This window comes from Chrysemys picta, chromosome 4 (genome assembly GCF_011386835.1).
Source record: "Chrysemys picta bellii isolate R12L10 chromosome 4, ASM1138683v2, whole genome shotgun sequence".
Classification (NCBI taxonomy): domain Eukaryota; kingdom Metazoa; phylum Chordata; order Testudines; family Emydidae; genus Chrysemys; species Chrysemys picta.
In genome coordinates this window covers 11,026,649-11,098,284 of record NC_088794.1, presented here as the reverse complement: position 1 = coordinate 11,098,284, position 71,636 = coordinate 11,026,649, and the positions used below count along the sequence as shown (strand labels likewise).

Sequence of the window (71,636 nt, the reverse complement as noted above, 5' to 3'; positions counted from 1 at the left end):
GCCTGCACCTATGTGATCAGACATGCCAGACTGAAACTCAGGCCACGCCAGGCTTCGCTCGCCTCCGTTTATCATCCAGGCCAACACAGTTTGGACTTGGGAGTAACAGTGCCAGGACGAGTCCTAGACACCTTAACGCTGGTGGCTGGACCCTCACATGGTTTGCAAAGGAGTCCCATTCAGCGATGCTCAGCCGTCCATGACCTTGGTAACAAATGCATCAGACATGGGTTGTGGGGGCCCACCTAGGAGATCTACAGACACAGGGCAGGTGGTCGCAGTCCGAGATCCTGCTCAGCATCAATATAAAGGAAACTCAGGGTGGTGAGACTAGCCTGCCAGACCTTCAAGGTCACTCTGTGGCCGTGTTGACTGACCACTACCACTGCGATGTTTTACATAAATAGGGTGGAGCCAGCTCCTCCCCTCTCTGTCGGGAAGCTCTCCAGCTTTGGGATCTCTGTATAGCCCACTCTATTCACCTGGAGGTGTCCTATCTCCCAGGCCTGCAGAATAAGATTGCAGACCGTCTCAGCAGGTCGTTTCTTAACCACGAGGGGTCAGTTCATCAGGATGTCTTAGATTCCGTATTCCAAAGGTGGGGCTTTCCCCAGGTGGACCTATTCGCTACCACGAGCACCAAGAAGTGTCCCAGCATTCTGCTCCTTCCAGAAACACAGTCCGGGCTCCATCTTGGATGCGTTCTAGCTACCTTGGAGGGACCACCTCATGTATGCCTTCCTGCTGGTCCCCTTGATTTCCAGCCCATTTGGGGATGCTTTTTACCAAGTCTGGAGAACCACCACCACAGACAAATGGGTTCTGGAAATTATACAGAAGGGCTATTCCATCCCCTTTCTTTCCATTTCACCTACCCCCCCCCCCCTTCCCCGTCCCTCTTCAGGGACACCATCTCCTGCAATTAGGTGCTGTGGAGTCAGTACCGGTTCAGCACAGGGGTCGGGGGTTCTACTCACGCTACTTTTTCACTCTCTGAAGAAAACAGGTGGATGGAGGCCTATTCTGGACTTACTCAAACTGAACAAGTTCTTGGGAACACAGTACTTCAAGATGGTATCCCTAGCAACCGTAATTCTGGCATTGGAGAAAGGAGATTGGCTCTTGGCCCTTGACCTACAGCACGCTTACTTTCACATCGCTATCCGCCTGGCGCGTAGGAGATTCCTAAGATTCACTCTGGGCAACCTACACTACCCATACACGGTACTTCCCTTCGGTGGCTTCCAGAGTTTTTTCTGAAGTCCTGACTGCTGCAGTAGCATATCTTTGCAAGCAGGGTGTGACCATATTCCCCTACCTAGACGACAGCCCGCTAAAAGCACCGACATATTATGAGGCAGCTCATGCCACACACACCATTCTAACCTTATTTAAAACCTAGGGTTACAAACCAACCTACAGCAATCCACCCTGACCCCAACCCAACAACTGGACTTTATAGGGGCACACCTCAACTGTGTCATGGCATCAGCATGGCTACCCCCACAATGGTTTCTTGCCTTAACAAACCTAATCACAACAGTAAGACACAGCCCACACCCATCTGCCAGAAACGTGCCTACAACTTCTCTGACACAGGTCGCCTACCACGTTTGTCATGAAACATGCCAGGCTGCATATGCGATGTCTACAAACCTGCCTGCGTGCTGTCTATATTCCACAGACACACTCTATCTGCAGACGGCTTACAATGCCCAGCAGCGTGAAAGACTTGCTCACATAGTGGACAAAACAAACCTTTGCTCAGTCGTTTTCTTCCAAAGGGAAAACCCATCAGTTACTATCACCACGGACTCCTCTCTGGTAGGATAGGGGGCACACTGGGACGACAACACCATCCAGGGCTGCTGGTCCCTAGAGGAGTCAAATCTCCACATAAATCTACTGGAATTCCGAGCAGCTTGAAACTCTCGCCTTTCTAGTAACTATCACAGCCGCATGAAGGCTGGGAGAGTTGGGTGCCCTAATGGCACATCCACCTTATAGCACGTTCCTCAAGGACAAAGTTATCCTACACCTATACCCTAAATTCATAGCCAAGGCCACCTCCCTCTTCCATTTCAACCAGCCCATTTACTTACCTGTATTCTTTCCCAAGCCGCACGCCAACACCAGGAAGTCGTCCCTTCACATGTTAGATGTCTGCAGAGCGCTGACGTTTTATATAGAGAGAACAAAAACAATCAGAAAATCATCCAGGCTATTCATAGCCACAACAGAACGATCAAGACACCAAATCATTTCCAAACAGAGACTTTCTAAATGGATCTCTAATTGTATCAAACTGTTACCAAACCTTTCTAGACTACTGTACCCCGGTCAGGAGTCTCATTTGTCTTCCGTTCCCCAAGTTTCACCTCTTGCTTACAAAATCAGACATAAAAATACAAAAGTGTCATAGCCACCCTCTTACTAAAAAAATTACTTTCTCATTTTTAACCATATAATTATAAAATAAATCAACTGGACTCTATTATACCTCCAGTTCAGAGTATAGTACATAGAGCCCTATACACAAGTCATCTGTATGAAATTTTAGTTTGTACTGACTTTGCTAGTGCTTTTCATGTAGCTTGTTGTAAATCTAGGCCACTATCTCGATGAGTTGCTGTACCCCCTGGAAGATCATTGCGTACCCCCCCGGGATCCACGTACCACTGGACAAGATGACGAGTGTGGTCCCTTCTACCCCTGTGGTTCTACGCGTCTAAAGCTATAGGAGCATCTATTGAGACGCACTGACTTAACTTTGGAACAAGCCAGAACAATCTACACCTCAGCAGATGAGGCAAAACTGCAAGTGCAGGATTTAAGCAAAGAGGCTCACAGAAACACAGGTCACTGCACAGTAAGGCAAGAAGGAAACCCCCATAAAAAAGCAATACACTGACAACAGTCAATATAAGGAAGGGTGGAAAAAACATTCTGTGGAAGGGCCAGCCCAAACAGCGGTGGGGGAAGTGTGGCCCTAACCATGCAGACAGCCAATCCCCAGCATCTGGACAAAAGGGCAGAGTATGTTTCAAGTACAGCCATTTTGTTAACCACAGCAGACAACAGAAAACCATGGATGCAACGCAGGAATAGGGTGAGAGCTCCACCACGAAGCTAGCATCTGTTGATACCATATAGCAACAGCTGCCCGTAGACAAGAACTGGTTCATCACTCATGGGTCACAAATCACATACAAAGTAGATACAGGTGCTGACACCAATGTACCCCCAGCACAACTCTGGCAAACATTAAAATCTAAGTCCCTCCAGGAGAAACAGGCCAATGTCTTGACAGCTTGCACTGGGATCCCGATTCCTGGGGTGGGCAGATGCTGGGTGTGTCTGACACATAAGAAAGCGAAGACTAAGAACACCTTTGTTATTGTTACAGGACTGTCTGTAGTGGGCTGGGAAGCAAGTAAAAAATTAGGACTAACATGTAAGGAGTTTAATATAGAACACAACTTGTCACAAGGCATCAGAACCTTAGAAAAGAAACATACTGATGTGTTCAAAGGCTTGGGAAAAGGGCTAGTCAGGCATCAAGTCACTTTGAAGAAGGGTGCAAACCCTCTTACACACACCACCAGGAAGGTAGTTGTGGCCCTGAGCGGCAGACTCCAGTGAGCACTGCGTCTTCTAGCCATGGAACTAAAGTCTTGAGGAACCTATCGAGTGGAAGCACTCACGGGTGATAGTCCAAAAGAAGTCTGGATCTTTGTGCTTGTGTCTCAATCCCAATTAATTAAATGCTAACAGGAGGGAGCATTATTACATACATGAAATCTTGGGTGACAAATTTTCACCATTTTGGCAAATTCCCAAAAACATCTGAGAGCTCACGGCTATGTACTTTTAACGTTCCTGGTAGTGGCTGCTGCTTCAGCCCCCTCCCTTTTGGAATTTGCTCTGCAGCTGAAGTATTCCCCAGAACACTGATTGGATGGCATTGAAGGTGGCAGGGTGTGCATAGATGAGATTCTCCTCTGGGGCACACAGAACAGGACCAGGGCCCAGCCAGGGGCAATGGGCCATGGCATGGCAGGGGTAGCCCTGCTCTGCCCAGCCCAGTGCGAGGGTATTATTTACACAAACCAGCAGTTGCCAGCTACACAATGGCCCGCCCAGCCCTGTGTTGTCAGCAGGCCCCTTCCCATCAGGGGTAGGCCTAGGGCGTGCCACCCAGCCTCCCTGCCCAACACCAGAACACCTCCCTGATTCCCTATAGCCAGAGCCCCCCAAACCCTGCCACAAATGCCCAGCCCCTTGCACACCACCACCCCACCCAGCACCTCCCTGCCCACAGCCCCACCATAACTGCCTAGCACCCCATACAGAACCCCATTCCCTAGTGCCCCAACACACAGAGATCTTCACCGCCCCCTCCAGGCCCCCCAGAGACCCACTCCCCCACGCCCTGCCTCCCGGCCGCACTCACCGGCCCTGGTGGGCAGCGTCTGTGGCTGCCGGGCTGAGCTGGCAACCCAGCCATAGCTGATCCCAGGGTAGGGAATCGCTCCAGCCCCTCTGGTGTGGTGCGATCAGCCAGGCCAGGGCCTGACTCGGCTGGGCTCCCTCAGGACCCACTTGCCTGAAGGGCAAGCCCCCCACACTGTTCCCCCCCCACACACACACCTGGCTGAGACTGGTCAACCTTCTGCACCAGTCCCAGGCAACTCAGCTCCGGGGAGACAGGCGGGACCCCACAGGTGGGGGGAAGCAGAGACTGCCTGGAGCCGGAGGTGCACTGGGGTCTGGCCAGGAGGTAGAGAGAGGCCATGGGTAGGGCCAGGGGGCAGGCCGAGAGGAGCAAGTGGTGGGCAGGAGGTGGGAGACTGGGCAGGCGAGGTCCCGGGGCGCAGTGGAAGCGGAGCAGGCCAGGACCCCTTCTGAGCATAGGCCTGGCTCCATGGCACCACTGGTGCCATTGTAAACCCGGCATAGGGACTGCTGTTGGAGCCGTGCACCCCTGACCTGTAGCTTCCTTGGGCTATGTGCCCCCTTCCCCCATGGCTCCGGTGGGGGCTGTGAGCCTGTGACTGCCCCACCCCATGTGTCCCAATATTTTATTCTTGCCATCTGGTCCCCCTATCCGCAGGACATTCCACACCAGTGACATCTATTGAATATACCAAGCCTTCAATAGAGCCAAGCCGGTAACATGTGATCAAACCAGTGATCCTCGTCTCTGATGCTGCTACAAGTGGTCCTGACGCCATGGAGCAGGGAGCTGTTGCTCATACAGCTACCGCAGAAAGTGCAGACACTGCTCCAGATGCTGTGGCGATGCCTACGAGATGCTGTCCAGAGAGCTCGTCAGCCACCTCTCAGACTGAAGTTGTGCAATGACTGACAGCAATGGGGTTGTAACTCTTTGAAATATGTCTTTCAAAGGAGGAAGTGTGTACGGTGTACAAGAATAGGGCAGTGTCCCTTTCAATAGGAGGTGAGCCCTCTAGTGGCGCGCTCTGTGTTTTAGAAGCTGCCACAAACCTGCCAGAACAGCTTGTGTTAGTCGCCAGGCTTGGCATGTCTGTTATTTGGGACCCAGCGGTGCCTGTGTGCTTTCCCCATGCTGTTGTATAAAGAGCAAAAGACCCCGACAGTGGAAGAGTTCAGTGAGGCAAAACAAGATACCTGTTGTATTAATCTTGACGGAATATATTAGGGTTACCATATTTCAACAATCAAAAAAGAGGACGGGAGGAGCCCCGCCTGAGCCCCGCCCCTGTCCTGCCCTAGCCCTGCCCTTTCCAATCCCTCCCACTTCCCGCCCCCCCTCAGAACCTCCAGCCCTCCCCCCCACTCCTTGTCCCCTGACTGCCCCCTCCTGGAACCCTTGCCCCTAACTGCCCCCCAGGACTCCACCCCCTACCTAAGCCTCCCTGCTCCTTGTCCCCTAACTGCCCCCTCGTAAGACCTTCCCCCCATCCTAACTGGCCCCCTAGGACCCTACTCCCTACCTGGCCCCTGACTGCCCCAACCCTTATCCACACCCCCACCCCAAGACAGAAACCAGGGACTCCCACGCCCCATCCAACCACTCCCCACCCCCTGACAGCCCCCCCGAACTCCCGACCCATCTAAACCCCTCTGCTCCCTGTCCCCTGATTGCTCCGATCCCTCTCCCCACTCCTGCCCCCTGACAGCCCCCCCCAGAACTCCCCCCCCCCCCGCTCCCTGTCTCCTGACTGCCCCCTCCTGGGACCCCTGCTCCTAACTGCCCTCCAGAACCCCACCCCCTACCTAAGCCTCCCTATTCCTTGTTCCCTAACTGCCCCCTCCTGAGACCCCCTCCACCCTAACTGCCCCCCAGGACCCTACCCCCTACCTGTACCCTGACTGCCCAAAACCTTATCCACACCCCCAACCCCCAGACAGCCCCCCCCGAACTCCTGACCCATCCAACCCTGCTCCCTGTCTCTTGACTGCCCCCTCCAGAACCTCCCTGCCCCTTCTCCGACCCCCTGGCCCCCTTACTGTGCCACTCAGAACAGAGTGCTGCGGGGCGGCGCGCTGGGCAGCAGGGGAGGGGGAGCAGGGGCAGGGGGAGGAGCTCCAGACTGCCGGAGGCCCGAGGCGAACGGCCGGCCGGCGATCTGCGAATGCAGGGACGGGGAGGGAGGGAGAGAGAGGAGGGGAGTGATCTCAAGTTGCAGAGGAGAGGAGGGGGAAGTGGAGGAGGGGCTCTGGCTGCCAGAGCCCCGTGCGAGTGGCACGATCCGGCCGGCTGCCCTGTCAGCCGCGCGCTCTGCATGGGGGGGAAGTCCGGACATTTACAAATTCCCCCCGGAAGCTATTTTTAACTCAAAAAAGCCGGACATGTCCAGCAGAATCCGGACGAATGGTAACCCTAGAATATATGGACCCGGAGTCAAAGGTGTTGATATGTCCCTGTCACTCTACAACATTAAACAGTTAAGCCAGGTTCAGGGTTTGGTAGGTAGAGACCTCAGCGTGCTTTGTCCCATGGCAAACACATTATCACAAATGTTTTAAATCTTTTATGAAAGATACAGAACAAGAAGGGAAAACAGTTCAAGCCTTTGAAAAATAAAGTATTAAGCAAGATTTTCATTCTACCAACATCCCTTATTCCCTTTCCTTTTAGCTGGAAAGAGTTTTTAGAAGGAAAAAATGCCCCATGTAACAGTCTTCTAGGTGATATTAAAGAGGGTCATAACTGTCCCTTTTCTCTTTCCTCCCCCAAAAAGTTAGTCGAGCTGGGCTAGATCTGTTGCTGAAGTCTGATCCTGCTTCCTTTAAGGCAAAACAAGACAAACTCACACGGGGTGGGGGGAGAAAACCCAGCAGAAAGAGAAAATGCAGCATTTGGTTTCGTTTCTCCAGCAGTGAGGTTGCAAGTGAGAGTTGGCACCGCAGGCCGAGCCCACAGTGTTAGCAGCCACGCCAAGACCTGGCAAACTTGTACCAGCGTCAGGCTGTTCAGGGCGTTGCTTTTAGCTGCTTCCTCCTCTCTGGTCACGTGCTTACGGCATTGTTGCAATACACAGTCTTGGTTGGCTAAGCCAGACTCCTATTAACCCAAAGGCAACAGGGGAAAGAGAAGAAATGAGGTGGGGAAGGAAAGGCCACACGTTGGGGACGGCGTCCCACATTGCAGGTGGAGTCTAGGAGTCAGCTGAGGTCACTGGAGGTGGTGATGTCCGATGGGTCCCTCCCTCTGGCCCAGTCTTGTCAGCAGGGCCGGCCTTAGGAAAAATGGCACCCTTGGCGAACTTGTATTTTGTCATCCCCCCCATCACTCCTGGCCCCCAAGGGCTCCCTGGGCTTCTCCCCCTCCCATCAACTCTGGGCCCCGCTGCCTCCCCCAGTGTTTAATTTATATTGAAAGAGATGCCAGAGGCTAGAACTCAGCCCTGGCACAAGGTAAGCTCTGGAAGGGCGACCTGATACCGGTGGGTGCTGGCCGGGCATCCAGCTCTGAAGGCAACGCCGCCACCAGCAGCAGCGCAGAAGTAAGGGCGGCCTGGTATATGGTGTATTGACACCCTTCTGCTTTGTGGCTTGTGGAGCCTGGTGCTTGGCATGTGGCTCAAGGCGGGCTTCACGCTATCACATGGGGGCTGCATCTTGCCAGGGCCCTCCTGGCTCATCCAAGGCACCATTTCAGATTTGGGGAAGCGGGGGGAGGAAACTTTAACCATGATTCCAGGGACTACTTAGGCACCTGAAAACGCCAAGGTTTTTGCAGATAATAATTTAGGAATTAACTGACAGGAGCATTGTATCTAATTGTTATATAAAGAAGGCAAAAATATCTACAAACTCCAATTAAAGCCATGTTTAAAGTTTATATGTAAATTTAGAACAATCAGAGGATAATACAGCGAGATATTCCTAATCCCAAGCCTCGAGGTATCAGTTCTGGAGTTTTAACACAGATCTCAGAAACACACGTTTGATCCTTTGTACGCTATCTTTAGCAGCGATACATAAAAATAAATAAAATCTGCATAAAATCGGTGTGACTGCCATTAGCTACTCTATTTTAGTCAATTGTTTTTCACTGAAAACATAATGTTATATGTGTTTAAGGGTTTTTTCTCTTTTATTAAGAAAAGAAATTTATTTTTCCAATTATTTTGACATTTATGTTTACCGCTCACAGCCATGTACGGGACTCTCTAACATTTGACTCCATCATTGCTATTGGGATCAAAGTTGGAACTGCATCTATTTTCATGCAATTTGTAAGTTATTTTACAGATCTAACTAAAAATACAATTTGAAAATAAGCGACCTTCATCTGCCCTGGGTCTAAAGTTATGTGTTTAGCTAATGGTTTTTAAACGGACACTGCTACGGTTAGTACAAGCTAAAGTTACATTCTAGAAGGCTACTATTAGTTGATTGTACCACTTTGAATAATGAATGACGAAGAACAATATGATAATAAAAGTAATAATGATAATTACTCCAGCCAGGACAGGTTAGGCATTTTAGAACTTACTACTCAAAGAATTAAATGTAAGCATGAGAGAGAAATAAAATTATGAAATGCACAGACCAGTCAAAAAACTAAAATAACAGCACTTTGTTGGTGAGCCCTGTCCCCCCACCCCACCACCCACTGTGTGGAGATGGTGTACATGGGCAGGGGGCAGGGGACACCCTGACATCAGCATCCCTCTTCCCTTCCCCCTCCCCCATACAGCAAACGGGAAGCTCCCAGGAGCAGCTGGCCAGGGGCGACTCCAAGGAAGGGGGCCGAGCCGTGGGGCTGCAGACTCCAGCAGAGCCGCAGGGGGAGGGGCACCCCTGCTCTGGAGGTGCCCCATTTATAATGGTGCCCTGGGATCTTGCCCAGTTCGCCCCTACATAAGGCTGGCCCTGCTTGTCAGGACAGCTCTCGGGATCAAGACAACGAAGGTGCAAAGGTGTCCCAGTGGAGCCTGGGGTCACATGATAGGGTGGGGGGAGCGGTCATGACGGTGAAGCTTGCTCCTTCCTGTCCACCCGTCTGCCTGCAAATGAATTTTAAGAACCCAACAAGGGAGCGATGGTCCCTCCCCTCATTATTGTGTTCACCAATGAGGCTAATTTCCCACAAACCAATTTTGGTCCGTTGATTTCCAGGCCCATCCTCCTCTTGGGTACCAGACATGATCTCAGCCTGGCGCTAGAGCAGGAGGCTTTTTCGGTTTGGACTAATTCAGTCTCTCCCTTTGGTACCTTTCCCCATTGACATTCATTGGGGCAGATTATGGTGACATTTTAGAATAAACCTTTACCCAATTTTCAACAACTGAGCTCACAACTGAGGTAGGGCTGTCAAGCCCCAGTTATCACACCCCTCTGCTGCTGGGGTACCCCCTCTGCTGCTGGGATACCCCCTCTGCTGTTGCCAGGGCTGAGAGGGGAGGAAAAGGGGAACAATTGTACCAAGGCCCTGACATCAGGTGTAATTGTCTGTAATGTGTGTAACTAAAGAAATGGGAAGGAGATCACAGTGAACACAATGTATTGGGTCCCCAGTATGTCCCTCGGCCCGCGCCGCTTCCAGCAGCTCCCATTGGCCCGGAGCAGTGAACCGCAGCCAGTGGGAGCCGCGATTGGCCGAACCTGCGGATGCGGCAGGTACACAAACCAGCCCGGCCTGCCAGGGGCTTTCCCTGCACAAGCAGCAGAACAAGTTTGGGAACCACTGCTCTAGAGGTGTTACCTCACTATAGATAATAGACTAGAAACTAACCTTAAACAGGAGTGAAACTGACACTGTCAAGTCACTTTCATAATATTGTCAATCCCAAATGGTCAAAAATAATGAATCAGGCTCATCAAAAATCATGAGATTGGTTTCAAATCATGAGATTATGTAAAAATAACAGATTTGGTGTTCTTTTTATTTGCCTTCTGCTTTTTGCACCTTTAAAGTGCACTGGGGTCACATTTTGAAGCTTTCTGCACAGCCACGAGGGCTAGAAACTTCATTTTTCCTTAAGAATGAAGGCTGAAATCGTCACATATCCACTTGACTCCAGGAGCTGGCGCTTTAGGGAAAACAATTCTCATGAGACGCATGACAAAATCATGAGCATTGGCAACACGGCTTTTACTTCTGTTTAAAGTCTGGTTACTTTCGAGAAGGTTCTTAAGCACAACACTACAGTTGTTGCAGTTGGGTTGCAGTTCTCACAGGAGAATATTTAAAATCAAACACCAAGAAAATTCTATATTTTAAAGTTGAGAAAAAAACAGAGACTTCTGAGGTCTCTCAGGGCCACTGCAGGCAGGAAAGGAAAATAAACGGACACAGGAGCTCTGGGCAGCTCTTCCTCTAAAAAGAAAGTTGGAGGGTCAAATCCCTCCCAGCACCTCCTGCCCGCAGCAAACAGCTGTTTCACGGTGTGCAGGTCGGCTCTGGGAGGGAGGGGGAGGAGTGGGGACGGGGCGCGCTCGGGGAGGGGGCCGGAAGAGGCGGGGCAGGGGCGGAGCAGGGGCGGGAAGAGGCAGTACGGGGGCTCGGGGAAAGGGGTGGAGTGGGGAAGGGCCCTGGGGCGGGCAGGGGGGAGCACGCCCCGGGTAAAGGGGAATTTGGTGCCCATCCAGCCCTGGACAGAACACGTTTAATAGTCAGAGATGAGAATTGTACAGAAGGGTAGAAACTTTCGATTCTCTGGTTCCCCAGGAACATAAAGAGGAAGCTCTGGTTCTGAGCTGTTCCCGGGAGACATCAGTTCCAGCAGATGGGCTGCAGTTTATGTGGTGACGTTCCAAAGTCTCTATAAGTGGTTTTGCAAAGGGTGGGGATAGCTCTCAAGGGAGGGTGGGGCTCCATGTCCCTCTAAAACGCCCTCTGAAGCCTCTCCCTCACACATCGTTACTTGTGCCTGACGAGCTGAGAGCAAGGCAAGACACTTTTTCTTTGAGTATCTCTCCCTCCGGATGCTCCATCACAGGACGTGTGTGCGCCCGTGGACTCGATTGGAGTCTGCAAAGTCGCGTCCGCGGGCCCAGCCTTCCTAATCTTAAATCTCTTCCGTGCTTCCTCCAGGAGCCAGTGAATCTGTGTCTACAGCAGAGCAGGCTGATGTAATATCCAGCTCTGTCTGACATCCCCACTCCAGTCGAGTGAGCGAGCTACAAGAAGCAGTGTAGCCACGGCGGTGCAAATGGCAGGTGGGGGTAGCTGTCCGAGAACGATCCCTTTGAAACCATAGGGTGGCTAGCCCTTCCCGTCGCTTGTGCTGCAGTGGCTACACCGCTATTTTTAACACACTGGTGCGATCAGAGAGAGCACGGAAAGCTGGAAATGACACCACCTGCTCCAGCGTAAATGAAGCCTGAGTGGGGAGGGTGGATAGCAAATGGTTCGCTGTTGTTGTAATAATTAGCCATTGTTACGGCAGTGTGTGACCTGGGAACCTCTTGCCAGAGGGCACAAGGGGTGTGTAGAATCTGGGTCTGATGTGACACTCAGCACCCCTGTATTCACACCCTACACACCATTGTAATAATCTTTGTACAAGATATGCCTCGTGAGGTAGCATTGGAAAACTAATAACTCACTGATCACTAATAACCATGTGTGATGTATGTCCTTGGAGTAAGAGTCATGGATATAGGCTGGGATGATAGCTAAAGTGTGTTCAAGCCAGGCATGTCGGGCGGGGGGCCGGGGGGGGGGGGGAGTTGGTAAGCTGGTCTGGCTTGGAATGTGTATTTGATTCTCTGACCAGTCCAGTCTTTAGCCAAAGACAATGAAGGTGCATTTTTACACATTAGGTAAACAAAGCTATTATGCTAACACATGGAGGAAGAAAGAGCATGGAGCTTCCTTCCCTACCAGACTCTGTGTCGCCTTCCTCACAGCTTGAATAAACTTTACTTGGAGGGCTAACCCTCAGGAGGCTCCACTGCAAAGGTTCAGTGGTCCATAAAGACATGGGGTCTGAACCTCAAGTGATAAGCAAGTGAATCAACTGTATACAATATTACTGCACTATAAAAGTGAATAGAGTGAGGTCTTTTCTGAAAGCTAATGACACACTGTGACATTCTGTACCTTGGGGGGGAGCGTATCGTAACTCCCATATTCCTCATTTTTATGTAATTGTGATCTCACATATAAAGCATGCCTTGTAAGGTATCAGGGGAAAGCTTATGACCTGCTGAAAGTCATTTCTCTCTCCATATATGTGTATCATTAATGCATATGAAATTATGAGAACTGCGTTGTACAGTTGTCACTAAAACATGCTGTAAGTTGGGGGAATCCGCCAGATATTAGCTCCCCAGAGGCAACAGAAAGGAAAGTAACAACGCCCAGGCGGGGTGTCAAACAACCATCAACAACCATTGTCCAGCAAGGGAGCTACAATGCAATGACTCACCTGCATGAGGCCACACCAGTGGAATTGCTCAACCTTGCTTGAAGAGACTCAGCAATGCCACACAGACCTGCCTGGACTTGTGTTCTACAAGCACATGAACTGAGGGTATAAAACAGGCAGAGCGGATACTGGGGCCCTTCTCCTGCCCCACCTCTGCTGCAAGCAACCAAGACACTGGGAGGAAGACAAGACTCTCGCACAGGAGATCGGCCCAGGTTTAAGGAACAAACCTGTATAAAGGACTGCAATATCCAGTGGGGTGAGAAAAACTGCTTCATCTAGTTGCTGCCCGGTCTAATAGGGTTGGGAGTTTAGACTACGTGCTTATATTTTCTTTTCTTTTGGTAACTAACTCTGACTTGTTAGGCTTTAACTTATAATCACTTAAAATCTACCTTTATAGTTAATAAATCTGTTTGTTTATTCTACCTGAAGCAGTGCGTTTGGTTTGAAGTGTGTCAGAGCTTCCCTGTGGGAGAACAAGCCTGGTTCATATCAATTTTGTTGTTAAATTGATTAACTCATATAAGCTTGCAGCATCCAACAGGCAGAACCGGTCACTGCAAGACGGAGGTTCCTAGGGTTGTGTCTGGGACCGGAGATATTGGCTGTGTCATTCGGTTGCACAATCCAAGCAGCTTACACACCAGAGGCTGTGTGTGAACAGCCCAGGAGTGGGGGTTCTCACAGCAGAGCAGGGTAAGGCTGGCTCCCAGAATCAAGGATTGGCGTGACCTAGCAGATCACCGGTCCAGATAACACCAGATGGGAATGTCAACACACTGGTAATTAATATCATTGTGTACTGTATGTATTGACACCATATAAGGAATTATGGATACTTATTGATAGCAATGTACAAAGATTATTACAGGGTGTGACTACAGGGGTGCTTAGTGTCACAGGTATACACATACTAAATTTCCCAAAGGGAGGCATGTGAGGTCTCTACCAAGAGCCCACTGATCATCATAATCATTGCAAAATGTATGTATGGATAATGCTTAAAGAGTTATGTATGTATAAACTTTCACTTGATTTCACTATAAACATATCTAAGTGCTGTGTCAAGCAGACTGGTAATCCGAGGTGAAACTAGGCTGGAGCATACTGCTTCTTTGGGAGCAAGAAAACTGTGAAGGCTGTGAGTGTCCAGTGGAGCAGGGGCTGGATGCGCCAGGGAGGTGCTCGGAGGGCGTGGAAATTGGAGTGTACCTATTCCTGACCTGCAGAGGGACAGCAGAGGGAGTAGGCTGAGGGAGGAGTGCTTGTGTAGCCCATGGCAGGTGGAGTTGGGAGCTTGCCTCCAGCAGGCACAGACCGAAAAGGGAGGTGGCAGCGAGGTGTCTTGCAGCCCTGGGTACCCCTAGGAAGTGTCATACAGGGCAGTGGGGTTGGTGATGGGAGCTACCAGGAAAATCCACTAGGATGATGGATGGGGATGTTATGGTCAATGTGGAGGGAGTCAAAGCAGCTTCCATTGTAAGCCTCCAATTTTCAGAGGTTCACAACTTTCTTCAACATTCACTTTTGGGGCTGAAGTTTTCCAGGCTTTGTGCATGTGCTCCTCTCCGACTCACCACATTTCATTTCCGACATGTCTGCTCCATCCCATGGACCCCCTGTGATACCCTGACCCTCCCCACTCCTCCGCTGCTTTCAGACCCCAGCAAGTATAAATTGCTCAAGGAGAGAAGTACAGTGGAATCGCATCATAGGAGCATTTAACTTACGCGATTTTAACTATATGCACTCGGCAAAACAAAACAAAAAAGAGAAAAATAACAATTTAAATACTGTACCTGTAGTGCGGGCGATTTCACTCGCCATTACACTCAATGGTAATTTGACTATACGCGATTTTCGCCTTATGCGCTGACTTTAGAACCTAACCCCCACGTAAGATGTGACTCCCCTATACCACTCTGGGCCTCCCTTTGGTTAAGGGGAACCCTGGGCCAGATTGTTGTCTGGTGGCTAGATTGTGCTGATAAGGTCCAGGCCAGAGTAAGGAGCCAAGCCAGGAACATAAACCCAGCTCCCCAGGCCAGTACCTCAGTCAGTAGCCATCCTTCCTCGCTACACATCCAACATGCTAGACTCTTCCTGGCCTGCCCTCTAACCACACCAGCTGATGGTCAGAATGCTGCGACACTCGACACCAGCTGACAATTGGGACTTTGTGCTTTGGTGCATGACCCTAAGACTCCATCTCCACCCCCTGCACTCGGAACAGTGCTGGATCCAGCCTATGGCCCCTCTGTGAGATAGGAAGATATGCTTCCTGCAACTGGATCAGTAGAAATAGCCCCTGCCAAGGCAGCCTGGTGGAACCATATGCCCCTCCATCTCAGTGCGGTTCCATTGTGGCTATGAAGGCAGGACCCCCATGGAGGTGGGATGGTACCAGACTGGGACTGGTGCAAGGAAGTACACTTACCAGGACTGCACTGTGGGTGGAACAACAGTGGTTTGGGTTTAGGAGTCAAAGGCCCATTCATACATGTGTTCCCAGGAACGAATGACAATCCCATCCCTTGGGCCACGCAGAGACACGAGCACAACGAAGGAGACCCTAACACAGGCATCCTCCTAAGGGAACAGACTCCTTCGACACAGGAGCAATCCATCAACACCCCCAATTTCCAGAAGAGGAACATTTCCCTCAATGCCATGCCCACAACTCTGAGGATGAACCAAAACTCAGGCTTCAGATTGTGGGAGGCGGATGTCTCTGGGAGACACGTTTTACCCATGTAACATGTAGAACATTATACAATTGGCCACAGGCATTTTGCCTTCAACTGACACATCAGATAGTAGCTGCTCTTGGAGATGGGTCCCAAGAGCATAGGCACCAATGCTCTGCTTTGGTCTGACAAGCACCTATCCACCTTAAATGAGTCGTTCCTCCTGGGATGGAAGGAATTGGCTGGAGATCAGAATTATACTGAGCAATGGAAACACCCAAAAGTCTGCTTCCCACACTCCCGAGGAGCTGCTGGGTTGGACAAATTATGATTTGTCGGCTACGTCAGCTGTGTCAGCGTTGCCAAGTATCTGTGGGGTTTGGTTTTCCTCCAGTCAGGAGGACAGTTGCCAAGGGCAAAGCGCCACTCCCCTAAAATACCTTGTGAAGCCTCCCTGTCACACATCATTATTTGCACCTGATCAGTGGAGATCAAGGTAAAAACCTTCCGTGACCGGGGTCCCAGTGACTGTCTTTTGAGGGTTATTTATTTGGCAGGATGTTTAACCTTTTCTGGACATGCGTCACACCGTCCTAACTCTCTTCTGGGAGCTAGTAAATCTGTGTCTTTGTGGGGAGATGGTTAATCGCACATTGGTAGTTTGGACTAATGATTATGACTGTTGTGGCAGGGCAGTCGAGTTTGCTATGGGAACATCTCAGGATGGAGGGTGCTCTGGGGTGGTACGTCTCTCAAGTGCTTGGCTGGTTGGATCTTGTGCATGTGCTCAGGGTCTGACGGATTGTCACATGTGGGGTCAGGAAGGAATTTTCTCCCGGGTCAAATTGTCAGGAATCTTGGGGTGTTTTTTTGCCTTCCTCTTTGCAGCGTGGGGTGAGGGTCAGTTATCAGGATTATCTGGGTTCTAAGTTCCCTCTAAGCTATGCAGCTACTTATTAAGTGCCGCACAGGCACTCAGGGCTGTGGTGGGGAGAGATGTCTCTCCTCAAGCTCCGGACCTGCCATCACGCCCCTCCTCTGGCCCCGACCCAGCCCAGCCCTGAACTTGCCATGGCCGGGGGACAGGGGACCCTTCCCTGGCCCCAACCCAGCCCAGACCTGCCACAGCCAGTGGACAGGCGCCCCTCCCCTGGCCCTGGCCTGGCTTTGAACCTGCCATGGCTGGGGGACAGGTGCCTCTCCCCCAAAGCCCAGGTGCTGCTGTGGGGAGAGAGCTGGGGGGAGTCCTCTCTCCCCACCATAGCCCTGGGGAGCCCCACTGCACCCCAAACCCCTCACCCCAGACCCACCCCAGAGCCCGCACTCCCAGTCAGAGCCCTCACCCCCTCAAACCCCAATCCTCTGCTCCAGCCCTGAGCCTCCCATTCCTGGCCTCACCCCAGAGCCTGCACTCCCAGACAGAGCCCTCACCCCCCCCAACCCAACCCTCTGCTCCAGCCCTGAGCCCCCTTCCACATTCCGAACCCCTCAGCCCCACCCCGCCACATGAATTTTGTTATGTGCACCAATATGGAGGTGATGTGTCACACAGGTGATGTGGGTGGGGTTGGTAGCCTGTGATATACAGGAGGTCAGATGGGATGATGTGGTGATCTCTTCTGGCCTTAAACTCTATGACTCTAGGACAAATCACTGGGGTGACAGGAAAGCAGGGGCTGAGGTGGGAGTGGCAGAATCAGCTTCCATTATAATCCTGGTTTTGGATGTTCACAACTTCCTGTACCATTCACTTGGGGGAGAGGGGAGGAGGAGGAGGAGGGTGTGGAAATTTACCAGGTTTGGCCTGAAGGTGAAAAAAACCGTGGAAGAAAATGTCTGAGCTAAACCCACCTTCTGTTTTGCAGTTTTGGAGGGTGTGGGGGAGGGGAGGGGAGGAAAGGAGGAAATCTCCCAGATTCACTGACCAACTTGTTCTCAGAGCATTTGGGGGGGGCGGGGGAGGGAAGAAGAGCAATCAAAGGTCTGCGGTAAGATGTGGAGATCTGCACAAGTCTGATTACCTGCTCCTACACAGAGGGAGAAACAAATGCTCAGGTTTGTGTAGCCACTAATGTATGCAAGGCACTCTGATATCCTGGTGATGGGCTTCAGAGAAATACTTCTTCGATTCATTTATTGCAAGGCCAGAAGGGACCATTAGATCATCTGGTCTGACCTTCTGTGTAGCACAGGCCAGAGAACCTCACCCAGTTACCCCGGTATTGAGCCCAATAACTTGTGTGGCTAAGACAGGAGCTCTTTAATGAACTAAAAATCAGAAAGGAGTCCTACAAAAAGTGGAAACATGGACACATTGCTAAAGATGAGTACAAAAGAATAGCCCAAACACGTAGGGTCAAAATCAGAAAGGATAAGACACAAATAAGTTACACCTAGCAAGGGAAGTAAAAGGTACAAAGAGGTCTTTAAATACATTAGGAGCAAGAGAATGATGAAGGAAATTGCAGGTCCACTACTTGGCAGTGAAGGAGCGCTAATAATGGATGAAGCTAATAATAAGTGAAGCATTGGAACAGGTTGCCAAGGGAGGTTGTGGAATCCCCATCATTGGCGGTTTTTAAGAGCTGGTTGGACAAACATATCAGGGGTAGTGTAGGGATACTTATTCCTGCCTCAGCGCAGGGGGCTGGATTAGATGACCTCTCAACACCTGTTCCAGCCCTACATTTTCATGATTCTATGATTCAAGGAAAGTAGATCTTCCAGAACAGCATCCAGTCTTGATCTGAAGACGTCACGAGATGAAACAATCTCTGTAGGAAAGTGGTGGATTCTCCTATGGTTAATTGTCTTCACTGTCAAACATTGGTGCCTACTTTCTAATTTGAATTTGTCTGACTTTAACTTCCAGCCACTGGTTCTTGTTCAGCCTTTCCTGGTTAGATTAAAGAGCCCTTTAGTATCTGGTATTTTCACCCCTGTCAGTTCTTCTACTGTTAGCAAGTCACCTCTCAATCTTCTTTCTGATCAGCTAAAATAGGTTGAGCTCTATGAGTCTCTGGCTGCCAGGTATTTGTTCCAGCCGTTATATGTTTGTTTGTTTTTGCAGTTCTTTTCTGCAACCTCTCCAATTTGTCAACATCCTTTTTGAAATGCAGACCCCAGAACTGGATGCAGTATTCCAGGATTGGTAGGACCAATGCCATACACGAAGCTAAAATCACCTCCCTACTCACTACTTCCCTGTTAATATATCCAATGATCACATTAGCCCTTTTTGGCACAGCATCACCCTGGGAGTTCACGTTCAGTGTTTCACGCTGGATTGTGACTCGGACGAAGAGTAAACCCAGCCCTACTCAGGTTCCACTGAGCCTGGGTGGAGTGAATAAATAGGCACAGAAGTGGGTGGGGAATGTGCAGAGGCTATGCTCTGCCCCGGCCTCTCCCCTCTCCTCCCCCGTCCCCCCGCCGGCTAGCACAGTTGCGCCTGGGCCATGGATGTTGTAAGTTGCTGCTGGCACAGTTAGCAAACTGTTTCCCCTCTCCCAGAGCAAGGAGGAAGCAGGGAGCAAACAGCGGCTCCTGGGGTGTGGCAGTTTGCGCTCCTAGGTCGAGGCTGGGACTGAGGGCACAGTTTAGCCCATTGAAAACAAAACTCTTCCCCCTAGCAAAGAGTTTCCAGCCAGGGTCCCCCGGCAGCTCTTGTTCTGGTCTGCAAAGTTCTGCCTACACTAACCCGTCTTCCCATTCCGGGGTTCCAGAGAGTGGGGTCCCTCGTCTCTGGACTTCCCAGGGGCAGCTGAGCAGAGAAGAGTCAGGCCAGGTCGTCACTGAAAAGTTAGACTGACCCAGCTACATCACCCGGGGTGTGAAAAATCCACCCCCCTGAGTGACGTAGTTAAGCTGACCTATCCTGCCCCACCCCATGCAGACAGTGCTAGGTCAATGGAAGAATTCCTCCATCAACCTAGCTACTATCTCTCAGGGCGGTGGATCACTTATGCCGATGGGAGAACCCCTCCTCTTGCTGTAGTGCTGCAGTGGTGCAGCCATAGGCGCCAACTCCGTGGGTGCTCCAAATGGTGGGTGCTCAGCACCCACGGGCAGCCCTCCCACGATCGATCAACTCCTCCCCCTCCCTCACAGTGCTTCCTGCCTGCCGTGATCAGCTGTTCCACGGCATGCAGGAGGTGCTGGGGGGGGGAGGGGGAGAAGCGAGGGCGGGGTGCGCTCGGGGGGGGGGGGGCAGAATGGGGAAGCCATAGAGCTTCCTGCAGCAGGGGGAGGCACCCGGAGGTGGGTCTGATCTCCCCCTGAGAGCGGCCAGGCAGGGGCAGGAGAAGTCCTGTGCCTCCCCAGCCCGGCCGGGAGTTGCAGCCAGGAACCCTCATCTGGGGTGCTCCCAGCAGCACGGGGGAGATCAGATTTCACAGGGAAGGGTTTATTTCACGGTCCGTGACATGTTTTTCACCACTGTGAAACTGGTGGGGCCCTAGTTATCGACAAGTCCCTGAGGCCAGAGGGTTTAGGAAGAAGAGCAGGAGGGAAGGAAGAGGGAGCTATCAACATCAACAGATTGTGTAGCTATCAGAGGGTTAGAGGCAGGCTGGTGACTGTCAGGGTGAAGGTTCCTGTTCTGAAAATCCCTATTTATGCGGGGCAGTGGGGGAAGTGTTTTCCCATGCAAGCAGCCCCCTGGAACTCCAGGGTTGTGCCTACACTTGGAGATCTTGGCTAACCACGACTGCCTCTTGTAACAATGCACCCATGGGCGTGTAAAGCACCCTGCTGTCAAGGAGACCTGCTCTGAGCAAGGTTAGACACCAGGGTGCTTGAAACACTGGAAGCTCCCTGGAGCTCTGTCTACATCCCCCTCCATTCACACACCCCCAGCACAGCGGTGCCAGTAAGAGGGTTTAGTTCAGCAAACAGATCCTGGTCTAGCCACAGTGGGGCTGTTTGAGCCAGCAGGAGTTTGGCAGGATTGGGCCCCCGATGAAAGAGATTCAATCGCAGACAGATTCACTGCAAACTCTAAGCCTAGTCACAGTGTGTGTATCACATCATTGGAGTTTGGGTCTTATCTCTGGGCGGAACCTGTCATGGATCGGAGCAGGGGGCAACAAAGTCAACAGCTGCTGTCGTTTTCCATTAAAATGCATCTCCAGTGGGGTCTCCCAGCCTCCCCTGGTGGAGTAGATCCTGCCTTCCCATCTTGCAATGGACTGGCCAGTCTACTGCTCAGTGTCAGCTTAGGCGACTCCACACTCTGACCCCTATTGCCCAGTCTCCTGCTTTCCCGGCTCTTTCTCTCTCCACCCTTCACTGCTCTCGTGTAGTCCTCTTTATTTCCTTCCTATCACTTTGGTTGTTTTCTTGCTTTTTCTTTTGTCTCCCGTCGATTCCCTCCCCCCACCAGCCGTCTCAGTCTCAGAAAACCTGGGCTCTGCCACTGGCTTGTGGGATGTCTTTGGTCAAGTCACTTCACCACTCTGTGCCTCAGTTTACCCCATCTGTACAATAAGGATAATGGTGTTGCCTCCTTAAAATCTGCTGCTGGTAAGAGCTAGGTATTATCATCATGACCGGGCCGCAGGAGCATCTGAACTACACAGCTACATGATAAGTACAACTGCCTAGATGCATATGAACTCCTACCCACAACATTTCACTTTTTGTTAAAAAAACCTAGGTAAATAAATGGCAGGAAAAAACCCTCATTAATGCAGAATGAAGGCTGCCCAGTGGTATCTTGTGCCCTTCCAGGGCACTGAATTCAGCAAAACTCAACCTGGTGAAAATAAGGAAATACAGCATTAAGGTACACGCCCATGTAACCCTAACTCTGCCCTCTTTGAGAGATGGCCCCATATGCCTATTCTTGAGCACGCTGCCTTTGCCCTGTACTGAACAGGGGGACTAACACCAGCCCTACATGCTAACACTTTGGCTACTGCCCAGAAAGAAGAGCACATCTGCTATATTTTACAGCGCCTTCGCCCTTATTCATAGGATGGCATCTAACACGATACTGTCACTTAACCGTCATTAACCTCACAGACCACCCTCATCTCTGGCACCCCGCTACCCAGCTTGTCTGAGTCTGCAAAGGGTCAGCTCCCCAACTCCATGAGCCACAGGCAACACAAGCCCTGCCTTCCAGGCCTCAGTGGGCTACAGGCTCTCAGTACAGACCTCACATGCTATTCTTTAGTGAATTATTATGCAGATGGCCATTCCAAGGGGTACCTGTAAAACTCTATGCATCCCCTCTGTCAGTTGGCATCAATCTCCCAGCTCACTACTAACAGTCCCCATGGCAAGAAAACCCCTGTGCCCCATTAGTGACACAATGAGGAATACGGGATCGTTCAAGGCACCCATTCCCCGCTTTCCTTTGATCACATATACAGGGGGCAGGGAGAGGGGCTCACATACACCCCCAGAGGGCCTCAGCCCTCGATCATCTATCACAATCACATCATTGCCAAGCTGCTCCAACTAATCCCTCCATCATTCAATACAGTGATGCCTCACCCAGTGAATGCAGCTGGGGTGCACGCAGCTAATTCCCAGTGGCTATTGCCGGCTCCAGGCCTGGCAGGGGAAGAGTTCAACTGAAGAGATGATAAGTATTTCAGGGCAGGACCTGTCTCTTATTGTGTTTGTATGGTGCCTGGCTCAATGGGGTCCCTGGTCTCAGCTGGGCCTTGTGGGTGCTCATGCTGACACTGATTGTTCAGTGGCAGTTCTGACAAAAAAATAGTTTGGGTTCAAGTAAATCTCGCGCTCTCTCTTTTTTTTGGCCATAGTCAGTGAATTGAATAAGTCCACTGCAGGGCTTCAAACTTGGGTTGCCTACATCCCAGCTGAGTTCCCTAACCACTGAGGTAGGTGTGTGTGTGTGCGTGTGTGTGTGTGTGTGTGCATGTGCGCGCATATTTTGGCGAATAAACTATTCATGAAAAACATTTCACCCACCTCTAGTCATCAGCATAGTCCCTGAACGCTCTTGTACAAAGGACCTTCCCTGAGTTTCACAATGACCAGTGGAAAGGCTTGTGTGTTTGCTACACAGATAGAACCAGGATCTTTGACATGCTTATGTTTATGCTGTAGACAGGGTCTCAGGCGCTTGTGTAGTGACTTTGTGCTGTTATTCTCTTGATTTTTGCCATTTGATTTCTCTCTTGCAAACTGCAGAGCTGCATCATGGACCTTTCTTTTTTGCTTCTTCAGACACTAGCCTGTGGCACGGAGAAGAGAGATGATGGAGGAGGAAATATGGAAATGGTGGGAGGAGGAACCGAAGTATGAAGATGGCATCAAATGGACGTCCCTGAGACACAATGGTCCAGCATTTCCTCCCCCCTACGAACGACTGCCCGACAATATCAAGTTTTATTACAATGAGGAGACTGTGACACTCAATTCGGAAGCAGAAGAGGTTGCCAGCCTTTATGCCAAAATGCTGGACCATGCGCTGACCAAAGATGAGACCTTTTGCAAAAACTTCTTCACTGACTGGAAGAACACTATGTCACCGGAGGTGAAGGAGGTCATTACTGCTTTGGATCAATGTGATTTTAGAGAGATGGCTGCCTACTACAAAAGAAAGAAAACCAATGAAAAAGTACAACAGGAATTTGGCTATTTTTTCTTGGATGGCCACAAACAGAGAATTGGGAACTATAACATCAGCCCCCCTAGCTTGTTTGTTGGAAGGAACTCACCCAACCGGGGAAAGCTGAAGAAGAAGATCCTGCCAGAAGATGTCACCATCAACTGCAGCAAGAAAGAGACTCCTGAGCCCCCGCCAGGACAGCGCTGGGGACAAGTTCAGCATAACCCTGCAGTTATTTGGCTGGCCTCTTGGAAAGAGAGCCCCCCGGGAAAAGTCAAATACATGATGCCACATGCCAGCTCTAAACTGATGGGAGAAAAGGACTGGAAGAAGTATGAAGTTGTCCGAAGCCTGAAGCACCACAGAGACCAGATTCAGGAACAGTACCGCAAGGACTGGGATTCTGAGGACAAGTCGCTGCGGCAGCGGGGGGTTGTGCTTTACTTAATTGACAAGTTTGGATTCAGAGTAGGTAATAAAACTAAAGAAGGGATGACGGCCAATACTTTTGGGTGCTGCTCCCTCAGAGTGAAGCATGTGACACTACATGAAGACCAGAAAGGAGAAACAAAAAAGGTTGAGTTTAATTTCATGGGTAAAAGTTCCGTCCTATACAAAAAAACAGTGCCAGTGGAAGAGAAGGTGTTTAGGAATCTCCAGCAGTTTAAGGAGGAGAAGGGGGAGAGAGGTGAAGCGGATCTATTTGATCAAGTGAATTTTCAGGTGCTGAATATGTATCTTAAAGGTTTAAAGAAGGGCTTGACAACAAAGGTCTTTCGAACACTCAATGCCTGCATAACAATGGAACAGCAACTGAAAAATCTCACTGATCATGACATCAAGAACAAGGTCTCGTCCTTCAACGAAGCCAACAGAAAAGTCGCAGAACTCCTCAACCACCAGCGGACAAAAACGGAACTGCATTGCTTTGAGCTACAAGATCAAATTGAGGCCAGCAGAGATGAACTTTCTATGTTAAAGATAAAGCTAGAGCGAGCCACGCAAGACAGCAACACAGAAGAGCTCAGGAATGATGTGAAGAGAAAAGAAGACGAACTGAGGAAATTGGATGTGAAGAGCAGGATGGAGGAAAACAAGCAGCTAAACTTGAACAGCTCCAAACTGTACTATATAGACCCAAGGATCATTGTGGCATGGTGTATAAAATGGGGAGTTCCAGTGGAGGAAATCTACACCGAAGCCCAACGTGATAAATTTGCCTGGGCCATTCACATGAACAATGAGAACTTTGAATTCTAGTCTCCTGTTTCATGGTGCTCTCCAGCCGAGTACAGTGGCCAGTGGCCGGTGTGAGCATTTGGAGATGGAAATGAAGATCAAGAGAAATCATGTGGGAGCTGATTCTACGGGCACTGTTTAAATGATCAAGCCATGCCAAGAAGGCTCCATGGGGCTAAGGCCGCTTAATTTGAATCCTGCTTTACAAAGGTAGCCCAGTGCACTGGAGATGATTCTTACTAGGCAACTGTTTCCAAACATGAATGAAGTGATCACTTGCTGTTTGGCTTTAGTTGGAAATTACTCAGGGGTTTGTGTGGTGTTGACAGACCAGCTCTGTAATGCTGATAGGCCAGCTCAGGTCAGAGTCTCAGAACAATTTACTTGGGTGCGAATCTCCAAGTGTTAAATGTGCCAATTCACATGTCTGTTAAATGGTAATGTTATTGTCTTCATTTATCTATAACCGGTTGAATTATATATATCATATCCTATACTTAATTAACCCCCTAGATCAAAGGTTTCAGAGTAGCAGCCGTGTTAGTCTGTATCCGCAAAAAGAACAGGAGTACTTGTGGCACCTTAGAGACTAACAAATTTATTAGAGCATAAGCTTTCGTGGACTACAGCCCACTTCTTCGGATGCATCCGAAGAAGTGGGCTGTAGTCCACGAAAGCTTATGCTCTAATAAATTTGTTAGTCTCTAAGGTGCCACAAGTACTCCTGTTCTTTTTCTCCTAGATCAAAGGATGTTAAGTGTTTGGATGTGAATTTATTTGATGTGTAAAACTGCATGAAAGCTCATGAATTGTTCCTAGATTACTGTAACTAAATGCATTATCTATGTCCCTGTAACTGAATGCCCCATCAACTGGGATTGCAGCCTTGGAACTTAAATGAGAAGGTTGTTAACTTCAAAGCTCATTATGTAGGACAATGGAAGATCCACAAACTTTGTCTGCAAATAGTCAATCAAGCAAGAGCCCATGATGTGCTGAGGACTCTTGCCACACTGTTTTCAACTATTAGAAGGCACACAGGGAGCGATTCTGCATCTCTGATCTATTTGGATGCTGCTAGGGGGCATTCCAGATACAAGATAGAGGTCTTCAAAGCCATTTTGGACAGCCCTGAGAGACTTGCGGAAATCAGCAGACCTCACATCATTGCTATCACTTGGAACTACAAACTAGGACTCACCTATAATGTATTTTACCTGCTTTATGCTCTCAATAAGTCTCATTTCTTTTTCTTAGCTAATAAATCTTTAGCTAGTTTACTAAAGGAATTGGCTGCAGCATTGCCTTTGATGTGAGATCAAGTGTGTCCATTAACTTGGGGTAAGTGACTGGCCTTTTGGGGTCAGGAGTAACCTAATGTGTGGTGTGGTGAATTTTGGTTTTAATAACCTTTCATCAGAGAGTCCAGTTTGTCTGGGTGGTAAAGAGAAGCTAGAGAGCTTACGGGGATTGTCTGTGGCTCCATGGTATAGAATATAGTAATCCAGGAGCTGCCGTGGAGAAATCTAATGATAGAATATAACACCAGTCTGGGGCGTCTGCCCTGTTTTTTGACAGTCTGACCTGAAATTGGTGCTCTTAGCTGTACGTTTGTAATGGCAGGTGCAATAATGAAATGGTTTGACACCTCCCCAGCACTGGACAAGAATGACCAGCTTAAACTCAGCCCCTGTTTCTCGGTGGTTATTAGAATGACTGTGCCAAAGCAATGCAGGTATTGACAGGTAACGGGAAATTCGTGCAGACTCGGGGTGGGCTATGGAGGGAGTCCAAAGCTGGCAGAGCACCCCTGGGGCTCATGGAGCGAAAGTGCCATCTGTGCTGAGCTGTTGCCCCATGGAACTGGGGCACCGTGTATGTTTCACCAGGGGCGTGGGGCAGGGATCCTGCTCTAGGTGGATTTTTCGGGTGGGGAGAGAGCTTTGAACCAGCTGCCCCTCCCCCCCACTCTCACTCTGCACTGAACCTGTTGCCCCTCAGCTGCCTATGTGGAAATGCCAGGTAACTCCCGGAGGCCCCTCTGCGCAGCGTCAAAGGGCAGCACTTCTGTGTGTGGGTCCAGAGGGGACAGGCTATGACAGGGAAGGGAGGGAGGGAGGGAGGGGAAAAAGCAAGAATAAATTCTGTTCCTTCTTTGTGCTCAGCAAAGGACAAACAGAGAACAGCAGCAAAGCGGGGGGGCGGAGAGGGAGTTGGCCTCTGCCCTCCCCTGGGGCATTTCCTGCTCTGCTGCAAGTGACTAGAGAAATGGGAACAGAAACTGCCTGTGTCTGAGCCGGGGTCCAGCTGGTTTCTGTTTCCCCAGAAGGGGTGTGTGTGTGTAGGAATTGGGGCGAGGTTGTGGGGGAGGCTGGGGCATTCACTCCAGGGTGACGGGGGCTGGTGCTGGCTGGGATTGCTATGCAGAAGGGCAATAGACAGATAGACAGAGCAGCACCACAACACAGGGATCAGGGCAATACACACAAACACCACCACCACAACACAGGGATCAGGGCAGTACACGTACACACAAACTAGTCAGCACCACACAGGAATCAGGGCAACACACGTACACACAACCTAAGTAGCACCACACCACACAGGGATCAAGGCAATACACATCAGGGCACTGGCAGAATGGTCCCTTCTGGGACGGCCCTGCACGGTGCTGGGCTGAGAACTCGGAGTGACTCCTCTAAGGCAGCTGTATGGAGGAATTGCCATCTCTCCCTGCTCCCCCAGGGCAGCGCTGGGCCACCCACCACCACGACCCCCCAGGACACCGGCCAGGTGGGGCCGTGCCGGAACACCCTGTGGGGAACAGCGTCCCACAGGGACAGGCTGAGAGCACCCACCAGGGCAGGAGTTTGGGTGTGAGCAGCCAGGCACCTGTCCGTGGTACTGCTGGGGAGCCTCTGGGAACAGCTGCTGCCTTTGGCTGATTGGCTGCCATGTCTGCACTGGGAGAGCAGGGTGACAAGGGCCTTCTGGTGGAATCCAGCCCCTGCCCCCAGTGGGGACACATGGCTAACCTCCCCAGCAGAGACCATGATGGGTAGCCAGGGCTCCCACCTCGTGGGAAGCACTGTACAGGTGCATTGTGGGACATGCCCCCTTCTGCAGCTGCAGGTGTTGGCCGCTGCCCAGAGACAGGGTAGAGAACCAGCGTGAGCAGATCCCTGGTATGCCAAGTCCTGTCTCCTGAAGCAACAAAGGGAGCCTGGTTCCTACTGCATTGGAGTCCCCTGCAGGATCTGTGGGACAAGCACATGGAGAACAAGGCCTGGAAGGGGGGTGGAAAGGGGAAGGAGTGGGGTCCATGAGCCAGTGTAGCTCCATACAAAAGGGGTCACAGGATGGAAACACCCTCCCGTTCCCCTCCCCTCCCAGGGAGGCAAGAACCACCCTGAGTGAACCTGACTGGGTAAGGGGTTGGGGGGAGGGGGGCAGCACCAGAAACGATTGTGCCAAACCCACATCCTGCTGTCTTGTGATCACTGATCATCTGTAGCTGGGCTACCAGCTCATCACACCTCCTTTGGGCCAGAGAGAGCTTGTCCCCTCCCCACATCCTCCCCCAATAAAGGCCGTCTGTCTCACCTTCACCACACAAGGGTTTCACCTTGCACCATGAGCCGGCCTGTGACAGTAGTATAAGGGCCCTGCCGTCAATCAAACATTAACCCCGCCCCTTGACCACGTAAGCCCCCCCCCACCTGTCATCAGAAGTCTCGTCTGTGGGGGTATTACTTCTGGAGCAGGAGAGCAGAGTGGCAGCGGAAGCAATGGTTCGGTCATTCGATGACGATGGTTTGCAGCCCTATTGTACCGTCAGCTGCCAGAGCAGGAGAGCAGAGTGGCAGCAGAAGCGTGACGATGGTTTGCAGCCATACTGCACCACCTGCTGCCAGCAGCACCCAGGACACAACAGTGGCGGCTGAGCTGAGCAGGCTGCACACTTGCCGTGGTATGGCGTCTGCACAGAAAAAAGGCTCGAAACGATTGTCTGCCGTTGCGCTCATGGAGAGAGGGGTGACTGACAACATGTACCCAAAACCACCCGTGACAATGTTTTTGCCCCATCAGACATTAGGAGCTCAACCCAGAATTCCAATGGGTGGCAGAGACTGTGGAAACTGTGGGATAGCTACTGACAGTGCAATGCTCTGAAAGTCAATGCTAGCCTCGGTACCGTGGACGCACTGTGCCGACTTAATGCGACTTAATGTGCTTAGTGGGGACACACACAATCGACTGTATAAAATCGCTTCCTAAAAAATCGACTTCTATAAATTCAACCTAATTTCATAGTGTAGACATACCCTTAGAAGGAGGGGTGGGAACCCAGAGAGACAAAATATTCCCGCCTTGTGCCAAAGATATAAAAGGGAGTGGAACAGAACAAAGAACAGAATGAAGGGTCCCAGTCATGAGAACCCCTGCTTTTCACCTAAGATGCCTGCTGGAACTAACAAGGACTGTACCGGGGTAAAGGATTGGGCCCAGACTAGGAGGGAGTCTAATCTGTGAAAGAAGCTTATTGGAACATCTCTCAGGGTGAAATTTACCTGTAATCAGTTTCCTAATGTATTAGGCTTAGACTTGTGTGTTTTTTTTTATTTTGCTTGGTAACTTACTTTGTTTTGTCTGTTATTACTTGAAACCACTTACATCCTACTTTTTATACTTAATAAAATCACTTTTGTTTATTGATAAACCCATAGTAAGTGATTAATACCTGGGGGAGCAAACAGCTGTGCATATCTCAGTGTTATAGAGGGTGGACAATTTATGAGTTTACCCTCCATAAGCTTTATACAGAGTAAAATGGATTTATTTGGGGTTTGGATCCCATTGGGAACTGGGTGTTTGGGTGCTGGAGATAGGTAACCTGCTGAGCAGTTTTTGGTTAAAGTCTGCAACTTGGGGGTGTGGACCAGACCTGGGTCTGGGTTGCAGCAAGCTTGTGTGTCTGGCTCAACAAGGCAGGGTTCTGGAGTCCCAAGCTGGCAGGGAAAATGGGCAGATAAATTCAGATGACAGTCCCAAGGGGGTCTCTGTGACCGAACCTGTCATACCCCCATTCAGGTAGTTGAAAGCAGCTATCAAATCCCCCCTCACTCTTCTCTTCTGCAGACTAAACAAACCAAGTTCCCGCAGCCTTTCCTCATAAGTCATGTGCCCCAGCCCCCTAATCATTTTCATTGCCCTCTGTTGGACCCTCTCCAATTTGTCCACATCCCTTCTGTAGTGGGGGCCCCAAAACTAGACACAATACTCCAGATGTGGCCTCACCAGTGCCGAATAGAGGGGAATAATCACTTCCCTCGATCTGCTGGCAATGCTCCTACTAATGCAGCCCAATCTGCCATTAGCCTTCTTGGCAGCAAGGGCACACTGCTGACTCATATTCAGCTTCTCATCCACTGTAATCCCCAGGTCCTTTTCTGCAGAACTGCTGCTAGCCAGTTGATCCCCAGCCTGTAGTGGTGCATGGGATTCTTCTGTCCTAAGTGCAGGACTCTGCACTTGTCCTTGTTGAACCTCATCAGATTTCTTTTAGCGCAATCTCCAGTTTGTCTAGGTCACTCTGGACCTCATCCCTACTCTCCAGTGTATCTACCTCTCCCCCCAGCTTAGTGTCATCTGCGAACTTGCTGAGGGTGCAGTCCATCCCATCATCCACATCATTAATGAAGATGTTGAACAAAACCGGCCCAGGACAGACCCATAGAGCACTCTGCTTGTTACTGGCTGCCAACTAGATATCGAGCTGTTGATCACTACCCATTGAGCCCGATGATCTAGCCAGCTTTCTATCCACCTTATAGTCCATTCATCCAATCCATACGTCTTTAACTTGTTGGCAAGAATACCGTGGGAGACCATAACAAAAGCTTTGCTAAAGTGAAGACATATCACGTCCACAGCTTTCCCCATATCCACAGAGCCAGTTATCTCATCATAGAAGGCAATCAGGTTGGTCAGGCATGACTTGCCCTTGGTGAATTCGTGTTGGCTGTTCCTGATCAACTTCCTCTCCTCCAAGTGTTTCAAAATGGTTTCCTTGAGGACCTGCTCCATGATTTTTCCAGGAACTGAGGTGAAGCTGTTGTTCCCTGGATTCTCCTTCTTCCCTTTTTTAATGATGGGCACTATATTTGCCTTTTTCCAATCGCCCGGGACCTCCCCTGATCGCCATGAGTTTTCAAAGATAATGGCCAATGGCTCTGCAATCACATCAGCCAATTCCCTCAGCCCCCTCGGACGCATCAGATCCGGACCCATGGACTCGTGCTTGTCCAGCTTTTCTAAATAATCCTTAACCTGTTCTTTCACCACTGCTGGCTTCTCACCACCTCCCCATACTGTGCTGCCCAGTGCAGCAGTCTGGGAGCTGACCTTGTGTGTGAAGACTGAGGTAAAAAAAGCATTGAGTACTTCAGCTTTTTCTACATCATCTGTTACTAGTTTGCCTCCCCCATTCAGTAAGGGCCCCACACTTTCCCTGACCTTCTTGTTGTTGCGAACATACCTGTAGAAACCCCTCTTGTTACCCTTTACATCCCTTGTTAGCTGCAACTCCAATTGTGCTTTGGCCTTCCTGATTACACCTCTGCATGCTAGAGCAATATTTTAATACTCCTCCCTAGTCATCTGTCCAAGTTTCCACTTCTTGAAAGCTTCCTTTTTGAGTTTAAGCTCACCGAAGATTTCTCTGTTAAGCCAAGCAGGTAGCCTGCCATATTTGCTATTCTTTCTGTACATTGGGATGGTTTGTTCCTGCACCCTCAATAAGTCTTCTTTAAAATACAGCCAGCTCTCCTGGACTCCTTTCTCCCTCGTATTAGCCTTCCAAGGGATCCTGCCCATCAGTTCCCTGAGGGAGTCAAAGTCTGCTTTTTTGAAGTCCAGGGACCATATTCTGCTGCTCTCCTTTCTTCCTTGTGTCAGGATCCTGAACTTGATCATCTCATGGTCACTGCTGCCCAGGTTGCCACCCACTTCTACTTCCCCTACCAATTCTTCCCTGTTTGTGAGCAGCAGGTCAAGAGGAGCATGGCCCCTAGTTGGTTCCTCCAGCACTTGCACCAAGAAGTTGTCCCCTACACTCTCCTTGCTATCCCTCAGTGGCTGGAGGCAGGAGGAGGTCCCCTCTGAGGATAGGCAGTCTTTTCTGTCAGAGGAATGTACAGTGTGTGCTTTAAGCGCACGGGTTAGGAGGTGTCCTGTAACTTGGCGTCTCGCTGCTGTTTAGGGTCTGCTGTGGGAATTTCACATTTACGCACCCGTAATCCCTTTGAAAGAACACTTCGGTTAAGGAATCCCATAGGGCTGTCAGCTCCCTGCTCAGCACTTGCACAATCAGGCCCCTGGTTTGCCAGCTGGGAGTTTGCCTCACTGAGATCTTTCCTTTGTGTTGTTTCAGAACTCAAGTTGCCAATGGAGACGGAGCCGTACTATTATTACCAGACCAGGAGGAGGAGATGGAGACAGACCTGCCTTCAGGTTGCGCTGGGGACGGAGTCGGCAGCAGGAATGTCCTGAGAGTCCCAACGCAAGTCCGCAGGGGCGGGGGGAATTTATCTTCCTCCAAAGCAGACAAAGAGAAGCTGGTTACACGATGAGTCTAGTGATCTCAGTCCAGGTTCCAGTGGGCAAATGTCCACCTCCCGCTCACACAGACACAGTCACCCTGAGCCTTCCACACTGTTGGCAAAGAACTGAACAGGTCTCAGGTCCCCTTTCTCCCCCAAAGGTGGGTGACTCCTGCTGGGGCAGGGCTGAGGCATGGGTAATATGTGTGTTAGTTTGCATTGCTGCTGTTGCCCGTGCTGTACCTGATCTGTGGGGAGAGGGAAGGCTTCAGTCTCCTGGGATCAGGGCTTGAGTTAGGAGCATGTTACTAATAACTTCTTTATACTCAACAATGCCCATTCACTACTGTGTGCGCCGTGCTGGCACAGTGTGACTCTGTCTCCCTCTAGTGGCTAAGCTGTGCATAGAGATCAATGTATCTGAGTAGTCATAGAGCAAAGCGAGCCGGTCCTGTAGCTCAGGCAGTCGAGGTTCATGTGTTCCGATCCAGAAAGCCTGGGGTTCCGTCCCCACAGCCACCTGGGTCTTGGTACAAGAACATTGAAACCAGCACACCCCTGTCAAACTGCCCTGCAGTGTCTCAAGAGTGTGAATACTGGTTTTAGGAAACAGGGTGCAAACCCCACAGTGATCACGAGTTCTATAGCGTCTAAGTAAGGAGGGCTGAAATGCAAGGTCAACAGGCTGAGGCCTGGAAGATTTTAGCTTCGCTATATTAGGCCTTAGAGATAAGAAATGCTCACATAAGTAAGTGACCGAAGAATAACCCAATGCCGTAAGATTATGGGAAAAGATGTGCCAAGGGGGTGGTATTGCGAAAAATTAGCCCTACGATTAAGTTTAGATCACAAAATGCACATTTTTTCTAACACATGCCTTAACCACAGGATACAGGCAGTGTGTCAATGCTAAGAAGAATAAAAGGAACTATACACAACCCATGGAAAATGGGGTACACCAATATTCTTGGGGGCCACCATACAAATAAGGGAAAAGAGGGCTGACACCTTCATGCACATGTACAAGGGTATGAGGTTTAGTCAGAATCACAGGATAAAAGAGGGAGTCCAGACTGGGAAAACTGAGCTCCCTACGGGAAAACTCCAGCAGGAACCATCCATCTACTGATGATCATCAATCCATGAGAGACCCATCAGACCCTAGCACTATCTAGGCAGATGTGAGTATGACTGTAGTGAAAGCGTGTGCACGGATGTATTGGGGATTTATTTATGTTTGATATTTATAACATTGCTGGTAACTATAATAAAACTGATAAAAGATATTAGACCTTGTTCTTGTGACTGTCTGTGTTACTTCCCTTGGGGCTTGTCTACGCTGGCAAGTTTTGTCACCAAAAACTGGCTTTTGGTGACAAAACAGCAATAGCATACACACTGCAGTGGGACTTTTTAGAAAAAAACACCTAGTTTTGGCGACAAAAAACTTTCACCCCTGCGAGATACTTTTGTCTTTATAGTCGACAAATATGCAGTGTAGACACCACAGTTTTTTTTTTTATTTTATTGACCCCCAGAAAGTATCCCACAAGTCCCATGCTGCCGCTCTGGTCAGCGGTTTGAACTCCGCTGCCCTGCAGCCAACCCACCCCTCCCCCTTGCAAGCCCCGGGACTTTTAAATCTCATTTCCTGCTTGTTGGCTTCCTAGAGGAGCTTCCCAGGTGAGCACGGCTGGCTATCGCACCAAACGCGCTCCCGCTTGGACCACCGCGGAGCTGTTGGATCTGATCAGTATATGGGGAGAGGAGTCTGTTCAGTCACAGCTGCGAGTGACCCGTAGGAATTGGGACACATGTGGGCAGATTTCTCAAGGCTTGTGCGAAAAGGGCTGTGATCGGGACACGCAGCAGTGCAGAGTGAAGATAAAGGAGCTAAGGCAGGCGTACCATAAGGTGAGGGAGGTGAACCATCGCTCCGGTGGTGCACCTAAGACCTGCCACTTCTATAAGGAGCTGGATGCTATCCTCGGCGGTGACCCCACCTCCATTGCCGATAGTCCCGTGGATACTTCGGCGGCAGCAGAAAGAGGGGGTAACCCACAGGCTGAAATTCTGGATGAAGAAGTCGAGCTAGAAGAGGCTGTGGTGCTCCCAGCGGGCTTGCCCAGTGGGGCAGGCAGCCAGGAACTTTTCTCCACTCCAGAAGTGCTCAATGGGGAGCAGGAAGCAGATGAGACACCGGGCAAGTTGCTGTGGCTTGTGTAGCTTTTAGCTCATGCACTAAGCTCCAAAGGTCCCATCCCACTTGTAACACCAACAGACCCTGGTTGTTGGCAGGCAGGATGGAACCTGGGACCTCCGGAGCTAAAAGCCCTATGCCTCTTAGTGAAGGCTGTAGAGCAGACTTCTTAATCTCTCTCTCTAAGTGGTCTCGGTGCCACTAGATGGGACAGAACGCCACACCCAGGAGGTGTGTGGGTTACACATACGTAACTCAGGGGCGATGGAAGGTCCCTAAAAGTGAGTGAGCCACTGGTGCCTGAACTGTGGCCCCTGCCCCCTGAGGCCTCGCCCTCATGCTGCCACTTCCCCCCAAGATCCTACCTCCCATGTACTCCTCTCTGCCCCCTCTTGCCCCCGTCACTCATCCTTATGGCCGGTAAAAAGTAATGGGGCCATGGCCCCTTGGCTCCCCCTGTTCTGGCGTCCCAACTCCTGGCACATTATTTGCACCTGCATTTTGCAAGGATTATGATGACCAATGTGACACATGCTTTTATTACAAACCTTATGTGACCCCTTTTGGTGAAACTAAGGGGTCCCTGTAACCCTATGTATCCCTGTGCCTTCTTCCAGTTGGCACAGTGAGGTTTCTGGGTCACAGGTTTCCAATCCAATGATGTTGCCTCCTCTCTGCTGCTCAACAGAAAAGTCCCCCTAACCCCAACCCAGACCGTGTGTGTGTGTCTGACGAACAGCAGAGTCCAACCCATGGGCCCTTTGCTCACACAGAAGGAGCTCTGTGGGGGGGTGCGCCTGCCATTCTAAATTATCATAACTTTTTGAATTGTAAACTAATTAGACCAAAAAACAAAACAAAACAACTCCCCCACAATTAAATGAAAAGGTCAAAATCTAAATGACACATTTTCATTAACCTGGGCTGATTTTCCCCCCTGCTGTTTTTTTCAGTTTATGGAAAATTTCGAGGTTTTGATTGTTCAACACGATTTGGTAAAGGACAAATTTTTGAAATCTCTAAAATTCTCACAGGATGGGAAAACCATTTCCTGCTCAGCTTTGATAGAGACCGGCCAGAACTGTGTTTCTGTTGTCAGGAACTACGGGTCTTGAACCCTGGTCCACAGGGCTCTTAGGCGCTAGTACCTGCCCATTTATCCCCCCGACAGCTGCTAATAGCGCTGCTAGGGCAGAAGATGAGGACTCCAGTCCTGGAATCTGATTGGCAGGATGCTGGGGGTCCTGATTGGTCCACAGCTTCTTTGTAGACACAGCACAGGAAGAGGAAGTTGTCCTGCAGCTTTGGGATCTATGTTGCTCCTGATCCCCTGGCTTCTCTGACTGGAGGTTCCTATCTCTGGGCTGCCTCCTGCCTCTGACCCCTGGGTATCCCAACGTGGCCTGACTCTGGTTACCAATTTGTGGTTCTGCTTTCAAGTTTGTCTCCTGCTTCTGGTATCCTGATCAAGCCAACTCTTAGCTCCTGTTCCTTGACTGTGGACTCCGGCACTGGCTCTGACCACTCGGTCTGGCTGGCCCATGACCCAGTTGTGACAGATTATCAGGTGCAGAACTGCCTGAATCTTGTCTTTAACGTTCATATAAACATACATGTGTTTATTTTTGTGTGTGGTCATGGATGTTTCATCCGTTCTGAGAGTCACTGATGTTCACCTGCTTTTTTTGTAAGGGGCGAAACCCCCTCAGGAAATCAAATGTGAAACATCTCTGTTAATACAACATGAGTAGTGAGATTTTCCAGCGCCCCCAAATTCAGGAATTCTGCCTCTCACCGCACCTGCAACTCAGCCACGTATTGAGCGGTGGCTTGACTCTGAAAAGTGACTGTGTCAAAATTGTTGGGGTAAGTGCCTAATGGGCATATGTTGTCTTTTTCCAATAATATCCACAGTCAGTGCTCAATTCGCCAAAGTGAGCTCAGTCCACCAAAGGCCCAGAGAGACGTCTAAATGCCTTTGAAAGCAAATGCCTTAGAAAAATTAGTAAGTGTTGAACATTGGAACAAATGCCAAGCTCCATCGGAGAACTCAATACATCCAGGGCTGGCTCCAGGGTTTTTGCCGCCCCAAGCGGCGGAAAAAAATAAAAAAGCCGCGATTGCGATCGGCGGCAGCTCTACCGCGCCGCTTTCTTCTTCGGCGGCAATTTGGCAGCAGGTCCTTCCCTCGGAGAGGGACCGAGGGACTCGCCGCTGAATTGCCGCCGAAGAGCCTGACGTGCTGCCCCTTCCCCTTGGCCGCCCCAAGCACCTGCTTGCTGGGCTGGTGCCTGGAGCCGGCCCTGAATACATCCTCCTCCCCAAAGTTTTCCAGAAAAGAAAATGGAAATCCCTGGGACATGTGTTATGAATGCAAGCAGAGCGTCCGCCATGGCAGGGTGGAGGAACATGCAAAAGGGACCAACCAAAGGGGAGTCACTCTGTTGAACCCTACTCAGAGAGGGAAAACTTATAGGGCTCAACAATACGGATGATATGCAAAAAGTGCCCCAGGATAGATGGGGTAGTGGAGTTTTATTTTTGCCCTAAGTGATGTCTAATGGCATGGGATGGGAAGGATTCCAACTCAGATTCAGGGTGTGCTCAGTTTACAAGTAATCAGCTCTTTTCTCAGCCTGGATTCGGAGAGTCAAGCTGGGGTATTTTCTTCTTGGCAGTGATATCGATTTTGCAGGCCAGATCCTGGTTCTGGACAGCCCCATCACTTTCACCTCCCACCCTCAGTGACTTGTAGAGTGAGGCATGACTCAATGTGGGTATACGTGACAGGATGCAGCCTGCAGCCACTTTGCACGGTAGAATTGTGTAACCCACTGGCGAACGTGTGTGTCGTCGGCCCCTCTTCTGTGTCTGGTCCACAGAGGATCTGAGTCTGTGACAGCCCCAGCAACTTTGAGCTGCTACAGCTTAAGAGTCAAGCCAGCTTAGCTGGGGCTGTAACAGAGAGCGAGGTCTGTGTCACACACTCACCAGTGGGTTCTCTTGCACTTTACGATGTAAAATGTCACACCTGGAGTAAGGCAAAGCGTAGCAGATGTACAAAGGGGATAGGGGACAGTTGTAGAAAAACTGAACTTTGCCTTCGCTGACTTTGTGTGGAAAATTGTACCCAAGATGCAGGGGTTTTTTTTGTGTGTGTGTCAAACTCAGATAGAATCATAGAATCATAGAATATCAGGGTTGGAAGGGACCTCAGGAGATCATCTAGTCCAACCCCCTGCTCAAAGCAGGAACAATTCCCAACTAAATCATCCCAGCCAAGGCTTTGTCAAACCTGACCTTAAAAACCTCTAAGGAAGGAGATTCCACCACCTCCAGTGCTTCACCACCCTCCTAGTGAAAAAGTTTTTCCTAATATCCAACCTAAACCTCCCCCACTGCAACTTGAGACCATTACTCCTTGTTCTGTCATCTGCCACTATTGAGAACAGTCTAGAGCCATCCTCTTTGGAACCCCCTTTCTGTAGTGAGGGGCCCAAAACTGGATGCAATACTCCAGATGTGGCCTCACCAGTGCCGAATAGAGGGGAATAATCACTTCCCTCATCTGCTGGCAATGCTCCTACTAATGCAGCCCAATATGCCATTAGCCTTCTTGGCAACAAGGGCACACTGCTGACTCATATCCAGCTTCTCATCCACTGTAATCCCCAGGTCCTTTTCTGCAGAACTGCTGCTTAGCCAGTCGGTCCCCAGCCTGTAGCAGTGCATGGACCCTATCCCTACTCTCCAGCGTATCTATCTCTCCTCCCAGCTTAGTGTCATCTGTGAACTTGCTGAGGGTGCAATCCATCCCATCATCCAGATCATTAATAAAGATGTTGAGCAAAACTGGCCCCAGGACCGACCCCGTGGCACTAGACATTGAGCAGTTGATCACAACCCATTGAGCTCGACAATCTAGCCAGCTTTCTATCCACCTTATAGTCCACCTCATACTCTCTCCCTCCCATCCTCCCCTGTGGGTGTTTTTTGGCTTCCCCATTCGGTCTGCAGCAATGCTCCTCATTTCTAAGCTAAAGTTCCCTGCAGCATCCAAAAATCCTGTGGGGTTTGCTCATCACGTGGGTTACTACCAGAACAATTGTAACGTGAAAGTGGGGCTAGGGACGTGCTGACCCTGGGACATATGAGGGTGACAGCATGGAGGTGCTGTTCGATCCAGCCTGCTGAGTCCGGGGACATATGGGGTGTCGGCTTGGGAGTGCTGATTAACCTGGTCCTCTCAGATGCACTCTGTTAATGTGTGTGTGTGTGTTTGTCTGATTGTGGGACTGGAAGAACTCAGCCCTGGGGAACCTAGGTCCTGCAGGATAGCTCCATTGAGAGGGAACTTGCAGAAGGGAGAAGTAGAGCGCTGTGTGAGAACACGGGTGACACAAGCAATACATTGATGGAGTTACACACACACACACAGCACCCGAACAGAAGAGTAACCCTAATAAACGAGCATACCCCAAAGTAACGGGCAAATCTGTTGGGTGGCCTGAAGTGAGACCTGGCCTTGTGAGAGATGGTAGCAAGCGTTCAAGAGTCGGTCATCTCTCCCCCCTGAGCCTGCAAATCTACCCAGTCATAGACCTGCCTCAGCAGCACCAGCTCCTCAGCATCATGGCACTATCTCAGGACTTGCTCTTGCTCTTGCTTTCACCCCTGTGGAGATGCAGTGGCTTCTCCTTGCTCCCAAGTCCGACTCACTTAAGTGTCTCCATCTAGGTATGGGGCTTTCTCCCCCCAGACACCATGGAGCACATTGTCTCGGGCACAGAACTGATCAGAGCCGCCCAGGTGGAGAGCATGTCAGAGTGAGCCACGCAGCATCTCGATTCATTTCCTTTGCAGTCAGAGTCCTGATGTTTATAGAGCATCGCCCTCTCTCCAAGGTCCCCACCAGAGCCAGTGGGGTGAGGAGTCAGGCGTAATCCTGCCTGTAATTCCACAAAAGTCTGAACTTGAGATGTTCCCGTGAGATGGTTTGGGTTTGACGAATTGACATTTTCTGCCCAAACTCTGTTTCATTGGAAAATTCCTGACCAACTTTGGTTGTGACCTCTGTGAAATGAGCTCAGCATCGCCAAGCCCAAGCAGTCACAAATCAAGAGTCAGGCACCCCAAATCATGAGATTGTTTTACAAATCATGAGATTAAAAATACTACTCCTGCATTTTGGGTTCTGTTTATTCACCTCCTGGCTTTTGTATTGTTTAGGGGTGATATTTGCAAACTTATCTCTGCAACCAGGAGCGGGCTAGAAAGTTACTTTTTTTTTAAATTAAAGCTGTAGTCCTCTGGATCCAGGAGATGAGGCTTTAAGGAAAACAGCCAATATCTTGAGACTTGCAATACAGTTGTGAGGGTTGGTGAGTTACTGGGGTCATGGGCCCATTCTGAGTGGCAGCACCATAAAAGCACCCTCACAACTAGTCCAGATTGTCCCTCCTGCTGCCAGTGGCAGAGAAGGCAGGATGGGACCAGAACACGGAGACCAAACTCCATTCCACCCTTAGGGCTTCTCTACACACAGAAGCGACACCAGTTTAATGAAAGATGTGATGTTAAACTGGCTTAATTAATCCAGTGCAGCCATGAGAGTAGACGGATATCCCACCGGGTCAGGGCTGAGGCAGGTTGGTTCAGGGGGCACTTACGCTGCGTCTGCCTACGCTGTGCCTGCTTTGGAGTTGACGGCTGTATCTTCTCTGCAGGGTTAACTCGAGTTATCAACACTGGAGTGACTCCTCTGGAGTGAGCCAAGCTCAGTGTCCTCGCGGACACTGCACTCCCTTCTGTGTGGCACTAATGGGGCACAGCTCCTGGATCGTAGCGAGGCAGCAAGTGGAGCCACTCTACGAATCCTTTCCCAGTGAATTGTGGCAGAACTTGTCTGTCCCTTCCTGGGCACCCAGGGGGATGGTGGAAAGGCATTGGAGGACACTTGGGAGGCACTGGCTTGCGTCCTCACTGCAGAGTGGTGGTGTGAGCAGCTGGTGAGTTGTGCTCCCTTGAATTTAGCCAATATTCCCCTGATGGACCAGCCAAATGGAGTTAAAAGCATCACCGGGGTTTTTGTGTGTGGATGGGACTCGGGTTAGAGGCGCCACTTGAGTTATAACTCGGGGTAACTTTTCAGTGAAGACGCATCGGTATGCAGGCTGCCAGTGCGACACCTTCTACGGCGAGTAAAATTCCCCGAGACCCCCAATAAACGTCACCAATCATCCATAGGGGATATTTACTGCACGCTTTGCCAACAGCCCAGGGGGAGGCTGGCTGCTGACTACGAAGATCATGAGCTGCTGAGCCCCAAAGCTGCCCAAAGATGAATGAAGTTTCTCCATGGCATGGAAAGAGGGAGAGAATAGTTTTCAGTGCTCCGCAGGAAACTCCCCCTGCTCTTGGGACCCTGCTAAGTATTGTTAGGGGGCGCAAAGGGCCTCATTAGGAAGTTGTTTTCATGACCACATGTTGTTCTGCAGCTTGCTGGAGCAATGGTGACTAAAAGGCCACTAAGTAGTGCTAGGCACTGGGGATTTATTAACACTGAAGAAAACTGCACTGGTATCCTCGGAAGTGATGCCATGTGTGTCACGAAGAGAGGGTAGTGGTGTGCAGAGGCGTCTGGCACTGGACTGATGATTTAAATGTCGGGGAGGCAGGGGCTGGGAGAGCGGAGATGGGCTGTTATTAGAGCTTTGTGGAAACCCAAATTGCCCTTTTGCAAGAAACTCCACGGTTTCAACATTTGTTTTCCTTCTGCACCAGAACAAAACCAAAGTATTGTGACATTTCCTGAGAGAAAATGTTTAGGAAAGTAGTTTCAGGTCACTGGTAACATTGTGTTTCGATAGAATCATAGAATATTAGGGTTGGAAGAGACCTCAGGAGATCATCTAGGCCAACCCCCATCTCAAAGCAGGACAAACACCAACTAAATCATCCCAGCCAGGGCTTTGTCAAGCCAGGCCTTAAAAACCTATAAGGAAGGAGATTCCACCACCTCCCTAGGGAACCCATTCCAGTGATTCACCACCCTCCTAGTGAAATAGTGTTTCGTAATATCCAACCTAAATCTCCCCCACTGCAACTTGAGACCATTGCTCCTTGTTCTGTCATCTGCCACCACTGAGAACAGCCGAGCTCCATCCTCTTTGGAATCTCCCTTCAGGTAGTTGAAGGTTGCTATCAAATCCCCCCCCACTCAGGGCTGGCTCCAGGCACCAGCCCAGCAAGCAGGTGCTTGGGGCGGCCAAGGGGAAGGGGCAGCATGTCGGGCTGTTCGGCGGCAATTCGGCGGCGAGTCCCTCTTGGAGGGAAGGACCTGCTGCCGAATTCCCGTGGAAGAAGAAAGCGGCGCGGTGGAGCTGCCGCCGATCGCAATTGCAATTGTGGCTTTTTTTTTTTTCCCGCCGCTTGGGGCTGCAAAAACCCTGGAGCTGGTCCTGCTCCCACTCTTCTCTTCTACAGACTAAATAACCCCAGTTCCCTCAGCCTCTCCTCGTAAGTCATGTGCCCCAGCCCCCTAATCATTTTCGTTGCCCTCCGCTAGACCCTCTCCAATTTGTCCACATCCCTTCTGCAGTGGGGGGACCAAAACTGGACACAATACTCCGGATGTGGCCTCACTAGTGCCGAATAGAGGGGAATAATCACGTCCCTCGATCTGCTGGCAATGCTCCTACTCATGCAGCCCAATATGCCATTAGCTTTCTTGGCAACAAGGGCACACTGCTGACTCATATCCAGCTTCTCATCCACTGTAATCCCCAGGTCCTTTTCTGCAGAACTGCCGCTTAGCCAGTCAGTCCCCAGCCTGTAGCGGTGCATGGGATTCTTCCTTCCTAAGTGCAGGACTCTGCACTTGTTGAACCTCATTAGATTTCTTTTGGCCCAATCCTCCAATTTGTCTAGGTCACTCTGGACCCCATCCCTACCCTCCAGAGTATCTACCTCTCCCCCCAGTTTAGTGTCATCTGCGAACTTGCTGAGGGTGCAGTCCATCCCATCATCCAGATCATTAATAAAGATGTTGAACAAAACTGGCCCCAGGACCGACCCCTGGGGCATTCCACTTGATACCGGCTTCCAACTAGACATTGAGTCATTGATCACTGCCCGTTGAGCCCGACAATCTTTCTATCCACCTTATAGTCCATTAATCTAATCCATACTTCTTTAATTTGCTGGCAAGAATAGTGTGGGAGTCTGTATCAAAAGCTTTGCTAAAGTCAAGATATATCACATCCACCGTTTCCCCATATCCATAGAGCCAGTTATCTCATTACAGAAGGCAATCAGGTTGGTCAGGCATGACTTGCCCTTGGTTAATCCATGTTGACTGTTCCTGGTCACCTTCCTCTCCTCCAAGTGCTTCAAAACCACTGGCAGAGGGGTACAGGATTGGTGGAAAGCAAAAACACTGATTTATCCCTGAGGAATAAATGTCCTTGGCTGAGTGGGAACAGGCAGCAGGTAACACGTGAAGGTGCTGTTTCTCAGAGCACAGGGGTAGCTCAGGCTAATGCCTCTTTCCACACAGGATTTGTAAAGGATGCTTCTACACAACCAAGCAGTGAGCATATGCATGCTGTTAAACTTAATGGTAAGGTACTCCTAGGATGGAGGGACACGGGTGCAGAAATTTCTGTGGTCAGGAGGGACCTGATCCATGAGAAGGATTTGTTGCCAGGGCAAATGGCAGAATTAGAACTGGTGGGAGGTTACAAAGTCCTTGCACCTTTAGCTAAGGTACACATGGAAACTGGTGATTTGCAGCCTGAGCTGACTGTTGCAACAGTGGCACACAATTTTGCACCGTTTCTACTGAGGAATGATTTCTTTGATGTGGCAGAATCTGTCCCAGGGTTGGTTAGCAGGAGGAAGGAATCTTGTGCTGAAAGTTCCAGAGGGGAGGGTGAAGTCACATGTTCTGCTGGGGGAATAGGAGAGTGTCTCTTTAATTCCTCTGTAACAGTGGAAAATGCAGCTTTGGGGGAAGGGGCGGTCGAAAGCCGTTCCTGTAGCCCCGGGACTCAAGGCAAGTCCCTGTGGGAGGGGCTGGATAGAGTCAGCTCCTGTCCTATGATCGTCTGCCTTGGGGAGGAGATTTGTTCCACCCTGTAATGAGGAGGCCATCCCAGCTGCTGACAGATCTCCTGGAGGGGAGAGTCCACCCAGCTGACCTGTTGGGAGCAGAGAGTGGGGTAACCAAGGGAATCTTACCAATCCAAAGCACCCCATTAAAGATGTTATTCCTGCTACCCTTGTAAAAGATAATACTATCTCTTCAAGGCTGGGGGGAGAAAAACTTTGCATTTGGGAAGCTTCACAAGGGGGTGGGGTCCAACCCAAAGAAATTCCGGAGGGAGGGACCGAGGGCAGGCATGGTTGCAGTGCACCCTTTCCGTGCCAAAGCCTCAAAGACATGCCTGAATTGAAAGCCCTCTCCAAAGAAGCAGAAGAATCTTCTTCAGAGTGCCTGGTACACAAAGGAATGGGGCAATGCAATAGACACTAAACAAGCTAAACCGAGTGAACAAATCCTTTCCGCCGTAGATTTGCTGTTCATCTTGTGTCTTTTGCTACTTCATCTATGGGTCAAGATAAAGGAGTTAATACTAGTGGTAAACCCTTTAAAGATATGGGACATACCTGATTTGGGGGGAAAAAAACATTTGTACATGCTGGGGATGGTGACAAAGCAGTCCCACAAGCACGTTGCTTTTCAGCTTATACCTGTAAACAGGCTGGAAGCTTGGCACAGCAGCAAAAGCATAACAGGCCCATGCTGCTGTGTGGAAGGGGAAACGGAGGCACGATGCCTCCTGGCATTGTTGGCTAAATGCCAAGACTCCTACAGTTTGACCAATGATTCTATCTGCATTCTGTTAATGATACTTGTTTTCAGGCACCCAGGGCCCAGGAACCCCAAACTTTGCTAAAACACCCATGAATGACACCATAAGGTTTAAAGGTACTGGGAAGGGATCTGACCAGAGACAAACAGGGATTTTACATGTACTGTTGCCATCCTGGACAGTGTCCAAATCTCTGGCAGTAAGTTCAGGAGGAGGATGTATACAGCCAGCTCTCCTGGACTCCTTTCCCCCTCATATTAGCCTCCCAGGGGATCCTGCCCATCAGTTCCCTAAGGGAATCTAAGTCTGCTTTTCTGAAGTCCAGGGTCCATATTTTCCGTCTCTCCTTTCTTCCTTTTGTCAGGATCCTGAACTTGACCATCTCATGGTCACTGCTGCCCAGGTTGCCACCCACTTCTACTTCCCCTACCGATTCTTCCCTGTTTGTAAGCAGCAGGTCAAGAGGAGCATGGCTCCTAGTTGGTTCCTCCAGCACTTGCCCCAGGAAGTTTCCCCAACATTCTCCAAAAACTAAATAGAGAGGGTATGTCTACACTGCAATCAGAGGTGTGGCTATAGACATTCCCCAACGAGTGCTCATCTACAATAGCAGTGAAGCCACAGAAGCATGGGCCAGGTCAGTGGTTCTCAAACTGTGGTCCACTGACCCTTGGGGGTCCTCAGAGTATGTCTAAGGCAGTGGTCACCAACCAGTCGATCCTAGAGGATCTCCCACTGGATTGCGATTTCCGTCAGTGTAGCAGGGCTGCTGCTAAGGCAAGCTCTCTGCCTGCCCTGGCTCCCAGAGCCCTGGGGGGGGGGCAGGAATCTCCCTCTGCGCGCTGCTTCTGTCTGCAAGCACCACCCCTGCAGCTCCTATTGGTGGGGAACAGGGATCTGTGGGTAATGGGAGCTGCTGGGGTGGTGCTTGCAGACAGGGGCAGCACATGGAGCCATGTGCCCCCCCACCAGGGGACACAGGAGTGGCATGGGGCCGGGGTAGGCAGGAAGCCTGCCTTAGTGGTAGCCATGCCACACCATGGAACAGAAGCAGCCGGAGGTAAGTGCCGCCCGGCAGGAGGCCACACCCCAACCCTGAGCCCCCTCCCAGAGCCAGCACCCGTACCCCCCCTCCACTCAAACTCCCTTCCAGAGCCTGCACCCCACACCCCCTCCTGCACCCCAACACTCTGCCCCAGACTGGAGGCCCCTCCTGCACCCAAACTCCCTCCCAGAGCTTGCACCCCTCACCCCCTCCTGCACCCCAATTCCCTGCCCCAGGTTCAGCTCAGAGCCTCCTCCCTCACTGCAAACCCCTCGGCCCCAGCCCAGAGCCAGCACCCACTCCCAAACCCCAAACCCCTACCCCAGCCTGGTGAAAGTGAGTGAGGGTGGGGGAGAGAGAGCAGCGGAGAGGGGAGGGGATGGAGTGAGCAGGGTGAGGCTTTGGGGAAGGGGCGGAGTAGATCCTGGGTTGCCCTTAAATTCAAAAAATGATCTTGGGCGTAAAAAGGTTGGAGACCACTGGTCTAAGGGGTTTGTGAAAGATTGAGACTGAAAACGGACTGAACGGAACTCAACTATCCAGAGAATAGATTTCCAAAGGGATCCACACCTCCATTCGAAATTTAGTAGGGGTCTGCAAATGAGAACCACTGGGCCCTACAACTCTGCCTAGGACTTTGGGCAAGTCTTCAGGTGGCTACGCTGCCACCCATTGTTTGAGCTGGGCATGCCTACCAGTGTTGCAGTCATACCTCTGATTGCTGTGTAGACAGACCCTCAAGCTAGAGGAATGATGCTGCAGTGGTTCGGACTTGGGTGACCTGGGCCCTCTTCTCTTTTCTGCTACAGACTTGCTATGTGACCTTGGGTAAGTCACATAGCCTCTCTGTGCCTCGGTTTCCCTTTTTTTACATTCATTTGTATGATAAAAAGTGGAGCTATCCGCACGGTCCTATCTTGCAGGGATGTGAGTGTAAAACCATTAAAGCTTGCAGTGTGCTTGGAGAGCTAGAGATGAAAAGTGACTTTTTACATGTTAAACATTTTTATAATACAAAATAAAAATCAATTTTGAAACGAAAGGTCACGTGGAAGTGTTACATTCCCAAAATGGTACATATCCTCCGCATCAAAATGCCTTCCCCGTCCCCACAATTTTTTTAAAAAACAAAATTTCATTGGAATTGACACATTCCTGCAGAAAGTTTGGGTTTTGACAAGTGGCATTTTCTGGCAGACTAATGGGCCACTGGAAAATTTTCAACTAGCTCTACTTGTTTATGCAAATTAGCATGCACATTTTCATATGCAAATTTGAACCCCTAAAGGAAATAAACAAGCCAATTGGCACCAAGATGTTGGAAAATGAAAATATTCTTTCGTTATCTGAATTTGCTGCGCCTCTTTCCTGCATTTCTGCTGGTTCCTGTCTGTGTTCTGGGAGGCCGGGTTCAAAGTCCTTTCAGAGCTCAATTGCTGGAGTTCTGCATGGTTGGCTCAGCTTAGTGGAGGTGAAATGAGTGTCCCAAGGAGGCGTGAAAACAGACCCTCGGCGAATCCAGCAGATATGGTCTTCCTCTCCTCATGTCACCCAGGAGGCTGTCCCTGGCCGGTAGCATTTGCCCACCTACAAACTCATTCTCAGCATGACACATACGAAGGCTGTCGCAGCTCGACACACAAGGACAGCTATAAACATATGCCTAAAGGGTTGAGCTCAATGCTCCCATGAGTGGGAGGTGGGAGGAGGAGTGTAAAACAGAGAGATTTTCTATAGCGGGCTTGGCAGAATTCAAATTTTATTTTTGTGATGGATAATATCAATGTTTATTTTAAAGCATATTTGTTCCAATTTAAATTTTCAGAGTTGCACAAAATTATGGGGTTTAAGCATTTTTTGTGTGTGTGGCAAAGTAAATTTGCCCAGTTGTTGGCAATGATGGAGGTGTCAGGCAATAATTATGCAATGACAGTCGATGTCGAGATTCAAAAAGTTAACGGTTTAGCGCCGTTCAAACACAGATTGTCAACGTCACATGTCGAAATATGCGGAGTCAATAGCCTTAAATCAAACTCCGATAAGTTCTCAAGCAGACTTTGCTTGTCTGTAACTTTCTGTTATCAGGGGTGGAAATGTTTTGTCATTGGGTTTGTGTGTGTGGTGAAAATGATGCTTACCAGCATTTACTGATAAAAATCATCCTTCCAAGCCTATCTATAGTTTTAATACCCATGCAGCTTGGGCGGGGGAAAGGGGGAGGCAGGAAGGTCTGTGGCTTGATACTGGTCGTAATAACTGGCAGGATGCATCCAGTGAGTCTGGCCCATGGATGGGGGACACCACTGACAAGGTTTGGTCACCTTGGTTTATTGTTGCTAATGCCATCTTGGGGGTGCAAAGGGTTGTCCTCCCCGCTCCCCCTACACACTTGAGGAGCTTGTGTGTGTGTGTGTGTGGTGGTGATGCTGGAAATCCATTGGGTAATGTGTGTGTGTGTGTTGTGCATGTGTGCTCATTTGTGTGCATGTGTGTGTATGCGCATGTGTGCATGCATGAGCGTGTGCTCATTTGCATGCAGCGGTGTTTGAGTGTGTGCGTGTCTGATGATTTACATGCAGCTGTGTGCATGCGTGTGCCTATATACTCGTTTTCGTGCATGTGCATGTGAGCTCATTGGCGTGCAGCTCTGTGTGTGTGTTTGTGTGCATGCACGTGTGCGCGTGTTTGCCTGTGTGAATGTGTGTGTTTGTGTGCCAGTGTGTGCTCATTTGTGTGTTCAAGTGCATGTGTGCATGCATGTACTCATTTGTGGGCAGCTGTGTGTGTACGTGTGCATATTTGCACATTTGTGTGCATGTATGTGTGTGTGTGCATGCGTGCATGTGTATGTGTGTGCACACTTGTTTGCATGCAGCTGTGTGTGTTGGTGTGCATGTGCGAGCTCATTTGTGTGCAGTTATGTGCCTTCGTGTGCAGGTGCATGGACGTGCAAGTGACAGGTCACTCAATAATGCCGTCAATGATAGTACCCAACTTCCAAAGAAGATACTGACGGGTGAGATCAGGGCACTGGGAGGAAAAGTACCATCAAACTGTGTGAGAGCTGGGATGCTCACACAGTGGCAGGATCACCCTCTAGCTGCTTCTGGGGTATCCAGACCCTTCATGCAGCCCTGACCCCAGGAGTGTCTTCCTTCCTGCAAGAGAGAGATGGAGCAGCTGCTGGAAGGAGAACCATGCACGCCCCCTTGTGTCCTAGTGGTTTCCATTGGCATGTCACCTGCCAGAGAAAGTCACCTGGTCTCTGCAAGTTGACTTGAAAGTCACCTGGCCAAGCATCTCTCCTTTGTCTTAAATGTCCAACAAGATCCTTGGCACCTTCTAATCCTGTCTGGTCCTGAGAACATTGAGACCAATTGCCTGCAAGGGGCTGCAAAAGTTCTTACTTTTCTACCCATGAAGAAACTTCATCCCCAAAATTTCCCAGCTGTCAGATATTGGGGTCCTTCTGGCAAGGAGGCGTAGCCTTCCCACCCCACACTGCTGTGCTGTGGAGACCTTGTTTTAACGGCTAGTTTCCAGGATTCCCAGGCAATGAACAAACCAGCGCATGTGCAGCGTGGGGCCTATCAGGGCAGTGAAACTGAGTATCTAGGATTGTGAAAGAACAGTTTTAAAGAGAATGTTTGTTAAGAAGTGGACTGGTCACTACAGTCCAGACATGCACGCTACCCCTCCCTCCCTCCCTTCTTCCTACCAGTGGACCTCAGCCTAGACCATGAAGGATTTAGGATCAAGAGAGGAGTCCTGTTCCCATGGCCATTCAAGCTTTGGTCTCTCTGCCTAGACTCGCAACATGAGATGCCAGTTGTTTTTGAGATGTGTCCTTCTGGGAGCTAGATGGAGAATCTCCATCTCATTTCACAGAGGCCAGCAAACAGCCATCACACAATAAGAGTTTGATCTCTACAGATCTGGGACTAGACTGGAATCAATGACCCCAGCACTGGATGGGTCAGTATCCCATTCCCCAGAACCCTAAGCTATCTGGATTGCCCAGGGGCTAGTCTGTGTCAACAGTGAGTAACACCAGAACAAAGGGCCATTCAATGAAATGGAGATGTGACACATTCAAAAAGGACAAAAGAAATTTTTTTCCCCACACAACACATAATTAGCCCGTGGAACTCACTGCTACTAGATGTTGCAGATGCCAAGAATTTAGCAAGATTCAAAGAGGGACTGGAAGTGTATATGGTTAACAAGGATATCCAGATAGTTAAGGCTAGGGGAGATAGGGAAGGGAGATTAAGTCTCATGCTTTGTGGATTAAACAGATCAGACTATTAGGGGTAAGATTGACCCTTCATGGGGGATCATCCCAAATCTGCCTGCCTTGGGGTTTCTTGCACCTTCCCCTGAATCTTCTGGTACCAACCACTGTTGGAGACAGGAGACTAGGCTAGATGGATCACAGGTCTGACCTGGTACGGCAATTCCTATGTTCTTATTAAACAGTGTTTTTCCCCAGTGTGTGCACACATACAGAAAACTTCTGAAGTGTGGGGGGCTCCTTTGGGGATGGATGTTGCGATACATGAGGGGATAATTTTGAAGGATAAAAATTGCCAAGCTGTGCCACTCGCTCTGCCGCTGAGCAGCTCTGAGCAACAACTTTGGCCGTCTTCTTAACTGCCTCTGCACTATGTGTGTCACTCACCTTCAGCATAAAGTGTGTGCAAAGAGCTGCCGTTGTGATCTGGCAGCATTTCACTCTAGCTTTTCACAGGGGTAAGTGATGACATAAGGTGCAAGACCAGGGAGTCTCTAGGTCTTTGATTGAGGTGACTGACTGTGTTGTGTACTTGGGAGGAGAATCCAAAGGGCTCATCTAGCCCTGATATGAAGCTCCTTAGGTGAGTCTGTGGTGAAAAGTCCCAGCGTCTCCACAGGTCAAGTTGGTCTTCAGCCATCTGTCCAAGAACAAGAAGGGCAGGAGTTTCTACTGCAAGGTGGGTCTTTAGCTGCTTGGATATCACAAGCATCCTCTCCTTTGTAGATTTGCCTTGTGTCTTGGTGCTGACAACCAGGGGAGCTGGGAATCCACTCAGAGAATAATCTGTTGTTGTCTGGCTGCATATAAAATTCTGTCTCGGTCACAGGTATTGGTTACTATACCTATCTATGGCACTTATATGGCCTGCATCACCACAGTATCTGAGTACCTCACAATCGTTAATATATTTACCCTCACAACTAGAGCCAGACGAATAACTGATTTTTCAGTTTGCTGGCAGTTCAGAAACAAAATAATTGTTTTGGATTGTCCCGAAAAAGAATTTCAATCTTTTTTCAGCAAATTAAAAAGTTGGAAAAAATTGTCGTGGGTCAAATGAAACATTTTGTTTCAATGCCAAGCATTTTAAAAAATTTTTCTTAAAAATTTAAATGAAGTTGATGGAAATTTCAGAATGATAGGAAATTTGGTTTTAATTGAAAAAAAAAAAAAAGAAAAATGATGATTTTGGGGGGATTTTGTTTTGTTGGGTTTTTCCTCGACTGAAACAATTTGGCTAATTTCCCACAAATTTGCAAAATGTTTCGGTCGACCTGAATCTGCGTTTTTCACTGAAAGAAGGTTTTGTTGAAGAATGTCACCCAGCTGTATTCACAACCCCCTCTGTGGCAGAGGGAGAACGGAGGCAAAAGCTATGGGCCAGATTTCTAAAGGTGATTACGTACCTCAAGAGCCTCCGAAGCCCCTACACATCTAACTCTGCACCTTGAAAATCTAGCTTTAATTGACTCTCACAAGGAATCTGTGGTAGAGCAGGGACTTGAAGCTGAGTTTTTTGGATCCCAAGCTAGTGCCACTGGACCGACCTTCCTTTCTGCCTGCTTTCTTTAGGATAGGTGGGTATCTATGAGTAATGGGACACAGTTATGCACTTCCAAGTAAATTAACTCCACTGAGATGTCCTGCTCAACCAAACTTAAGAGCCGTTCATGAATGCAGTTGAGTCTTCCCCAGTCAGTGTGCTGGCACCAGATTGCCTGAGCCTGAATTTGGTTCCTGAGTGACATTGGTCAGCTCCAATGGCCTAATTCAAGGCCCAATGGAAGCGTTTTGGGGCAAAAGACTGTCTTTTTTATTTTGTATTGGTACAGCGGCCGGCATAGCCCTGCCACAATGCAAATACAGAATAATGATAATTATTGATTGCAGTCCATACGAGGCTTTTTAACTGACTGCAAAGGGCTCCAGCCATAGAATCATAGAATCATAGACTATCAGGGTTGGAAGGGACTTCAGGAGGTCATATAGTCCCACCCCCTGCTCAAAGCAGGGCCAATCCCCAACTAAATCATCCCAGCCAGGGCTTTGTCAAGCCGGGCCTTAAAAACCTCTAAGGAAGGAGATTCCACCACCTCCCCAGGTAACCCATTCCAGTGCTTCACCACCCTCCTAGTGAAATAGTGTTTCCTAATATCCAACCTAAACCTCCCCCACTGCAACTTGAGACCATTGCTCTTTGTTCTTCTTGCCAGTTGTAAGTGGGTCTTGATTTTTGCCAGTTTAAAGATTTGGAGCTTGATCCAAAACTCATTGAAGTCAGTTGAGAGATTCTTTTTGATGTCAGTAGCTTTAAGGTCAGACCTTTGTGCCTCATTAGTTCATCTTTCATTTTCAGTAGCTTCAGCCTTATTTTTGTCCTGACCAACCTTAAAGCACCGTCCTCTGAAGATGCTGTCTGGCTTAGCCGGGGTTCCTGGAACATGGGGCTGAGTCTGTGAGCTTTGTGCTCCCCCTGGAGGCTGAGTGGGCTGCGTTGTCCCGCCATTGTGTTCGACAGCTGTTGAGGGCACCAGGTTTTTTCTTTTGCCTTCCTCTGGAGCAGCAGAGAACGTCCACAGCTGAAGATGGGAAACCAGATAGGGTGGACCAATGAAGTGGTACAGAGAATTGTCTTTCTCGGGCATCTGGCTGGTGTATCTTGCTTGCACGCTCAAGGTCAAACTAATCCCCAAATTTGGGGTCAGGAAGGAACTTTCTCCCAGGTCAGATTAGCGGGGAGATTGGGGTTGTTTTGCTTTCCTCTTCAGCATGAGGTGTGGGTCACACCTGCTGGGATCATCTGGGTATACTTTACCTGATCAACGCTCTGCCATTGCAGGGACTTCAGGCACTGCTGGCATCTTGGTCTCATCTGTCCTCTGCCTGTGGCACATAATAGTTTAGTCTCCTGAGGACTGAAATGCTTTGACCTAACTAAAGTCTTTGAGCTTAATATGAGGGTGGCTGAATGAAAGTTGATGGCTTGTGTTATACAGGAGGTCAGACTAGATGATCACAATGGGCCCTTCTAGCTATAAACTCTATGGAATGAGATTGGGGGGGGGGGCCCAAGGCCAGTCCCTAGTTTGCCAAGCGGTCTCACCTCGACAGTCTCAGTCAGAACTGACTCCAGTTGGCTTTCCTGCTAGCAATGGTGATCGGCAGGCCAAGCATGGGATGGGCCAGAGACTGAACCGACTCTTGCCTCTTACCTCAAGGTGAAGGCACATTGGCAGGGTGTGTCTGAGAAAGAGTGGTGAGGTGATCAGCACACCTCCTGCTGCCCATGTTGTCCCTGTTCTGTGGGCACGGGGCCTGGGACTCCAGCGCTAACCATATACTGTGTCTCACTGAAAGGTGTCTAATGTCTGCTCCCCTCGGCAGGTGAAGCATCTCAAGGCAATGGCTGCTGGAGGGAATGACACCTCTGTGACCCATTTCATCCTGCTGGGCCTCACGAACCATACAGACCTGCAGGGGCTGCTCTTTGTGTCCTTCCTGCTCGTTTACACCATGACACTGATGGGAAACCTGGGCATGATGGCCTTGATCCACGCTGACCCCCACCTCCACACCCCCATGTACTACTTCCTCAGCACGCTCTCCTTCGTCGACGTCTGCTACTCCTCCGTGGTCACCCCCCGGCTGCTGGCTGATTTCCTCGCCACCGACAAGTCCATCTCCTACACTGGCTGCGTGGCACAGATGGCTTTCTTCTTACTCCATGGCACAGCCGAGTGTCTGCTCCTGGCCGCCATGGCCTATGACCGGTTTGTGGCCATCTGCCGCCCCCTTCTCTACCACACTCTCATGTCCAGGGGGATGTGCACACGGCTGGTGGCTGTGGCCTACACCCTCAGCATGGCCAACTCAGCCGTGCAGACCAGCAATGTCTTCCGGCTGCCCTTCTGCGGCCCCAACCACATCAATCACTATTTCTGTGACATCCCCCCTCTGCTGCAGCTTGTCTGCAGTGACACCACCACGGCCAAGGTAATTCTCTACATCTTCTCTGCCCTGGCAACCATGACCACCTTGACCATCATTCTGGTATCCTATGGCTACATCCTGGTCACCGTTGGGAGGATGAGCTCAGCAGAGGGCCGCCGGAAGGCCCTGTCCACCTGTGCCTCCCACTTCGTGGCCATCTTTCTCTTTTATGGCACGGTCTTCTTCATGTACATCAAGCCCAGAGCGGGGGACTCAATGGACCAGGACAAGGTCATCTCAGTGTTCTACACCATTGTCATCCCCATGCTGAACCCCCTGATCTACAGCCTGAGGAACAGGGAGGTAAAGGACTCTCTGAGAAGGAAGGTCTGTGGGAAGATATTTCCTTAATGACCTCGATAGAGAAAGGTGGTGGGAATTACCGGGGGGGGAGGGAGCGCACAGCCCCACATACACGGTCATTTGGTCTCATAAGGAGGAGCTGCTAACCACTACAGTTTGGGTGCAGAAGGCATTTGCTAAACAGGAAATGTGACTTAACTTATTAAAGCAAAAAAAATCTTCAACCCATTTTGTGTTCAGGGAAATACAAAATGGCTTCAGTTTGGCCCTTCTGTGAGGAGCAGAGTCTCCTAGCTGGATTGAACACCACTGTGCTTGACGTTCATAGATTTCACAGATTCATAGATGTGAAGACCATTAATATGAGCTTGTCATAGGTGATGACTCTGGACTATTCTGTTTTAGATTTCAGAGATTCATAAAGTTTAAGGCCAGAAAGGAAAATTAGATCCTTTAGTTTCACCTCCTGCGTCATACGGGCCATTACATTTCACCCAGTTACCCTTGTATTGAGTCCAACAACTTGTAATTGGCTAATACGAATCTTCCAGAAAGGCTTGATTAGAAGATTCCAAGACATGGCGAATCCACCAATTACACTGGGAATTTGTTTCAATGGTTAATCAACCTCCTTATGTACCTTACGTTCAGTATGAATCTCTCTAGCTTTAACTTCCAGCCATTGGTTCTTGTTATGCTATTCTACACTATTAAAGGGCCCTTTTGCAAATGGGTACTATCGCTAATTGCTCAATCATACTATTACTAACAGGAAAGTACTGATGTTGGAGAATGGTAGAGTGAGCATGAGCAGTGTGATGCTTTGATGAACTGAAATAAAGTTGTTCTGATAGTGTTGCCAATCCCGCATGTTCAGAAATTATGAGTTGCCCCTCCACCCCAATCCAGAGATCAGCTTAAAAGACTTGAGATTTAAAAAAAAGCATAAATTTGGGATTCTTATTCACCTGCTGGTTACCGAGCCTTCAAGATCCCCTGGCTTTGCATTTGTAAGCATTCTTCTGTCACCACCAGTGGTAGAAACTGGCATTTTATATTGAATGGAAGCTGTGAGTCTTAGCCTATCTTGTGAGTCCAAGAGCTGGGGCTTGATGAAAAACATGAGATATTGCAAGATACATGATAACATCTCAAGAGTTGGTGACATTGTCCTGAATTCTTGTGGACCCTTGGTTGGCTTTTGTTGACCTGGAAATCGCTGATTGTAATCCTCCTCTGCACCCTAGTTAGCCCTTTGTGACACTGCACCCCATATTCTTCATAGTGATATTAGTATAATATGATTATATCATAATTATGATGTATTTTATGCAAGATGAGGCATGTGAGATGTCACTGGAAAGGTTATGATTTGCTGAATATGATTATCCTATTTGTATGCATGTATCATTTCTGTATCTAAAGTTATTAATAATGACTATGTATCTGTATCTCACATGTAGTTACATTTGGGTAACACCCACTAGGCAAAATGCTCTCAATTTAGACGGCTGGCTGGGAAGGGCCCATTCAGGTTAAGGAGCCATTAGGAAGAAACAATAGCCTTAGGATAAGCTTATCTTACTAAGGACAGCCTCCGAGTAATGGCTGCTGTGACACTTCAGGGACACGTGACCAGATCCCCTGGTGCTGGACTCCATCTTGGGATGTCAGTATTTTTCCACCGACTGGCATGGGAACCAAGCTTTGAAACAAAGGGTTCCCACCATATGCAAAAGCTATATAAGGCAGGGGAGCGACATCTTCTTGGTTCTTCACTGACTCCCCAGCCAAAGAGACTCCTGAAAACACCCGAGGAACAAAGACTGAACTGGGGGAAGTGCTGGAGCCAGGCTAAAGGGGATTTTGGTCTGTAAATGGAACATCTGGGGATTCCAAGCTATAAGCAAGTGCAGCTGGCCCTTAATAATCTGCAGCCTGCTTGTATAATCACTTAGGGTGAGGATCTGCTATTCAGATCCAATCTATTTAGTATATTAGCTTAGTTTGCATTTTTGTTTATTTGCTAGGTCATCTGCTTTGATCTGTTTGCTATCCCTTATCATCACTGAACGTCTATCTTTTGTAGTTAATAAATTTGTTTTTGCTTTGTCTAAAACCACTGTGTGAGAATCATTACTCAGGGGCAGAAAGCTGTCGCATATTCCTCTCCCCATTGAGGGAGGGGGCGAATTTTATGAGCTTATGCTGTACAGTTCCCTGTGCAGCGTAAGACAGTATAATGTTGGATTTATGCTACAGAGGGGGTGCGTGCCTTAGGAACTGGGAGGTGCCCCAAATGGAGCCTTCCCATGGTCAGAGCGTCTGCATGTAACTGCAGCTGGGTGTGTCCCTACCTGTATGTATGCTGGTGAAAGTGCAGGCTGGAGCCTGGAGAGGGCTTGGCAACTTGTCACAGCAGCGCAGTGTGAGAGGGAACCCAGGATGGTGGGTCGGGGGGCTCATTGGTATCCCAGTTCGAGATGGCACCCCGGGGGGAACCTGTCACACCTTTGATGACCTCTAACTCTTCCCTGTCTAGTTCTTCCTGGCCTTTAACCTTCCCCTGTCCCTAGGGTGATCTTCTCTGACCTTTAATCTTCTCCTGGCTAACGCTCACTGACCTTTAACCTTTCCCCTTCTCCTGGCTGACCGTTGCTGACTCCTGGGTTCTAACCTTGGCTCTGAGAAGGGAGTACAATTTAGTGGCTTAGAGGAGGTTGGGAGGGCTGGGAGCCGGGACTTCTGGGTTCCAGCTCTGGGAGGAGAATGGTGTCTAGTGGTTAGAGCAGAGGGCTCCTGGAATCTGGTCCCAGCTCTGAGAGGGGAGTCTGGCCTAGTGGGTTAGAGCCGAGGGGTTGGGGGGTGGGAAAGGCTTCGGGGATCTATTCCCCATTCACAGACAAACACACAATCTGTTTTTTTGCTGCCTCATTCTCCCATCCTCCTCCATCCCCATTTAATCTCAAGTGTGAAAACATGACGGCAGCCACAGGCAAAAGGCCATGCAACATGTCTTCACTGTCCAATAATGTCAAGTTATGAGTTATAGATGTACAAACATAATTAAAACCCTTTTTACCTAAAGAAAAAACTCGCTCTTAGCATCAACACAAGTCCTCACTGAGGTTCAGTCCCTTCTGTAGTTTGAAAATTAAAACTCAAACCACCCATGGAGATATTTGAACAGAAACAATGGAGGAGATTATTGCAAAGTGGAAATAATATACACCTCTACCCCGATATAACACGACCCGATATAACATGAATTTGGATATAACGTGGTAAAGCAGCGCTCCGGGGGGAGGGGCGGGGCTGTGCGCTCTGGAGGATCAAAGCAAGTTCGATATAATGCGGTTTCACCTATAATGCAGTATGATTTTTTGGCTCCCGAGGACAGCGTTATATTGGGGTAGAGGTGTATTGTGTTAAGCTCACGCAACTCAAAACCAGGGGGTACAAAGTGTGATGCTTTATGATTGAAAATGACTATTTGTATCATTGCTGCTACCACTATTATACAATTGCAACAAGGTGTGTACCAAGTATGTCTTGTAAGCAGGTCTGGATTAAGACCTTTAGAGACCATAAGCACTGAAAAGATTAGGGTGCCTCCCCATATGTAATTCAAAATAAAAACAATACTAAACCGTAAAATAAAATTTTATTTTTCGAAATGACACAAAACTTACATGTATGCTGAAATTAAAATAGCTTCTTTCTAGATTTTCTGATTGCAAAATTCTGGATAAGTTAATCAAAGCTGACTCGATGAAGCCTGTCCGCTTCCATACACAATAGGGAAAGTGAATCAAGTCTGTCCTGACACATTGTTGTTCTCTGAGGGTTTTTTATTCTTTTCAGCTGAGAAAAAGAGCGTTCTGCGGAGCAGTTAGTAATCATCAATGTTAGAAAAATACGTAGTGCGATCTCTACATTTGGAAATTCACATTGTATTCCGTCTTTCAATATTGTGTCATCAAGATCAATGTGACTGAATTTCATTTTTCCTGTTTCATTAAACTTTGCGCGCATATAACAGTGGAACTGCCGTACTTCTCCACAGAGATTCATGTTCAAGTCAACAAGGTATGAGTCAACTAGCTTTTGGGAACCTTGTGAATATTGTTCGTCAGGTAAGTCCATATCGTTTAGAAAAGAAAATCTGCTTGATACTTCTTTGTACACGTCACCTCTCCTCTTCATATGAGCTTCAAGTGTATCAATTATAGCGTAGTAAGTAGATACGCGAAATTTGTCTCTAGGATTCAATGCTGTTTCTGTTGCACTGCTATCATTTGCTTGTTTTTTCCTGATTCGCTTGCGGGACTGGGCTTCTTTGTAGTTAGTATCAGGCAAGATATCTTTTGATATGTCTTCAAATCTTTCGAAATCATTCCTCAAAGTGTGTAAGTGGTCTGCTAATGATTGACAGAGGTCTGCACATGTTTTCAAATCCAATTCTTTCTCTTGGAGAGCTTGATTTATGTAGTAAAAGTGTTGTAAAATTTCATTCCACGTGGTCAACATGAATACAAACTCTAGTTCTTGCATCTTGTTTGCAATCTTTTCTGCCTCTCATATAGTTTCTCCCTTTTATGATTGGTCTTCAGCTATACTTTCTAATGCATCCACAATCTTTGAGTAGGACGCCAGAATTGCACTTGTTGCCACTGCATGTGCCTCCCAGAGAGTATTAGAAAGAGATTTCAACACAGGATCATTGCCCAAATATGTTTTAAGAACTGCCCATCGGTGTGTTGAGGCAGAGAAAAATGTATAAAGTAACTGGACTGTTGAGAAAAACCTTACTGTCACCGGACAACGATCAACAGCACTGCGGCCAACAAGATTGAGCGAGTGTGCAGCACATGGTATGAATATGGCATACTTGTTCTGTTCTAAAAGCTTCTTCTGCATTCCTTGATAATGCCTTGACATGTTGGCAGTGTTGTCATAAGATTGACCTCTGCACTTCGAGAAATCTATTTTGCAAACTTGGCACAGATAATGCAGTACTTGATTTGCCATTTTTTCACCAGTGTGGCTTTTCAAATTTAGGAATGTTATAAATCATTCAACTGGTTTTCCATCTGTGGGAGACACATATCTTAGTACAATACTCAATTGATCAATATGTGAAAGATCAGGTGTAGAGTCAACTGATAAACTGAAGTATCCAACAGTACTTATTTCATCCACAATAGCTGAACAAATGTTGTCCCTCATTAGAGCAATGAGTTCATCACATACACCTCTACCCCGATATAACGCTGTCCTCGGGAGCCAAAAAATCTTACCGCGTTATAGGTGAAACCGCGTTATATTGAACTTGCTTTGATCCGCCAGAGCACGCAGCCCCGCCTCCCCGGAGTGCTGCTTTACTGCATTATATCCGAATTCGTGTTATATTGGGTCGCGTTATATTGGGGTAGATGTGTATTGTCTTGGATAAGTATGATGGGTTACCTTTGCCAGCATTCCCATATTTTCAGATATGGCCTGCTAAAAATGGGTCAAACTGAGCCACAAGCTCCAACAATCCCAAGAAATTTCCATTCTGCAATGATCCAAATGTGTCATTTGATCCCTGGAAAGGCAGACCACGTTCAGCTAATGTTTGAATAACAGCTATAACACACTGCAAGACATGTTGCCAGTATTCACGCTCCCCTTTAATTTGTTCTTCCAATTTTTGTGTCAATCCAAAGCCCTGTCTTGGATTTAAATATGTCAACATTGAATCTCTGCGAGTAGTGCTATTTTCATGTTGTTCAATTAAAACAGTATTCTGCCAGTCACTAAATCCATCTGCAGCAAACCGGGATGTTGAAGGTTTATATGCAAAAAGTTTGCAAACAAAACAGGACACAGACCCTGTTGATGGTGAATACAGTAGCCATTCTTGAGTGTATTTCTCACCATTCGCTTTCATGCCGAAAAATATTTTTTGTGGACAATATTTTGTTTGTTTGCCATTGGTAATAGTCCGACGTGATTTCTCAAATGGCCCAGTGTGGTGTTGACAGTCATTTGGTCCACAATCTATCCAGTAAGCTACATCATCGGTACTGAAATCAACCCACATACCAGGATCTTTTCTCCTATTATTTACAGCATGAGCAGGTTCAGTCTCTGACACATCCAGACCTTCTAGAACAATGTCTGTTTTACCACCAGGAGTAGGATGATCAGTTACAGTCTCTGATTTCCTTGCATTATTTCCATCTACGTTAGTAGGACGCCCCCCTGCTTTAGGTGGGGAAAAGAGAACAGAAAAAATGGGGGAAAAGTGTGTAGTGGAGTGTAAAGAAGTCTAACAACATTCTGATTTTTCCTATGATGACTACTTCGATGCTTTTTTTGAAATATCAAATATCAAATTAAAAAAAAATCTCATTTTTTTTGGTGCCCCCTGCTTTGCTGGTGTCCTAAGCATATGCTTAGTCTGCTTATTGGATAATCCAGCCCTGCTTGTAAGGTGTTAATGGAAAAGTTACAATCTATCAAATATGATTATCCTGGTTAAATCCATGTATTATCTTTGTGTCTAAAGTTATAAATGTTGCCTTGTACTTGTATTTTATACATGTGGTGTATTCCTGGGTAACACCACCAGATACGATTGATATTAAGGTTAGACAGCTATGTGTTGATGGTCCATTAAGGACACTTCACTTCACTCTAACAATAGGCCATAGAAGAAACTCATCCTGCCCAGTAGGTCTTCCTGCAGAGACAGACACCGAGGGGCAACTGATCACCCCCTCTGAGTCAGCATCCACGTAAGGGCATGTGATCCTGGACTCCATCTTGGGCCAGTAACTTTCCACAAACAGGGGCTGTAGGCATTGTTTGGGACAGTAAATTTCCATGCACATGATAGAGGATATAAAAAGGCACCCAAGACAGTTCCATTTTGTCTTCATTTCCTGCTTCACTTCTCTGGACTGGATTTCTAGCAAGGAAATGCTAAACAAGGACTGATGACCCCCAATCTGTTTGGGTGATTCCAGAGAGACTTTTGCAAGCTAGCAGTTTGTTCCATCGCTGCTACAAACCTGATATAAGGACTTTGCAATCACTTGTATATATATGATCTATTAACCATGTGTAAACAGAGTCAGGATGAGCTCTACCCTGACATCTGGTGGTGAATTGTGGCGAGTTGTGGAAAAGAATTTCAGGGGCTGATCTTGTTTGCATAGGCACATCCACCCTGCCTAGCATGAACCCACAGCAGCCCAAAGGGTCACTTTGGCTGCTGTGGGATCCCCAGTTTCTCTGTTATTGGGGCAGGAAGAATAAAGTGTTGTTACCCTGATTATGTGAATCAAGGACAATGAAACTGTTTTATGACAGAGGGACTCGCCATCAACTAAATAGCACTCGCTAGACAAGGGACATGGGTTCCAAAATCTAGTGAATTGAGAGAGGCTGGGGACAGGTACTTGTACCTGATAGTGAGGGCCTGAAATACCACCACTCTGCTGTAGAATATCAGAGCTAATTTTAATTCTATTAGGAGTCTAGTTACAGGCTGCTGAGCTGATTTCACTTTGGGCTAAGGGTGCACCAGCATTGAGGCTTCCCTACTACAAGCTGAAATCACTAAAGAGCAAAATCACTAAGAGCTGAAATCACTGAGTGCTGTGGGGGGGCCTGAAGCTATGTTGCTGAGCAGCTGGTGATGCAGAGCAGTTTGTGGGATGACTGGAGCGGCTCACAGGACAGCTAGTGGAGTGGCTGGCGGAGCAGAGCAGTTCGTGGAATGGCTGGAGCGGCTCATGGGACGGCTGGTGGAGTGGCTCGCAGTGAAGGCTGCAGCAGAACCCCATGGAGAGGCGAGGCAGTCGGCCTCAGACCATGTAAGGTGCCCCTTAACACTGTTGTACGGCCTCCCCTCCCCCCGCCCCCCGGCTGGGAGGTAAAACTCTGCAGACAAACTTTTGAACTCTGGTGCTGCACTGACCAGGGACGGAGACTTTTGGGTTGTTGGACTTTTGGGTGATTTTTTGGGTTGCTGGACTTAAGACCCTGAGGGGAAAAGGATACTGCCAAACTTACTTGGGGGTGGGTCTTTTGCTCATGGTTTGTGTTATGAATCCTGTTTGTGGTGTTTCCCCAACATAATGCCGCATTGTTTCCCTCCTTTATTAAAAGGATTTTGCTACACTCAGACTCCGTGCTTGCAAGAGGGGAAGTATTGCCTCTTAGAGGCACCCGGGGGGTGGTATGTAATTGTCCCAGGTCACTGGGTGGGGGCTCGAGCCGGTTTTGCATTGCGTTATTGAAACGGAACCCCTAGATACTGAACCCAGCCCTTGTGCTGCCAACTCAGACTGGCAGAAGGGTTACACATGTATAATTCTCTTCTTTTCTTTTATTATTAAACCTTTACTTTTTAGTTACTGAAGGATTGGCATCAGCGTGATTATTGGGTAAGAGCTGAGTTATATATTGACCAGGCGAAGTGGCTGATCCTTTGGGATTGGAAGGACCCTAATTCTGATTAAACTGGTTTTCAGTAACCATGCATCATAAAACGCAAGTGTCTGGGTGGTGAGCCAAGGGCTGGAATGCCTAATGGGACTGTGTTTTTGGCTTCTTGTTAACCAGTGTGGTGTTACAGAAACTCATGTATGTTACTGGTTTGGTAAACTCTGATGATAGAATAACCACGATTTTGGGACATGTCTGTCCTATTTCTCAGCAGTCTGTCCTGAATTTGGTATTCTCAGCTGTGACCCACTACAGCACAGTGACACCAAGTTTGCTCAAATGTTCCATGGACATGTGCTCTGGGTTCAGATTGAGGCCATGTCTACACTAGGAGTGCTTTGCTGGTAGAGCTATGCTGATATACTATACTGGCAAAGCACTCCTAGTGTGGGCCCTGCTTATGCCGGCAAAACTGGACTTTGTATCAATTGTATTTCAGCTCTCCTCTTCCACCCACTGAAACAAGCACAGTTTTGCTGCAATAGCTGCATCTATAGACTCATGGATTCCAAAGCCAGAAAGATACAGTTGTGATCAGCTAGTCTGACCTCCTGTCTAACACAGGCCATAGAACTTCCACAAAATAATTCCGAGAGCAGAGCTTTGAGAAAAACATCCACCATGAACCTTGGTAAACTGTTCCAATGGTTAATGACTCTCACTGTTAAAAGTTATGCCTTATTTCCCATCTGAATTTGCCTAGCTTCAACTTCTGGCCATTGGATCATGTTATACCATTGTCTGCTAGATTGAAGCATCCATTATTAAATATTTGTTCCCCCGTAAGTACTCATAGACTGTGATCAAGTCACCCCTTTAACCTTCCCTTTGTTAAACTAAATAGATTCAGCTCCGTGAGTCTCTTAATATAAGGCAGGTTTCTTAATTCTTTAATTATTCTCGTGGCTCTTCTCTGAACACTCTCCAATTTATCAACATCCCTCTTGAATTGTGGATACTAGAACGGGATGCAGTATTCCAGGAGTGGTAGAACCAGTTGCAAAAACAGAGGTAAAATAACTTCTTTACTCCTACTCGAGATTCCCCTGTTTGTGGATCCCAGGATTGCATTAGCCGTTTTGGCCGCAACATCGCACTGGGAGCTCATGTTCACCTGATCCTCCACCATGACCCCCAAGTCTTTTTCAAAGTCACTGCTTCTCAGGTTAGAGGCTCCCATTCTGTAAATATACTAAGGGTGTCTGCTAGCACAGCTCTGTTGGTCAGGGATCAGACTGTGTCACACCCATGGCAATATCACTATGAAGGCAGAAATCTGTAGTATAGGTCTGGCCTGAGCCTGGGAAGTTTCATCTCAAGGACATATCTTTGAGGCAGTCATGAGAAACTGAAAAGGACAGTGGAGGAGTTTGGCAAAGGGCAGCCATTGTAACCTTTCTCTCCAGCATCCTCTACTGTAGATATTAAGCAAGAGTCTATTTTATGAATCTGTCATCTGAATTTTTAAAATAAAATATGCTTATATTTGCATAAATATGGTGTGACGTTACACTCCATATTATTCATAGAAATATTGTTATGATATGAATGTGGCATTACTAAGATATGTTTTATGCAAGATGGGTCATGTGAGATATCATTGGAAAGGTTATGAATGTGATTATCCAATTTGTATGAATTTATCATTTCTGTATCTAAAGTTAGGAGTGTTGACTATGTAACAATTACAACTGTGTGTGTACTTGGGAAACACCCACCAGACAGCAGGCCATCAGCCATGATGGGCCATTAGGAAGAAACAATAAGACTTTGAAGATACTAATCTCTCTCCTTCCTGAGATGTGTCCTGGGATGTTGCGTTGACACTACAAGTTCATGGGGTCATGTCACCTGGTACTAAACACCATCTTGGACTTTTAGTGATTTTCCACTAAAAGGATGGGGAGATCAAGATTGGGGAAAAAAAAGTTCCCACCTTATGTACATTCTATTTAAGACTGGGGAGTAAGTTGATCTAGGTTCACTCTTCACTGAATCTCCACCCAGGATGACAGCTGGAAAGATCTGAGAAACAAAGACCAGGGGGAGGGGGATAGGGGAAAGAGTTGAGCCCAGGCTGGAAAAGGGATCTGGTCTGTGAATGTGATGTCTGAAGATTTAAGCTGCAAGCAGGGTAGCTAACCTTCAAGAATTTCTTCATCCTGCCCCCAAAACAACATTTAGGGTGAGAAATTACTTCTTGAAACCAGTCTCTTTAAGCTCTTAAACTTAGTATGCATGTTTTGTTTTATTTGCTTAGTAATCTGCTTTGTTCTGTTTGCTATCCCTTATAATCACTTAAAAGCTGCGTTTTGTAGTTAATAAACTTGTTTTGTTTATTATAAAACCCAGTTTGTGCAACCCCCAAAGTGATGGTCTCAAATTGCAGTGGGGGAAGTCTAGGTTGGATATTAGGAAACACTATTTCACTAGGAGGGTGGTGAAGCATTGGAATGGGTTACCTAGGGAGGTGGTGGAATCTCCTTCCTTAGAGGTTTTTAAAGCCCGGTTTGACAAAGCCCTGGCTGGGATGATTTAGTCGGTGTTGGTCCTGCTTTGAGCAGGGGGTGGGACTAGGTGACCTCCTGAGGTCTCTTCCAACCCTAATATTCTATGATTCTATTCTATAATTAGATTCACCAAACCAATAACAAAGGAACTTCTGTAGCACCACACTGGTTAACATGAAGCCAAACACAGTCCCATTTAGGCATTCCAGACTTTGGCTCCCATCCAGACAAACAGGTCTAATATAGTGAGAGGTAACTGAAAACCTAATTCACCATAAATGAGGTTCTACTAATCCCAAAGAATCAGACACTTACCCTCAGATCAATATGTATCTCAGATCGTACCCAAATATCATGCTGACAGCCAATCCTTATTAAACTAGCTAAATATTTATTAATAAGAGTTATTAATAAAAGGGGAGTTATTGAATGGTTCAAGAATCATATACAAACACGTGATTTCCAGTGTTCATAGCTCAGGATCATAGCAGTGATGGAATAGACTGCTAGCTTGCAAAAGTCTCTGTGCTAACTTCCAAAAGAGTGGAAGGTCCTCAGTCTATAATTCAAAATACTCCTTTTAGTTGTAAATCCACCATCCAGAGAATTGGAGCAGGAATGAGGCAAAATGGAGGTGTCTCAGGTGTCTTTTACATACTCTGCCATGTACCTGGAAATGTACTGTCCCAAACCAAGCCCACAGCCCCTGTGTATGGAAAGTTACTGACAAAGATGGAGTCCCAGGTCACATGTTCACATCACATGCCCTTTCATGTTTTGCTGAATCACAGGGGTGGCCATTGGCCCCATGTTGTCTGAGGCATCTACAAGAAGACTCATTGAAGAGCTGATCTCCCTTAGTGGCCCATCACCACCTGAATGGTCTGTCCACAATTGAATGGTTCATCAAACACTAGGCTGGCTAGACAGGATGTAAAACTACCTTGTGGGTGTGATCCAAGAACAAAACACATGTTTGAGATACAAATACAGAGCCAATATTCTTAACTTCAGATACACAGCTGATACATGCATATGAACAGGATTATCATACTTAGCAGATTACAAGTTTTCCATTGATACCTTACATGACATACTTGATATAAGATTTGTTACAATTGTATAACAGTGATGGCAACAATGATATAAATGGTCATCTTCAATCATACAGCATTCCAACCCCCATGCACCTACACTCCCCTCACTAGTGAGGGAGGAGAGGACTGGGGAGAGAGAGCAGAAATTCCCTTCACTAGGGATAGAGGAGACCCTCCCTATCCCCCCCGCTTTCCCTGTTTAGGAATGGGGGGTGGGAGGGAGAGACATTTCTGTCCTCTATTAAGGACAGAAATGAGGGCATGGAAGGGGGAAGAGAGAAAAAACCAACCACCCCCCCACCCCCACAAGGTGGGGCAGGATGGGAGGAGGGAAAGAGGAGAGACTTTTCCCATGAAAACATAGAAGAGATGGGGGCAGATGGAAGGTGAGACCCCCCCACACCTCAGTAGTGATAGAGGAGGACTGAGGAGAGACCAGATCCCCCTTTCCCCCTGCCTCCCTCAGCTAGGGCGAGAGGTGAGGGGGGAAGAGAGAGGACAGACCAGGCCCACAACCCCCCCCTTCACATACACATACTGGGGAGGGAGATTGCTGGGGTGATGGGGAGAGAGGGGGGCATGCCTGGGGCAGGGCAGTGGTGGGACGGGGTGGCCCTGTAGTGCCCAGCACTATGAGGATTATGGGAGCAGCCATAAAATTCACCTTTGCCCCCTGACCCCAAGGCCATAGGTTTTGTGGCTCAGGACCAAATCTTCCCCTCCCCCTCTACTTCCACCTTCTTAATGGTGGTTTGTTGTGACTGGTGCAGGGCTGGGGAAGTACAAGGAGATCATAAATTCAGGGTGGTCTCACTGAAAACACGATGTGTCATGCAGAGAGTGTTATTTTCACTCAGTCGCAGGGCAAGAGCTGTGGCTGGGCTGGGTGGATAGACGAGGCTGGTGGTACGTGCGAGCAACATGCTGCTTGTTGGAGTTAAGGTTGCTAGGAATCTGCCAGTCATCTTGAAAAACACATTACTGCCTGCCCAATCCTCAAACAGCCAGCACTAGACCCTCTTTTGACCTCACCTACTACCCTGCCATTGCCAACCTCCCTTCCCTAGGTAAGAACACCAAGGAAGGAATTCCCCTCCAAACGCCCATCAATGTGTGACATTTGCCAGCATCCACAAATACTGCCAGTTCTAGCTCCAGACCCAATCCCAGCATGAAGCTAGCCCCAGTAGCACTCAAAGTTAACTTCTACATGTCCCTGGGTACGGGCAGTGTCTCCATTCCCATGCAGCTAGACTTCTGTACATAGGACTGGAAAGGATCTCCTAGGTCATCGGGGCTGGGCCCCCTCATGTAATCCCATTAACAACTAAAACTAATTAGTTGGGTGTTAGCCCACCCTTCCTCCTACTGGGAGGCTGTTCCAGAACCTCCCTCCTCTGATGGTTAGAAACCTTCTCGTATGCAGTGTTGTTGTAGTTGTGTTGGTCCGAGGATATGAGAGAGACAAGGTGGGTGAAGTAGCATCTTTTGTTGGACCAACTTCTGTTGGTGAGAGAAGCGAGCTTTCGAGCTTATACCAACCTGAAGATGAGCTCAGTGTAAGCTGGAAAGCTGGTCTCTCTCTCACCACCAGAAGTTGGTCTAATAAAAGATATTATCTCACCCGCCCTGTTTCTCTAGAAACCTTCTCCTAATTTCCACCCTGAACTTACTCATGGCCAGTTGTGATCCATTTGTTCTTGGGTCAACATTGTTTTCTAGCTTCATAGCTCTTCTCCGTGCCCGGGTGTATTTATAGAGAGCAGTCAGCTCCCCCCTCAGCCTTTGTTTTGCTAGGCTAAAGAAGCCAAACTCTTTTAATCTCCTCTTCAGTAAAATAGGCCCTCCATTCCCCTGGTCATCCTAGCAACCCTTCTCTGAAGCTCTCTGTGACTTTAGAAAGCAATGCTCCACCAGCTACTGTTACCCTGCCCGTGTGATATAGTATAAGTAGACTGAATGGCTTCCAATTGTTCCTTCCCAACAGAACCTAGGGAGCAGTGCTGGGTACCTGCCCCTCTTTTTCCACGGTCCTCACCGCCGTCCTGGTGTTTACATAGGTGCTAATTTAGCAGAGAGCTCATCATCTGCTCTTCCAATGGGTTTAAAGAAAGATGTGTGGCTGATATAATTTGTCATTCTGCCCCTTTAAAATGAACTCTTCTCTATTATGGATTTTTGGGGGGGGGCCACTTAGAAAACTCAGTGCTACACAGGACTTGGGCCCGGAAGTTGCACGTGTACTTCTCCTCTGGGACACAGTGACACATGGTAGGTTGCCTTAGCTAGTTACAAAGCACTTGGATGCACCCCTTAATTCTACAGAGAAGAGGAAAGATGGGCCGGTAGAAGTCCAAGATGAGAGCCATCAGGATGGTCCATTGGGACCCTAGCATTGGATGTGGAAGACCCAGGTTCAATTCACTGATTTCCTGTGTGCACCTTGGGCAAGTCATGTAGGTCCAGATTGTCAAAGGTATTTAGGTGCCTAACTCCTATTGAAATAGGTGTTTTAATACCTTTGAGGATCTGGGCTTTAGTCTCTGTGTGCCTCACTTGCACAATGGGGATAACGGCACTGCCCTACCTGACAGGTGTGTTGTGAGGGCAAATACATGAAAGATCATGAAGTGCTCAGATGCCGAGGTGATGAGGCCATACAAGTAGCTAGTATTCAAGCTAGTATCCTGAGATCTTCCCCATGACATATTCAAAAGCAAAAATCCTATCCCAGACAGAGTTATTAATCCTAAAAAGGAAGAAGTGCCAGAGACTCCATGACGTCTACCAGGGACTTCGCTGTCACTGTTTATTTTACATGGATGGCACACAGACTCTGCGGTGAGGGGCAGCAAGGTGAAACCCTAAGAATAGTGCTGGGTTTTGCCCTGACCTATGTCCCAGGGAAGCCACCGAAGGTGCAATGGGTGTAATCCAGGATAATGCCAGGTCCAGTTGCTGAACCATCAAAGGTTCAATAGGAGGGAATTGGGAGAAGAAAATCCATGGAAACATTTCAGTGGCCGAATAGAGATTTTTTTTTGAGACAGCTATCAATTTCCAGGATGCTTTTACTGAGGGAATAAATATTTTAGGGGATGAAAATATTTCTGAAAGGAAAGTAACTTTATTCCTCGTCTCCCCACATTGCCCTGATCCCTAAGCCACCATATCCAGCCTTTAAAATAATCCCTTGATATGGCAGAGCAAGCGCTACCTTCCAATTAGTCAACAAGAAGATAATTGTTTTGAGGCTCTGTCACACAGGCAGCAAAAAAGGGTCCCCAAGGTCCCTGGATGGAGCTAAAGGCAGAGCAGCTTCTAACAGAGACTTTAGTGCAACAGCTGCTGTCTCCTTCGGTTCATCTGGTGGGGTGGCTGCAGATGGGACCCCACAAGGTTCCCTTGGTTCTGTTCGTGTGTATGGGGATGCCCATTCAGCAGCTCGCTCAGGTCCGAGGACCCCACTAAATATTCCCCCTTGAAGCACCTGGCTGCTGATTCTAGAAAAACCAGACATCCGCGAGCATCTTTCCTCCCTCCAGAAGAACGTGACCTGCTGAAGAACATGATTTTGGAGTGATCGCTTTCTTAGTGGACCGGGGGAAGCTTGGCAGGTATAGTATGGACTGTCTGTGTTTGCTGTGGTTGCATCTCTATGTAAGAGTGATGGTCTTGCAATTAGGCATGGAGCTTTGTTCATGAATTATGGCAGTGCCGCAGTGATTCGATAGTTAAGGCTGAGTTTGGAACTCCATTGCAATCTTCTTCTGACACCCCCCACTTCCCACCCTAACTTTTGATCCACATGAGACATTTATTTGCAAATTTTTCTGTGTAAGAGTGAAAATTTGGTGCCCAACCTGCTTAGGTGCCTTTGAAAATCCCGCTAGGTACCCAAGTGCATCTTTAGTTGCCTAAATACCATTGGAAAACTGGCCCTAAGTCCTGTTGAGATCAGTTGGAGCTGTTAGGGCTGAGAAGTTTTGAAAATCCGGTCCAGTGTTTAAAATTCTCACATGAAATTCTCAGCTGATGTAAATTAATGCACTCCCATTCACTCCTCTCTCTCTCTCTCTGTCTCTCTCTCTCTCTCTCTCTCATGGCCCTCACAACATCCTTCCATCTTTGCCAGTCTCCTGCTGCAGTCTTAGCTTCTTCCCATGTCATTTTGATAGCTTTCAGTTCTGCTTCATTGTGCATGTCCATCTTATCCTTGGTCTACCTGGTCACCTCTTGCCTTGGGGGTTCCAGTCTTGCCTTATTACGTTATTCGGGTCTTTCCTCCATGTGCGTCTTAGCCATCTCCATTTTCATTCCATAATTTCCTGTGCTATCAGTTTCTGTTTTGTCCTTCTCCATAATTCTTGGTTTGTGATCATTTCTGCCCATCTGATATTGAGTTTTTTTTCTAAGACAGCTGTTGATGGAAACTTCTGGAGTTTAGACAGTAAGATCTTAATAAGTCTCCAAGTTTCAGCACCATATAAACACCATTCACTTCATTGGAGCTATTGTGAGAGGAGGTGAATAGAAATGCCTAAGCAACCTTCTCTAGATCATTCAGTATTATATATCCCATGTCATGTCCCCATCTCATTCCTCTCCTCTTTAAGCAAACCTAAACTTTGATTATTCTTTTTGTACAAGCATGTTGGTGTTGAGTAACAACATGAGAAGACTTAATGTTATTAAAACTAATCTAGCCATTTATTAAGAGAACTATTTACAGAAATGCTGTAACTACAGATAGCATTCCAGCCATGTGCACACAGACTAATTCTCTGGTGTCTCCTCCAAACTCTTCCCTCTGCAACCTGGGCTTCTCCCTCCCAGTTCCATGTAGGTAGCTATGTGGTGCTGAGTGCTTTCAACTCTCATTGGCTGCTGGAGGTTTTGAGACTGCTCAGCATCTCACAGGATTGGGCTTAGTCCCTGTTGAGCAATAGGGAAGTTCTAGTATCTCAATATTCATAGATTCTAAGGCCAGAAGGATCCATTATGATCATCTAGTCTGACCTCCTGTACAACATAGGCCATAGAACTTCCCCAGAATAATTCCTCTTTGAACTAGAGCATATTATCTAGAAAAATATCCAATCTTGATTTATAAATTGCCAGTGATGGAGAATCCACAACAACCCTTGATAAATTGTTCCAATGGTTAATTACCCTCATTGTTAAACATTTATCCCTTATTTTCAGTCTGAATTTGTCTAGCTTCAACTTCTAGCCATTGGACGTTTGCTTTGTCTGCTAAATTGAAGAGATCATTATCAAATGTTTATTCCCCAGGCAGATACCTATAGACGGTAATCAAGTCATCCCTTATCCTTCTTTTTGTTACGCTAAATAGATTGAATCCCTTGAGTTTATCACTCAACTGATCGCAGAGACAGCAGAAGGAGCTAGGAACGTAAGCAGCTCGCATATACATCCTTCATCCATCCTCCAACCCAATACAGGATGCTGGCCTGGGGGCTCAGATGTATGAGTACCTTGTCTCTCTCTAGGACTCGGGAAGACATTTCCCTTGAAAGTTTCTGATTATTGCTGTTGGTACTGCAGGAGAAAATGCACCTTTGTACCTATTTGCTCCTCATAGAAACTAGAGATGAAAAAATCAGTAGGACCCCTCCAGCCCATAGGGTATGTCTACACTGCAGTTGGACACCTGGGGCTGGCCTATGCCTGCTGAGTCAGGCTCACGGGTCTCGGGCTAAGGGGTTGTTTCACTGCGGTGCAGACGTATGGACTCAGGCTGCAGCCCGAGCTCTGCGACCTTCCGAGCTCGTAGGGTCCTAAAGCCTGGGGTCCAGCTTGAGTC

At 48.5% G+C, this 71,636-nt stretch overlaps 2 protein-coding genes across 3 annotated transcripts; both read left to right on the top strand.

Moving 5' to 3' along the window:
• The first annotated feature begins 12,207 nt into the window (after nucleotides 1-12,207).
• LOC101952954 (DNA topoisomerase 1-like) lies at nucleotides 12,208-24,975 on the top strand. The gene is made up of 2 exons (XM_065591290.1): nucleotides 12,208-13,131; nucleotides 22,766-24,975. Exon 2 carries the CDS (start codon nucleotides 22,794-22,796, stop codon nucleotides 24,408-24,410), a length of 1,617 nt encoding a protein of 538 aa, XP_065447362.1. The 5' UTR covers nucleotides 12,208-13,131; nucleotides 22,766-22,793; the 3' UTR covers nucleotides 24,411-24,975.
• A 21,017-nt stretch (nucleotides 24,976-45,992) lies between these two features.
• Nucleotides 45,993-53,748, top strand: LOC103306342 (olfactory receptor 5B21-like). Of its 2 annotated transcripts, XM_065595795.1 has the most exons (2): nucleotides 45,993-46,002; nucleotides 52,823-53,748. In XM_065595795.1, exons 1-2 carry the CDS (start codon nucleotides 45,993-45,995, stop codon nucleotides 53,746-53,748), a joined length of 936 nt encoding a protein of 311 aa, XP_065451867.1. The 2 variants fall into 2 exon arrangements, with proteins under 2 accessions (XP_065451867.1, XP_008169942.2); XM_008171720.2 differs by lacking the exon at nucleotides 45,993-46,002 and having other exon boundaries at nucleotides 52,810-53,748.
• The last annotated feature ends 17,888 nt before the right edge of the window (nucleotides 53,749-71,636 follow it).

Coding starts and splice junctions, on each gene's coding strand:
- LOC101952954 (XM_065591290.1), top strand. CDS start 22,794: ATGATGGAGGAGGAAATATGGAAATGGTGGGAGGAGGAACCGAAGTAT.
- LOC103306342 (XM_008171720.2), top strand. CDS start 52,810: ATGGCTGCTGGAGGGAATGACACCTCTGTGACCCATTTCATCCTGCTG.